Source organism: Miniopterus natalensis, chromosome 5 (assembly GCF_054644295.1).
Source record: "Miniopterus natalensis isolate mMinNat1 chromosome 5, mMinNat1.hap1, whole genome shotgun sequence".
NCBI classification, from domain to species: Eukaryota; Metazoa; Chordata; class Mammalia; order Chiroptera; family Miniopteridae; genus Miniopterus; species Miniopterus natalensis.
In genome coordinates, this window is record NC_142085.1 from 21,352,497 (window position 1) to 21,424,208 (window position 71,712).

Consider the following 71,712-nt stretch of genomic DNA (forward strand, 5'->3'; position numbering starts at 1 on the left):
ATCTGGGTTAGATGCGATCAGAGCACACTCTTGTCACATTCACTCCATGTCGTATTACTCTGCTTACTTTTTCCCTAGCATGTATTACTACAGGAAATTATCTTGTGCACCTGTTTAGTGACTTATTTCCTGTCTCTATGGTAATAGGGTACCTGACACAGAGTAGTTCGTCAATAAATACTCACCAAATAAATAAACAAAGGCTAAATGGAGGGAAGTTATAATTCTTTATAACATTTCTCCTTTCATTTCCGAGCTCTACAGGACTAGAAGGTCCACAAGAGAGAAGAGACCTCATCTCCCTTATTCCTACAATGTCTGGGACAGCAGAAAAAGTTGTTGATAAAGATTGTTATATCAAATCACTCAGACAAACACTCAGGCAAAATGAGCTATTTAGAGAATTTGGAGTTGAAATGAACCATAGATTTAATACAATCCAATCTCTTAGCCCTAAGAATAAGAATTAATACAATATTTGAGATTATATAGACTTAAAATCTTATCCAGGAGAGCTATTGAAAGATGCAGTGTAGCCCTGGCCGGTGTGGCTCAGTTGTTTGAAAGTCACCCTGTGCACTGAAGGGTTGCTAATTTGATTCCTGGTCAAGGCACACTCCCCCGTTGCAGGCTTAACCTGGTAGGGGGCCGGCAGGAAGCAGCCAATAGATGTACTACTCTCACATCTATGTTTCTCTTTCTCCCTCTCCCTTCCTTGCTCTCTAAAAAAAAAAAAAAAATCAATAAACATCTATTTTTTTTCTTAAATGCCATGTATGTGAATTTGCTCAGCAAACTCTTCCTATGGCTTCTGTTTTGGCCTATTTTTCTCCCCTACCTATTTTTTTCCCAAATTCCAGTTTCCACTTCATCATGGCTACAATGAAGTATGTCCAACTGAGTATTTCCAGCACCAGGATACCTTGAGGAGTTGTGACCTGGAGAAACATTTAGATTTTTGCACTCCCTTTACTCTCTATCTTCTTAATTGGAAATTGGCACAGGCAGCGATAACCACAGTGGAAGGAGGGACAGTGTGGATCCTGTGGAGAATAGAGATGAGTGCATGTAAGTGACGGGGGATGAAAATATGATCAAACAGGTAGTAAGATCAAAGGCGAGGATTGGGAGAACTTTCTGCATATCCTAACATGTTGATAGGTATGCCACGAACAAACAAGGTTTGCAAGAAAACTGTCTGTGGAGGTGGGGCTCTGGAAAAGGATCTCTGAGTTAAAAACTTTTTAAAGTTATTTTTAAATGTTTCTTGAATGACTAAGAAATAAACCAATAATGATAGAGAACAGATTTATCTGATTCCTAAATATTTTAGTAACTATAAGTCACAGGTTTACCTTTCTAAATAAACAAGTAACCATAAGGGCAGATTTATTGGCCCTGTAACCCATTTCACAAGGAAATACAATATGGATAAAATATTATTTAAATATAAAAGACAATTAACAAAAAAACTTAGAAAGTAGAGGATTATGTGGTGATGAATGCATTTAAATCACACACCAATTGCCAATTTGCTGAAGTAGAAGAAGGCTACAATAAAAAATAGTTTTTATTCTGATTTATAACAGGAATCGACGTAACCCCACTTTTCCTCTAAATTTTTTTTCACTTAAAACTCTTGCATTACTCTTTCTTCAAATATATCTGAACACAGTACTTGCTTTCAAAATATCAGTTGTGGCTCCCAAGCCTTGGTAAGCTAGAGAGTGTATTCTACCGCCCTCTGCTGGAAGACGGAGAGAGTGATCACCCGTCAACTAGATTGCTACAGCAAGCGGTGGAAATGGCTGCTCTCTCCAAAATTCAATTCAACTAGTTATATGTCATCTGACAGCCAATGTACCATCTCATATAAATAATAGATAGATATATGAAAAGTATGATAGTGATTGATAGATAGATGATAGATAATAGCATATTATTCAGAGACAAGACTGCAATTATATTAGATTACTTACAGAACTAAGTTAAACTTGAGCAAACCTGCAAAAGAAAACTAATATACTCCTTTAAAAATCATAAGCGTTTGATAAGCAGGGAATGTGGAAGGGGTTGATTTTACCCAGTGTGCAGATAATTGATAAACTGAAGCTGCTCAGTAGAGGGAAAAGGTCTAGGTTAAAACAGAAAAATTGGTGTCAAGTAAATAAAGAATAAATGGATGGGTAAAGAAGACCTTATCACAACCATATAATTCTTTATTACATTTCTCTACTCACTATGAGCCCTATTGGGCCTTGAAGTCCACGAGAGCACTAAATAACAACATTCAGTAAATAATTACATTGCTCTCTACCTTAGTTCGACCACACTTAAAGTAAAAGTGTTTATTCCAACATTACAAGCTTACTGAGGGTGACCAACAGTTGTGTGTATTTGTGGGTGTGAATTTTCTTAAAATACATACGTTATATTTTATCTCATCGTTTTATTTGAACCTTAGATTTAATTCAGAGTTTGCAGAAAATGTATGTGAAATATAATGACATAAAAGTTAATGGGTCCTATTTTGAGAACATGTTGCAACCTCCCTTTCCAGGTACTGTTGATGTTCTCTTTCATGTCTGAATGAGGCATCTTGACTCACTGGGGCTGTGTTTGGGCTTGAACACTGGCTCAGTAATGTTATTCCGATCACTGGGCGAGGAACTAGCATGGGTTTCAGATTCAAACAAACTTGGGTTTGAATATCTGCTCTAACAAAAACATGTAATAATTGCTAGATCAATCACTTGCATAATAGATATCATGTATAAAAGCCCCACGAGGGAGGTGCCTCTCACAATCCTCACTTACCAATTAGAAAACTAAGGCACAAAGAGTGTTAAGTATCTTTCACATATGAAAGAGAGCTAGAAAGTGGTGGAGTCAGGATTCAAGCCCAGGACTCAAGGGTGTAGAATCCTTGCTTTTAAGCCCTAACATATGCCACCTCTCTTCCCTGAAACATATTTTCCTCATTTATAAAATGATAGTAAACTCAGCTTGCTGGATTTGGGGGAAGATTGGGAAAAATACATATAAAGTATGAAGCACCAATCCTGGTATCTAGTAGGTGCTGCATAAAATGGTTGCTAATATTTCGTCCCTTGACTACTCGGTGCTTATAGACTACCTGACGGTTACCCAGTTTTTGATGGCAACAGTTCACTCAGTGAGGCCGTTACAAAGTCTTTCTGCAGAGTGCAGCACTAGAAGAGAAGCACAGGCCCTCTTTCCCACAGCCTTCATTTTAGAGGTAAGGATAGCAACGCCTAGAGAACATGAAAGGTTTGTCCCAAGAAGCACTGAAACCGGACTCCGGAACTCATCATTGTCAGATTGGTTTGTAATTTCTATGTCTGCTTTCACTTTATGTAGATTGTTGTCTGAATATCCTCACCTCTGAAAGTTTTGTGAGGATGTCTAGAGTGCCTTTTGGGGGAGGGGGGGCAGATCTTAAATCTAATCAAATGACATATCAGTTGAAAAAGCACAACAGGAAAATAATGAGAGCACATCTCCCCTGTTAGGTTATTAGACCTCATGGCATCTGATAAAGATTTTCCCTTTTCTCCCTCCAGTCAAACATCCTTTCTTTCTCCTTTGTCATAATAACTTAACGTTGCCTGGCCAGATGTGGCTCAGCAGTTGAGCATCGACTTAGGATCCAGGAGATCCAGGTTAGATTCCGGGTCAGGACACACACCTGGGTTGAGGGCTCGATCCCCAGGTGGGGGCCTGCAGGAGGCAGCCGATCAGTGACGACTCTCTCATCATTGATGTTTCTATCTCTCTCTCTCTTTCCCTCCCCCTCCTTTTTCTGAAATCAATAAAGATATATTTAAAATAATAATAATAATAACTTAACCCTGAATTTTCAATATGAGCACATTTATTCAAAAGGAAGTTTCATTTTACACATACACAAACACACACACACACTACAAAGTTTCATAGAACCGCCTGAATCTAAATTTTCTGGTCTTCTTTTTTAAAGAAAAATTCCTAAGCCCTACTCCTAATTTACTGAATCAAAATTTTAAGAGTAGAGTCTGAGGATTTATATTAATTGTGCACTCCGCACTAAAACACCTAAAAGTTTGAAAACTGTTACCCTAGAGCAGATAACTAAGGTCATATGTAGGGAGCAGCACAATACAATCGTAAGGCCTGCATTTCCAGGACTGAGAAATCTGGTTTCCCTGACTTTCTTCTCTGCTCCTACCTCTCTTCCACCCCCTCCCACCATAGTGTCTCTCTCTCCCTCTCTCTGTCTCTCTTGTTTTTGCTTTCCCCTTCTTTGTAAAAATGGGATCTGTGTAGGTTAAAAGATGCCTTTGATTTTTAGAGCAGTATTTACGGTTGTGCATAAGTGTGTGGTAAAGATTGTCGCTTTTAATCATACTTCTTAATTTATAGCAACATATTTAGATTCAAAATCATAACTCATTCCTAAAACTGGCAACATCTCCATGGAAATCACTAGGCAGTTCCGGGTGAGTTAATCACCCAGAATAAGGTTATCTCAGGGCTCTGGAGGGTCAGCGGGTTTCAAGGACTCTGCTCTGGCCAGTGTGCTGAGAAAATGAATCAGGGGAGAAGAAGCCCAGAGAAGCACACCTGCCTCCCGCAAGGAGCTCAAGCACTGCCAGGGAGCCCTGCCTCAGGAAAACGGGGCCGGGAGACGGAAAGGCTAACTGGGAAGCTGGAGGCCCCTGAGAATGTGGCCCGCTGGGAATGCCCATGGGGCACTGGGAAGGGAGGAGAAACACCTTCTCTCCACGTGGGCTGTGGCTTCCCCTGTTCTTCTTTCCCCTCACCTATCTATCCATGACCAGGTTGGTTAGATGCAGCCCTTCCCCTACCTCACTGAACATCTGTGCCCAACCAGAGTGGCTATGAAGGTGACATTTTTCTACCCCCGGCACTCACACCTTAACCATCCCATGATTTACTTAAATGGTGGGTGCAATCCCATAATTGCACCTAGATAACCTAGATCTGGACCAGCCCACTCTATTTAAATGAATTAGTTATTATAACAATCTACAAGTCCCAGATGCACAGATCAGGTGAAAATCAGTTTATTCTCATGAGTCGTTATTTAGACCCAGAGACCACAGGAGGGATGTCCTAGAGGTGCCGTTCCAGACTCACACAGCACCATTAGGCAACGCAGGTGCCCTCCCCACAGGCCCACGGCTTCAGGAGAGATGCCTTTTGTTTCCTTGCAGCCTGTCTTCAGCCCCGATTACTCCACTAACCGTTCCGTAATGTCTCCTCCTGTACAGTGTTTACACTCCCTGGTTGCCTCGACCATTTGATGTGGTTTTTCCAAAGGATCGAAATGTTATTCTTCAGATCTTTCCTCATGTGCCTGCTGCTCCAACCTGCATAAGTAAATAACCAATGGGAAGGTGTCATTACTACACCTTACTGTGAGCCGCAAAATTACATGGTTCATTCGTAAACCCTCTGGTAAAATAGGCTTTTATGATTCTAAGTTGGAAAATTTGAGGGGATTTCCATTTAACTCCAGGTTAGATTCCATGGTACTAATTAGGACATGTCAGCTGCATGTGATATCTCTATTTTTTAAAAAATACATAAATTTTTGATCCTGTGAACATTTCCACCTAGGAATCCAGCCACCTATCAACAATGAGGAATGATTAATACAGGTGTAGTATTTGCAGCAGGTTAATAGGTAAAAAATCTAGCCCTTACTCCCCCATTATCTGTTTGCCATACTTCAAGCAATCCTGTCATGTGAATGTGGAGATTAATCTTATGCATATTTTTTGTCATAAATATACCTTATATTTTTATTTTCTTCCCACAGTCAAATAGATTAAACTTCTCAGCTATATGTTTGTGGTCCTTTTTAATAACCAAATTATTATCTAGGCTCAAAATCCCCCATTCAGTTAATCAATGCATGTTTATTGATGATCTACCATGTTCCAGACATTCTTCTAGACACTGGGGATATATCAGCAAATAAAAAAAACAAACCCTGATGGCCTGCCCTCATGGTGTTATGTAATGGAAGACAAAGGTCTAGGAAATCAGAGATTTGGGTTCCAATTCTTTTTTTCCAACTTACTCTCTATTAAACGTTTTGCTTTTCCTAGCCTCGCAGCTGCTCTTCACATTAAAGTATTGTTTTAAAAATACCTTTTAAACACCTCACTGAAGTGTTTTGAAATTTAATAAAACAGCATGGATACAAAAAGCCATGTACACAGTGACCCCACTTCTAGGAATATATATCCTAAGAATCCTGAAACACCAGTCAGAATGAATATATGCCCCCCTATGTTCATAGCTGTGTTATATGCAATAGCTAAGGCCTGGAAACAGCCCCAGTGTCCATCAGTAGATGAGTGGCTAAAAAACTGTGGGACATTCACACCATGGAATACTATGCAGCTGTGAGAGAGGGATCTCTTACCCTTTGGAGAGTGTTATGCTAAGTGAAATAAGCCAGTTAGAGAAAAACAAGTACCACATGATCTCATTTATATGTGGAATCTAATGAACAAAATAAGCTGAAGAATAAAATATATCCAGAGACACTGAAGCATGGGACAGACTGACGTATTTCAGAGGGAAGGGAGTGGGGGGTGGAAAGAGATTTAACAAAAGAATTTATATGCATCATATATGCACAGCCCATGGACAGACAATAGTGCAGTGAAGTCCTGGGGAGGGGATGGGAGAGGAGTGGAGGGGGTCAATGGGGGAAAAAGGGAGACATCCCTAATAATTTCAACAATAAAGATAAATTAAAAAAAAACTAAAACATATACACACACAAAAAAAAGCTATGTACACAAAAGTATATAAGAGGCACCTATGGGATATACTGAAAGATACACTGTGCTGTCTACCTTCAAGGAAATGTTAATCCTGCCCAAGGAGATGGCTATGTCAAGAAAGATGTAATGAAATGGATCATTAGGGAGAAAAAGGGACATCTGTAATATTTTAAACAAAAATAAAATTTAAAAAAAGAGAAAGATGTAATGATGATTAATTACTAACCTATGTGCTGATGACTTTCATTGCAATTGGAGGAATCAGTGAGACTCAACTAACTGGAGGGCAATTTTAGGAGAAAGTGGAACTTGGACTGGGTCGTAGGTAATATTAAAATTAGAAACTTAGAAAAGTCTAGAGATGGAAATTGGAATGGTAAAACTGATGTAGAATGATGAGACTTGCTTGAGAAAAATAATCAGCCAAATAAAGTGAGTGGAAAACACTTTGGAGGTCTAAAAGTCCAGAAGAGGGTTTGATGCAATAGAGAGCCAGTTGAATCCTCAAGCATAAAGGAGAGATGTTTAGAGGGTCTGTGCTGGATGCTGATTCTACTGTAAGTTTCTCTTAAGAATGGGCAGGTCCTGACATTTTTAGCCTCTCCCAATGATCAGAAGCCTTTCCTTTCCAGACCTAGTAAAATTCTGGAGTCTTGGAAGAAGTGGAGAAACAAATATACCCCTGTGCCCCAGAAGAAAACTGTCATCAACACACATCTGGTCGTCTACCTGTACCTATTTGGGAAAATCCAAATGGTAAAGCAAAAGTTTTGACTCAACCCTCCTCTTCAAGCTCAAGAAAAATACCTTAGCCTTCAGCCACATACTCATAAGGCATGCCCAACTTGGAAGACGGGTGAAAATCTAATTAATATAGGTTTGATTCCTTAATATAGCAAGTGCCTGGAGAAACTGTTGCTGAGAATCTCAGAGTAATTTGGTGAATCAGTTAGGAAAAGTTTTAAAGTATAAATGGCTCAATTAAGATGAAAGTTTATTTCTCTCTTATATAAAAGCAATCCAGAGATAGGCAGCCTGGCTTTGGTGTAATGACTCCAGCTGTCAGTGGCCCAGGCTCTTTCTATCCTTCAAGCTCCACCATGCAAGCCCCGGCTTCCCTCTTTAAGATTCAAATCATGGTCCAAGGTGACTGCCATGGTACCCACAATTCAGGCAAGGGGATGGGGAAGAGACTTTAGAGACGTCTAAAGGTACCCTTCCCAGCTGCACCCTGCGAGCACCCTTCCTGAGTCTCTCGCTACATTGCGCTGAGGGCTCACTGGCCATATGACCACACGACCATCAGGGGCTGGGAAAGACAGCCTTCAGCAAGGTCTATAGAGCTGAGCCCACCAAGGCAATAAAGTAACTGCGTTTCCAAGGCTGAATATAAAGTCTTCACAAATGGAAACAGAACAATGTGAAAAACATTGAGAGTTGAGGTAAGTAATCAACAAGATGTCTGAGTATGTTTCCAAGGATTAGACAAGAAATCAAAAGAAGGACCAGCTGCCAAAGCTCAGGTAATCCAATATTAACATTCAACCTCTTGCTTCATGCACATCCGTTTGAGAATAAATTGAAGACCTAGTACTGTGTTATCTGAAATACTTCAGTTTCTGTTTCCCAAATGCCAAAGATCCCCTGAGATAGCAGCAACACAATTTTCAAAATCAGGACCTTAGTATCAAGAAAATACTATTCATAATTTATTACCTTATATAGATTTTGCCAATTATACCAATGACATCTTTTATAGCAAAAGAAAATATCAGGTCATTCATAGCATTCAGTTGGCATAGCTCTTTAATCTCCTTTAAAATAGAGCAGTTTCTCAGTCTTTCTTTTATGATTCTAGCAATTATTTTGTAGTCTATCACTCAAATTGCGTTTCTCCAGTGTTTCCTACTCATCGGGGGAAAGAGTGGCTTTATGGAGGAGACACCTGGCAGACACTACTAAAGCCAGGCAATCAGTTAGTTAATGCCACCAGATTGGCATCATTTGCCTTCTGACAAGACACAATGAGAATGTACAATTTCTATGCTATTCCTGCTGAAAATGCATAACCCGAGTCTAATTTAATTCTTTCATTTCTTGTAATATGATAAAACCATTCAAAAAATGACTTCCACGCTTCCCTCATCTATCTGACTTAATTGCATAATGAACCATGTGCTTTTATATCACAAGGACTGAGGTCAACCACTTTATTTGTTCAAGATCTAGATAGTTTGCAAAAGAGGGGTGAGTGCTCTAAAGCAAACACCAAGTACATTTTTTCATTCATGATCACATCTGGATTTCTGGGCTTCCATAACTTTCTCCACCCTTTGTATCTAACCAATTACTGTATGTCAGATACACAATATTTCACTATTCCTTTGTGTATAAATATGTAGACTCAGAATCTGGAAAATTAAAGGGAAAATTTAGCTCCCATCCAGTGTTACAGAATTTGAAAGAGCGAAAAGTATTGCTCATTGCGTTATTTTTGAACCAATTCCTAAAGTTGGTTTAGGCTCTCACTCAGATCAAAACGAAAGAAAAGAAAAGAAAAGGAAAGAAAGAAAGAAAGAAAGAAAGAAAGAAAGAAAGAAAGAAAGAAAGAAAGAAAGAAAGAAAGAAAGAAAGAAAGAAAGAAAGAAAGAAAGAAAGAAAGAAAGAAAGAAAGAAAGAAAGAAGAAAGGAGGGAGGGAGGGAGGGAGGGAGGGAGGGAGGGAGGGAGGGAGGGAGGGAGGGAGGGAGGGAGGGAGGGAGGGAGGGAGGGAAGAGAAAGAAAGAAAGAAAGAAAGAAAGGAAGGAAGGAAGGAAGGAAGGAAGGAAGGAAGGAAGGAAGGAAGGAAGGAAGGAAGGAAGGAAGGAAGAAAGAAAGAAAGAAGAGAGAGAGAGAGAGAGAGAGAGAGAGAGAAAGAAAGAAAGAAAGAAAGAAAGAAAGAAAGAAAGAAAGAAAGAAAGAAAGAAAGAAAGAAAGAAAGAAAGAGAGAGAGAGAGAGAGAGAGAGAAAGAAAGAAAGAAAGAAAGAAAGAAAGAAAGAAAGAAAGAAAGAAAGAAAGAAAGAAAGAAAGAAAGAGGAAAAAAGATTTTAAAGTATTTGTTAAAATGAACTTTGCCTCTTTTCCCACGAATGTCCAAAGTATAATATTGCAATTATTTGCATAGAGAATGAGCTATATTTTCCTCAGTGCCTGATAGCCACCAATGCCAAAATTTAAATTTTCACAGCCCTAAGAGGTTTCATTTCTCATGAAGCCCAAGCTACATGGTAATGAAAAGAAACATGTTTTCTTTATCAGCATTTGTTATTTATCTTCCTTTACCACATTTCATTCATTTTAATTTGATTCATTTTGTATCAGGAATTAATCTAGAATGTCTGATTTTAATTACAGATCCCCTTTACACAAAACTTTTTAAATATGATTTTTAATATAATTTATTCCTAAGTTCAAATCCTGAGGACAGGGAGTGTCAACAGGTTCTAATAAGTTCCTTTTAAAGATTACATGAGTAATGATCCAGAGAACAAGGCCAATGAGAACCACTGGAAAAAAGTCGAAGAGGCAAAAGCAAACATAAACCAGTAAGTGAAAATAGAGCAGGATTTGCTTTAAAAATCGAATAATCTACTCCCCAGTTACCCAAGAGATGCCTCTCACTCACTGCATGGACCCAGGGCTGTCCCCTGACCTTATCTTTCTACGTTATTTCCCTACATACCAAAGATAATAACCAGGCCTCTCTGTATTTGTTCAACTAGAGGTAGCCCCCTCCCCCCACAAATTATTATGGTAAATTAGAATATATTTTTAACATTTGTAATGAAGGACACAATAAAATTTTGAACATGGGCTTTAGTATTTTGTTACAATTTCTCTAAAATATTGTTTTAAAGTAATCAAGTACTGTTAGTGAAACCAAGGTACTGTTATTGCTGATTTTTTTCAGTCAACTCACTCTATATAATATTTAAGTGAATTACACCTCTGAACAAAAATAGTTGATTACGTCTGAAAGCCAGTTCACCCACCATCCGTTGCACATTGAATATTGTGTTGTTTGTTGTTTTTTCTCCCCTGAGTGAGGTTGTTGGCTGGATAAAGAAACAAACTGTGGGATGCACTTAGGTGTGCGGACTGACTCAGCACCATCCTGGAAGGGAAATCTCATTCATTTTTGTGTCAGGAAAGATCCCCAGGCCCTCTGCTCAGAGCCCTGCCCTGGTTGCCTTCTCTCTGGCTTGAACTCAAAAACTTCATGTACCAAGTTCAGGAAGCTCACGGTGCACCCAATTCCTCTCGAGTACTTTCATTAGCTTTAGAACTGCACCTTCAGCTCTAGCCATGAACAAATATCTCAGTCAGACGCACCTTCAGCATCATTAACATGCTTTTCCAGTTGCAGTTGGGAGGGGATGTCCTTATATTATCACAACGCCTGGCGCCCAATCCTCCTGTGTCTCTCTGTGTCTTTTCCCTTCTCTGCTTCCCTTAAGTTTGAGCTGTACCCCCGCCTTCTCCTAGGAACCCTCTCTGATTAAAACCATGCTCCGTGATCATGGTCATCTCCCCTGCCAGAGAGGGATGGAGGAGGGCGGGGGGGTGGAGGGGGAGAGAGTAACCAGAGAATTTATATGCATATATGCACAACCCAAGGACACGGACAATGGTGGGGAGAGGGGCTGGGGAGGGGGAAGGGATGGCGTGGAATGGGTCATTGGGGAGAAACAGGGACATCTTATTATACTTTAAACAAAAATAAAATTTAAAAAAAAGAATATAATTTTGAAATATAAATACATATAAAATATAATTTACTCAATAAATATGTATTAAGCTCTTACTACAAAAAAAACAAAAAACTAAAACAAAAACAAAAAATCCATCCTCTGGCTAGTACTGGCTTTCCCCCCTTTCCAGTCCCCTTTTAGACTAGGTCAGGTATTTCCATATAAAAGTGGGTTTCAGCCTCACATGCATTGCTTCCCCGATTAAACACATAGTCCCAAAGGACAAAGGAATCTTATTTCTATTCCTTCTCATCTCCAGACGGTGCAGTGGGCTAGGGCAGTACATGAGATAACACCTACAACACACACAGTCAGAACTTTGCCTGGCACAGAGAAGCACCTATCAAGTGTTAGCATCACCACCATGACCTAAGGTGTTGAAGAGAGGTAATGGGCGTCAAACAAATGCTTGTAGGCTGGCCGGTGTGGCTCAGAGGTTGAGCATTGACCTAGGATCCAGCAGATCGCAGTTTGATTTCCGGTCATGTGCCTGGGTTGCGAGTTCGATCCCCAGTTGGGAGCATGCAGGAGGCAGCCGATCAATGACTCTCTCATCATTGATGTTTCTGACTCTCTCATCATTGATGTTTCTCTCTCTCTCTCTCCCTCACGCTTCCCCTTTCTGAAGTAAATAAAGATACATTTTAAAAAAACAACAACAAATGCTTGTGTGTTAATGCATGGTGTATTTAATTTTAATAATTGAGCTCCATTCCCCCACGGTTAAGTTACGTTGATAAGGAAATTAGACATTTTAAAACTGCATTAAAGGAAGAGAAATGGCAAATTAATAGTGTTTTCCTCAGTTACCATAAGTTATAAAAGTTTACAAACTACCATCATAGCAAAACTATAACCTGGTTCTACAGAAGGCAGTACTTCATTATTGTACTTCTCTTCTCAAAAGAAAGAGCAAATGTTTTTCACTCATCACAAAACTTTTAAGAGAGCCCGTCAGTGTTAACATGTGTGTGCTCGGGTATGCGCTTGCTGTGACCAACAGACCCGAGGAGTGAAAGAGAAACACGCTCAAGTTGTTTCCACGGCGAGAGGTAGGAGTGAACTGCAGGAGCAAACTTGGTGGAGGAAGAATCTAAGGATTAGAAGGTAGAAGAAGTGGAGTTTTGTCTGACCCATGTATGACCTTGGGCGAGTCCCTTCACCTTCCTGAGCCCTACCTTCCTCCTCTGTAAAATGATGGACCTGGCGTAACAGTCCCTTGTGTTTCCTCCCAGTTCCAATGCTGTAAATGTGGCCCAAGTCAAGTTCTCATTTAATTCCCTTGGCAGCTTTCACATAATTTCATGCTGAAAACTCCACATTTCATGTATTGACCAAAATTGTGAAGGAAACCAGTGAGAGAAAGACAATTGCAAACTAACTGCCCACTCGGCCAGTGTGGCTCAGTGGCTGAGCATCGACCTAGGATCCAGGAGATCACGGTTTGATTCCCAGTCAGGGCACATGCCCGGGTTGCAGGCTCCATCCCCAGTAGGGGGCATGCAGGAGGCAGCCGATCAATGACTCTCTCATCATTGATGAATATTTTTTCACTCCTTGTTTAGGTCATGATGGTAGAGTTATTAAAAATACTTTACAATGCAGCAGGGAAATAATATATTTCATAATTTCTTTATGAATAATAGTGAAAATTTTATAAAGAATCTTTACATTTCTCTGCAATTAAGAAAAGATTTAGGAATAATTGCTTTTCTGTTGGTTGCGGGTTTATTAAATCACCTAAAGATTTTTTGTTGTTGTTTTAACAATATTTATTGAATATACATTTTTATGAGTTATAGTGACTCAGTATTACTGTAGTATAAAGAGCGAAAAGATTTGTTTATACAGAATAACCCAGATATAAAAGTTACTTTTCGTTGTTTAGAGCGACAAAGCTCTAACTAATAGCTTAAAGATTTTTGAAACTTGCTCAAAGGGAGCCTGACTTGGAGTGTGATCATTGGATATATCTTCTGTAAAGGATTTATTTCTTTTAGAAATCAAACAAATTCCCCTCACAAATGACTGCAAATGAAAGCTTAAAAGGCCCTTCATCCATACCCTAAATAAATAAATGCCCCCTTTTTTTCATTCTGTAAAGCCACCCACAGAAATCCTATTAAATATGGGAAAAAGTGATAATGACAGAAGCAAAACAATCAGAAACTGACAGACCAAGGCTATTGAGTATAATTACTGTGTGATGTTATTTCTACTAACAGAAGTCAGATAGCATACGCAGTACATGAAGACACAGGCTCAGTAAACGCACACTTCCCCAATCAGATAATACTCACATAGATGCAAAAATAATGGGATCTTCCACACACACATCTCAATGCCAGTCCTTTGCAATGATTAATCTGCTAACCGTGCAATGCTGAGCCTACGAAGTAGAATCCCAATATGTTGGCGTTGTAAAGGACCTCCTGCCCGGCATTCTATAGGAAGACCTCCTGCCCAGCAGTACCCCACCTCTGACAGAAGTGGTCCAGGCTCTGCTAGCATCCTGCAGCGACTGGCAGTTCACCCCAATCAAAGCTGTCCTGTCCAGCCCTAGCTGGTTTGGCTCAGTGGTTAGAGCCTCAGCCTGAGGACTGAAGGGTCTCTGGTTCGATTACAGCCAAGGCCACATACACATCGAGTTTCAGGCTCGATCCCTACAGGCAACCAATCTCTCTCTCTCTCTCCCCCTCCCTCCTTTCCACTCTCTCTGAAAAGCAATGGAAAAAATATCTTGGGGAGAGAGTTAAAAAAAAAACAGCTGTCCATTCCTTCAAATGTTTAGAAAATTTCTTTCTCACACTTAGTTAAATCGGCCTCCTAGTAGCAACTCTATATTGATATTTATCCTGTATCTTCAGAGGGAAAGAGATGTTTTCACCTAAAATTCTTTGAGCGATTTGGGCCAGCCACTTTGCTCTATGCAGGCACTATAGCAGCGGATAAGACAAATGCTAATTTTCCCCTCTACTCTGTCTTCCCCAAGATCAACCCCAAACAGTAGAAGACAGAGTTCACATCTCACAGTTGTCTCTGTTCTAGGATAACTATCCCAGTTTTCTCAATCCTTTCTCCCTTGACCTGGCTTCCAGGACTTTCTTCACTCCTATTACTTTCTTTTAGAGACCTTTTGGTTTATCAGGGACAGTCTAAAGCAGGCCGCCCCCATTGAACACAATGGCAGAAATCCAGTTTGCCCCAGGACTGCAGCTCCTCTGGACCTGGCCGCGTGCTCCGCTGTGTTAATCAGTCTCAACAAGTTGCTGCGCAGGATGCTGATGTGACTATTGCCTTCCAGAAGCAGTAAGAACCCCGAGCTGTGGATAACTGTGCGTATTTTCATGTCTTTCTCTGTCAGTCTTGGACCCTCCCTTTTACACTTGTGTTTTTGTTGCTTTTACCTTTGTTAAAGTATAGCTTTAGGGATTTGTTCCAGAGTATTAGCCTGTCAAAATATGTATGAATCTTCATTCTGTGATCCAGTGCACTGACTACTTCCCCCAATGTTTGGGGGAAAAACACATCTTCTAATTCTTCTTCTGAGGCACAGTTTTAAAAAGACATATATTAGAAAGAATAAGACTAAGAACAAAGTTCCACGGTGAGCTATTAAAGCAATTGCCTCAAATTTGTTTTTATTTATCAATCAACTTTTGGGGGGAGAGTATCACTCAAACAGCTGCAAATCTGTGATGGTAACAGTAGATTCCACGTACTTAGTGGTTTGCTTATGCTGGAGGCCATGATAAGCATTTATATGAATTATCTCCGCATCATGACCACCCCCATGCAATGGTTATTGCTATGTTCATGCCTCATATAATGAATATGTCTCATGTATGGAAATGTGTCTCAAATGCCTCATATAAGGAAATTGATGCTCTGGGAGGTTCAGTAATTTTCCAAATATCCAGGAGTGTAAGTGGCAGATCTGGAGTTCACACACATCTGTCCCACTCCAAAGCTCATGTCAGAAGGCAGACTGGCCCCAAATACTATCGCTCACCTCAGATGGGGGAGGCAATGAGAAATGTTTGAAATGTCTCCATGATCTGTGGGGACACTATGTCCCCTGCCTAGTGAGTCTATAGCAAAAGGAAAGGAGAACAGGAATGACCTGTCCTTCCTGAGTCCAGGCTGGTTCCTAGGGATCCCCTCCTTCCCTTCCAGAGTGCAGGACTAACCACCTTGACAACCTACACTATTGTTTTTTGAGGAAAACTATAGCATGATTCCTCACCTATTGTTTCCAGTACCCATCTTCTCCCCTCTTTCTGAAAATGAAGTGTTTTCCAGCCTCTGCTAGTAGATGTTGTTTCCCTTCCACATACTTGATCAAAGGTTACCGACCATAATTTCAAGATCAAAACTGCAAACTCTTGTGCTACATTAGGATGTCATTCTTTTAGACTTAGATGCTTGACCTCTTTCAAAGTGCCTATTAGGCACTAACTCTGAAAATGATATCCCCTCCCTTCAAGTTGAATCTTCTCTTTTCTTTGTTTGTTTTCTTCTAAAATGATATTTCCTAAAAATTTTGTGTGTGTGTGATTAGCATTTATGGAAAGATTGGGGTCAATTCTCTTAAACGTCCCTCCAGAGGGTCACAGGGAGCTGAGATATTGTGACAATGTGTTCAGAAAGGAACACGTCCACCTTGGCCAGTGCAGCTTGGTTGCAGAGTGGCCCCGTACATCAAAAGGTGGCGGGTTTGATTCCCGGTCAGGGCACATACCCAGGTTGCGGGTTCTTATGCAGGAGGCAGCTGATAGATGTTTCTCACAGCGATGTTGCTCCCCCTCTCTCTATCTCTCTCTAAAATCAATTTAAAAAATTTAAAAAGTGCAACACTTCCATTTTTAACTTTCCACTAATTTCTGGTTGATGCTTTCATAAATCTCATCAAGTCCATTTCTAAGGAAAAATCTTGTGTATCCACCAGTAAATTAGCCTCATTTTATAGATGAAAATGTAAGGCCTGGAAAGGCCAAAGGAATTGCCCAACACAACACAGCAGGTAAGTGAAGGAATCATCTTATGTTAAAGAAATGGAAAGGGCCATGAAATGAATATCACTCTCTGTTTCTATCAAAATTCATAAATGTGAGTTTTAGGCAGTGTTTCCAATAGGCCACTAATTTCTCCTAAAATGTCCCTTGTACTTAAGAGATACCTCAGCTCTGATGCTGCACATTGTGTGTGTGTATCCATGCTTTAAAGGTTATATTTCTGCTCTACATCTTTCCACGTCTTTATTTGCAAATTTTCTCCTCACAGATATGTATTGGTCTATTGGTTGCATTTTGAAACCAGATTGTTTAGTGTTCCCAGCCTTCGAGATCGCTCCTTCTTAAAGCAATAACATGGAAAATGTCCACGATGATGGAAACACCTGTCCTCCTGCATTAGTCACGCCAGGAAAGAAGCGCACCTCTCACATTTTGTATGTCAAACATCCACTCGTAGTGGAAACAACTGTTCTGTGGCCTTTTGCATCATTTACTCCAACCCCCCCAATCTTCTATTCCTCAACCTCTTTATCTACAGGAAACAGAAATTTAAAAAAACGTCTGCTTGGCAACTTTATACCCCACAATTAAACAGAAAAGCCTAAGGACTTCAGAACCCCTAAAATATATGATAAAATTACTCCTGCTCCTCAAAAGCCAGGAGAAAGTAGGAGTTTCCACAGTCACAATGATTCTCATTTATGAATTCATTGATTAAATACTATGGTTGAAGTAAGAAATGCTATTTCCTTTGTAATGTTTGCCTCCATCTGTATAATCATGAAGAGTCAACCTAGAGATAATGCCACCCTTGTTTAATTTTTTAAACTGATAATGCAATCACTAATCCCTCTTAATTTGTTTCCTTAAACCCAGATCACTAAAACCTCTGTGGTAGCCAAGCCCTATACATCCAAGGGCAGGTGTTTGAGTTGTAGTTTTACACATTCAACTATAATTTCTCCAAATTAATCATCAAAACACATCATCGAGATTCCCTCAAAACACGATCATGAGAAACCTGGATGCTAGACACATGGGAGAAAAACAGAGTCAGGTCATCACAATAAAAACTGCAGCTGTCATATCTTAGGAATCAACTCAGTGGACAAGAATGCTTCCGATGGGTAAGACCTGGGGGTGGTATCTGGATATGTCAAAGTCAGTCAGTGCTCCTTTTACTCTCTCCTTTTGCCTGTTTATAAATCCAGGAAAAAAAAACCTCTGGAAAAACTTAGTAGTCCCCAAATACTGCCTTTTTAAAAAATATATGTCTTTGATAGAGAGAAACATCAATCGGCTGCCTCCTGCATGCCCCCTACTGGGGATGGAGCCTGCAACCCAGGCACGTGCCCTGACCAGTGACCTTCTGGTACACGGGACCATGTTCAAGCAACTGAGCCATACCATCTGGGCCCCATGCTGCCTTCTTAACCTCAGGATGAAAGGGGGAGACAGCATCGTGGTGCTGTGGGAGAGCGGCTGGGTGCAGGGGAAGGCCTCAGCTGGGGTTCTCACCTCCACTTTCTAACCAGGAGCTTAGCAAGTCCCTGACTGGTGGAAGCCTTCCCTTTGCTGACACCCAGCTCCAGTGTCTTGCGTCAATGTGGAGAAATTAAATTGCTGTGCAAAGTGGCAGCATCCAATGTCCCTTCACAAGCGTCATTTTAATGAATTCTCACAAGCGTTCCTATTTCATAGCTCAGTACACTGAAGTTCACTCTGTTAAGAAGCTGGCCCCACCCTGAGAATGAGAAGGGTCAGGGTCCTGGCTTGACACAATCATTCTAATTCTAAGTCTTTTTATTTTTTATTTTTTGACATTCTATTATTTTTACATTTTGGGAAGATGGAAAGGGAAACCCTGGCCAAGAGTGTAACGTGTAAAAGAAAAAGCAGCCCATGAGGCAGCTGCAAAGAGATAGTTTATGAAGCCTTAACTCACAGGTGCGAAGGTTAGGGATAGGGGAAGGAAGTCTGAGAAATTTGGATAATTCATAATTAGATTTTTAGAAGAAGAAGAAATAAGACATGACAGTGGTAATAGCTGACCTTGGCTGAATGTGATGATACTTTTGGGTAACTTTTTTTTTTTTTTAAGTTATAGAACTAGTCCAAAAACCGCCAGCAGAGGGCTCCATGCTAGGTGCACTCACTTTCCATCAGTGGCTCGGACATTTATCCTAAATTATTCCCTCTCTCCGAGGCTGAGGAAAGGAGGGTATTATTAACTCTCCCATCTGCTGTTATAAACGGACATAAATATAAGTGAAAGGGGGAATGTGAATATAACCAGAATGTCTCCAGCACGCTTGGACCTAGGCGAGCCCGTGCGTGTCCTGAAAACACACACACACACACACACACACACACACACACACACACACACAAAATGGGCACAAGGCAAGAATACATGAAAAATAAAAATGATGACGAAAATGCATATTAGTCACTTCACTTCACTTCGAAACCAGAGTTTGTTTCGCCTGTGCGTTTGCATTTATTGAGTCCTTGAGGGAATCTTTTCTTACATTACGTAATTGGGGGTTAACGCGAAATGCGACCGTAAATTAAGGGCAAGAAAAGTCAGCTCAAGTTAGGAAAATTTTCTCAGTGGAGATTAAGGTTTTATTTGTACATTTTTAAGACGTTTGAAATTTTTAGATGCTGAAGCAATCGTTTCTAGAAGTAGTAGATATTGTAAGAATTCAACTTAAATGCTCTTTGCAATAACAGGTTTTCAAGACCGAAAGAAATCGCTGTAGAAGAAATCGAGCGGCCGTGCAGGGTTTGCTTATACAGAATCCCGACAGAGGGCGCTGTTGCCCGCTCAATGGCTCAGAGAAGACTCCCTAGCAGAGATTTCCCCTGCAATTTCTAAGATTTTTTTAATAATGCCCACGTTGAAAAATTGACTCGGTTTTAATTATCGTTATGTATTTCTTTGGTTGTCTCTTTATTTCGTTGTATGTATTTTAAAATTTATGTTTCATTCTTAATAAAACTAGATTGGTTATTTTCAATTTTCCTAAAGAATTTATATAAATTTTAATAAAATATTTCAAGACGTTTCTAATTTTAAAAATACTCACTGTTAGCATAAAATAAAATTCATATGAAAAATTTGAAATTATACGTATACAAGGCTATAAAGCAGTTAGATCAATATATGTTTAAATCGTTTTATATATAAACTATCTCAGGGTTTTTTAGTTTAAGGTTTAGAGATTATTTATTTTAGACTAATCATTGATAGACCAAAAAGAGATGGAAAATTTGTTGGAAGCATTTGAAAAAAATTAAGACTTTTCCAACTTATTTTCATTTTGGGTAAGAATGACCTTTAGATTAAAAAAATAAATAAATGGAAATATTGATTTGAAAGGGAGGCGGCCAATTAGTCCCATTAACAAAATCGTGTCTAGAGAGTCTGAGTTTCCAATTCTATAATCTTTATCTTTGCAAAATATTGATCTGGGGCTGATTTTAGGTCTGGAAAGGGGGGGAAAGGGATGGTAAACCCGTTTCAAGTCCCACCACACAACCAAATTAGGAAGAATGCCTTTTCCCATGTCCAAACCTGCTCTGGGGCAAAGAAAAAAAAAATCTTTGCTCATGTTTCTAGTGGAAAATCTGTATAGATTTTGTATAATTTAAGGTGTTAGCATTTAAAGTAGAGGAAAGGAGGAAGGAAGGAAGGAAGGAAGGAAGGAAGGAAGGAAGGAAGGAAGGAAGGAAGGAAGGAAGGAAGGAAGGAAGGAAGGAAGGAAGGAAGGAAGGAAGGAAGGAAGGAAGGGAGAGGGAAGGAGGGGAGGGAAGGGAGGGAGGGAGGGAGGGAAGGCAGAAAGGCAAAGTATAAAAATTAAAACTGGAAATGAAGGTCGGGTTTATTTCTAAAGTTCCTTCTGAAGCACCTTCTTTGTGTCCCTTTCATTCTACCTGTCATTTAAAAAACTCAATTAACAATCTGCCGAACTGTTCCTTCTGCACTACGGGAAGCGCCTTGTTGGCTTTTATGGAGTCGCTACCCACCGCGGTGGTCCGGGGCCCTGTCCTCCAAGTGTCCGTCCCTGCTCCAGCCCGGGCGCTCAGCAGTCCTGGGATTTACAGACGACCGCCCTTTGCAGATTCATTCTTATCAGCTTTAATAACGTCCACCCCAAATTGCCCTGGTCCCTCCTCACTCCCTCCTGTCATTTGTTGTCTGCCCCTGGGGCAGAGAGCCTGCACCGGCCTTCCCTTCTGGCTGTGGGGATCCTCCGGCACCCCTGAAAAGGAATAGGAAAAAAAATAGAGAGGGTGGGGGAAAAGGGGAACGAGGTGAATATTCTGATGAAATTCAGAAACCCTGTGCCTTCAAGGGCGCCCATTTTCGAGGCTTGGTTAACTTCGTTCTTGATCTTAAGTTTTCTGTGTTTGTGGGGTTTTTTTAAACTATACAAATCACCTTACTGCGGAAAAAATACTCTCAAAACAAACAAACCAACCCTTACAAATCCCCAAATAGCTTCACTATGTCCTTAAAGATTAGTCTGCTCAAACCTTCCAAGGGTTTAGGCGACTGCTTCTTGATATTCCATGGTTGAAACCACTTAAAAGTTAGTTCCAGAGAACAGAGGTAGATATAAAATGTGCTGTGTATCTGCAAAAGGGCACCCAGTTCACTCATTGTGTAGAAGGGTGTGTGAGCCTGTGTTGCTCCCAACATCTGAAAACAGAAAACAGAAAAAAAGAAGAAAAACTTCATAAAATGGAGACTCCGGCCAAGAAAAAAAAATGGCACATGCAACCTCTCCAAAACACGTACAAACAACCCCTACAAGGACAAACGGCACAGACCGAGGTGTTCATATGGTCTTTAAGTGATCGAATGTGTTGGTCAAAATGACCCGAAAATATCAGACATGGTCACTGTGGCGAGCTGGCTTTTTGTTCTGCAGTGACACAGAGATACAGTTTGGGGGGGGGGGAAAGTTGTGTAGCCATCAACCCAGAGATCACCCTTAAAAAATCCCCAAATCCAGCTTTCAAAACACCCTCCCGCTGACCACACATGAACAGCAGCTTTTGTGTTTAAAAAAAAACACAACACACCTCAGTAAATGGTCTCCCTTTTAAAACCCAGATAGAAAACGGGGGGACTGTTGGGGGCCCCTCGCTTCTCCTTATGAATGTTAAAAGACGCGAGTCGGTGGCTACAATGATTCATCGTTTTCTACATCGAGGTTTTTAAATGTGTGTATTTGTGGGACTCGCAGGCAACCACCCTCTCTCCTCCTCTCAGGGCTTGTGCAGGGTCCGCAGACTGCCTGGCCCAGGGGTGCTTATGTAACTAAACGTGGGTCTCTGGGTGTAAATACGTGTTTGCGATTTTTTATCATATATATGTCTGTGGGTTGCATCTAACTCCCGCGTGCGCGCGTGTGAGTGCGTGTGTGTGTGTGAGTGTGTGTGTGTGTTCACGCTTTCTCTCTCTGCCCAGCCTTACTTCCCCAGCCTATTGTTTGAGACAACAGATATAAGTTGCGATGGGAGAGGAGCGTCGGATTTGGTGTGTACCCCCCATTTCCAATTATAGATGGATCATTACAGACAGCGGAGCCCTGAGAAGCCAGACATCTGCTCCTCACATGAATGCACTCACCTCCTAGAGACCAGGCTGCCATCATGCTCTGGAAGCTCGTGGAAAATGTCAAGTACGAAGATATCTACGAGGTGAGCGGGCACCCCGGGTGCGTCTGAGCGTGTTTTTGCAGATAGAGAATTTGAGCTTCTTGAGACCCCGACCGATCTCTTTTTTTTTTTTTTTTTTAAAGCTATTTACTGGCAGGTTTCCGGGCGGTTTTCTCTCCGCTTTTCCCTAACTTTGGGGAGACGCCGCTCTTCTGAAAAGGGACTTGAAGGTTGGGATCTGGCTCACTTAGAAGATTTCTCTTTTTTTCTCTGATTTTTCTTTCTCTCGCCCTCGCCGACCGCCCCCCCACCCCCAGCCCGCGCGCGCCCCGCGCTCCGACCGGGAAGGTGCGCGGAGCACGCCGCCCGCTGCGGGCAGGGGCGCGGGTCGGGGCGCGGGGGAGAGTCGGGTGTTCAAGCCCCGTCCGCAGCACGCTCGGGCTCTTAGTTTTTATTTTCAATAAAATTTCTGAAACCGACGACAAACGGACCCAAAGAGAAGACGGAAACTTAGAAGGAGGGAGGTAGACAGACGGGTGTGGGCAGAGCCCAAGCCCAGGAGTCCTCGCAGTTTGGGGTTTTTTGTTTTGTTTTGTTTTTTCCTTTATTTCTCTTTTCCTGGGTTTTCCTTCTCTGAGGGTCAGAGCGTCCAAACCACCCCATGTTTGGGCGTTTTGGGCGGATGTGCGGCTCCCCGTGCAGTGCGCGCGGTTCGCTGGCGCAACTCTCCCGCCGGCTGGAGAAGTTGCCCGCAGCCCGGGGCGCCGGCAGCCGCGGGGCCCGGCCGCGCCCGGACGCGCTCTCCCTCGGGCGCCCTCGCCCTCTCCGTCTCCCCCGGGTGCCCTCTCCGTCTCCCTCGGGTGCCCTCGCCCTCTCCGTCTCCCTCTCCCGCGCCGAGCGACGCGGTGGCCGGGCGGCTCCAGGGCCGGGCGGGGCGCGGGGCGCGGGGCTCGCGGCGGGACGGGGGAGGAACCGCGGGCGGCGACCCTCGGAGACGCGCTACCCGAGCGGGTTGGCCTCGGAGACCCCAAATTAGGTGCAAGGGGAAGGGCGAGGGGCAGGGGAGCGAAGACTTCGGAGGGGAAGTCGAGGGAGGGAAGAAAGAAAAGCCTGGAGAAAGGCGGAGAGGAGTTGGAGCTGGGGGAGGTGGGAGCCGGAGAGCCGGCCGGGAGGCTGCGGCGCGGGCGCGGAGGGCGGGCGGGCGGGCGGCGGGGAGGCCGAGGGCGCTGCGGGGCCGCAAGAAGCGGTTGGGGTCAGACGCACAGAGCCCCTCCCCGCCCCCCGTAACCAGAGGGGGAAACGCGACCCCGCCGCTCCCGACGACTCGGGGAGCCCGGCCCGAGCCGCGCGCGGACACTGGGAACCCGCCGCGCCCAACAGGGGCCGCGAGCTCCGCCCGACGCCGCGGGCCGCGTCCTGCGCGAGAGAGGGGCCCGCCCGCCGCGCCCCAGCTCTGCCCTGCCCTGAATCCTAATTTTGGGGTGGGGGGGGACTCTTTCTGAGGACGATAGGAGACGCTTGGGGCTTTCCTGTCCTCGCTGTGGTTCTGTGTTGACCGTGACCGAGGGCCTCGCCTCCGCCCGCGGAGTCGTGGGCTCGGCCTCCGGTTCTCCCCGGGCGGGAGGCCCGCGAGGCCGGAGACGCCGGGGCGAGAACACGCGCGGCCGAGGGCCTGGCGCGAGCGGGAAGGGGCCGCGGCGGGCGCCGCGCGGGCGCGCAGAGGGGCGCCGGTGGGCCCCAGAAGTAAGCGGGTGTCACCCGTTGTTCGAGTATGAAAGATATAAGCCGGCTCAGTGGGGGGGGGGGGGAGAAGAAAGGGGGGAGGGCGGGAGGAAGAGGAAGGGGTGGAGTGGAAGAGGGGTCGAGAATAAAGGGGGGGCGAGCGCAGAGAGGCAGGGAAACGGAGACCCGAGGCCGCGGGTGAAGTCCCAGCTGCCTGCATTTTGTGCTCAAAAAAAAAAAAAAACCCAAACAAACAAAAACACAAAAACCACAGGCGACCCCGCAGCCCGCGGTGGAAGGAGCCTATTTAAGTCGGGAGGAAGGTTGAACTTTAACAGAAACGGCAGTCGAGCCAGTCGAACGGGTTCCTGAAACATCCGAAAGGTTTTCTGTTGCCCCTGGCTTTTGCCTGGAAAGGAGAAGTTTAGTGAATCTGAAGATTGATTGCATATAATTTTAAATTGAGGTAAAAAAAAAAAAAAAAAAAATCACAGACTGTGTGAGCCTTAAGGAGGGGGGAGGCTGCTCAGGCGACGAAAGACCCCCCCCCCCCCCGTCCTGCAAGACGCGAGCAGAGCCTCCGCCGCGCGGCGAGGGCCCGCAAACCACCGCCGAGCGCGGGGCGCGCCGGCTCACTCCCCGCTCCCCTCGGGGAGACGAGGCCGCGCCTCTCTATTTTATAATGATGATGATCATGACGATTTTTAATCTGCACACAAAGCACCCAGGGCGATCAGTTCTTCCCACCAGGAAGGTCCCTCCCCAGGAGCAGGGGGCCCCGACGCCCCGACGCCCAAGCCCCCCGCTCGCTGCCCGGTCCGAGGCACCGGAGGCCGCTAGACGCGCGTCCCCAGCTCCGCTCCTTGAAGTTCTGCCTCTTTCCTGCTAAACTTTTCCCCCCCCAGCCTGCCTTTGCCAGCCCCCCTCGTCTGATTACATCTAGTAATTCTCCACTGAATGAACGTCATTTACAATAGTCGGGGAGCTCTGCGCGGGCTGCTGCTTCACGCTCCATTTGTCCGCCATTCTCCCTTTAAAGTGCTCGTGTAATATTAATAGTCATGAATATCAATTATTATGAGGCGGTGTAGGCAAGCGGAGGGAGGAAGGGGCGCCCCAGCAGTCTGAGCCCAGCTTCGGGTGGAAGAGGAGCGCTTCTGGAGCCCCGGAGAGCAGAGCAGAAGGAAAAGAGGGACAGCGGGGGACCCATGAGCGGCTGCGCGTGTGACAGGCAGCGCCAGCCTCGTTTGGGGGGGGGGGGGATTTTATTTTTTTATTTTTTTATTTTTTGGATGGCTTGTCCTGGAAACACCTCCAGCTCGGCTTCTGTGTCCAGCTTATTTCTCTGCTGGACTCCTTGATTTTTTTTTTTTTTTTTGGATTTTTTTTTTTGAAATCATTGTTTGATTTTGAGCAGTAACCAGGCTTTTTTTTCCAGATGTTAGTCCACACTTATTCATCCATGGTGAGTTTGGATTCATGTTGTACCAGAATTGCATGCTCCCTCCTCTCACTGTCTCTCTCTCTCTCCCTGTCTCTCCGTCTCCGTGAGTGTGTGTGTGTGTCTCTCACTCTCTCTGTCTCTGTCTTCCTCCGAGCGCCTTTGGCTTGGTAATTTAGCACCATAATTGGACGAGCCTGCAGCTGCTTCTCTCTGCATTGTGTGTTCTCCCTCTGAGCTCCTGGAGTCAGCTGGGGAGGGGGGGAAGCCAAAGAGAAAACTTTTTATTTGCCACTGCAGTTTGGAAATTTAGGTGGCTATGGGGACTTCATCGTGGCATTTCCACAGAGGAGAGGGAGAAACTTAAACACCCCCCTCACACACACACACACACACACACCACCTCCTTTCTGTCACTTCGTGTGCCACTCCAGGTAGGACCAGGGGGGAGCTGTCTGGGCTTCCTCTCCCGGGCCCTCCGACCTCAGGTCCTTCAGCCTCCCACCCTGGACTATATGCTAGCATTAGGTATAGAAAAGCAACCTTAGGAATAATTCCTTCGAACCACAACTCAACTGAACGTGTGTGGGCTTCGGGTATGCTTTCCAATGAGACCCATTTCAGCCAAACAGCATTTAAATGAATCCCTCTTGGGGCGGGAGGGGTGGCTGGGAACGCAGATCCCGCAGGTCCCTGGGACCTCCTGGATGTATCAGGTTGTGCCAGGAGCTCCTGGGCCGCCCCCTGGGCGCCCGGGGAGGGAAGAAGTCGGGTTTGAACCGGAGGAGCCGCACAGCTGATGGCGTGAAGTTCTGCGTGTTATGCTTGGGAACTCGGGCAGAGTGAGGAGGGACCGTTTAAAACAGCCGGGAGAGCAAAGGCTCTGTGTCAGGCTGCTGTGTTTACACTCAGGGAATTTAGAATCGCCCTCCACACACACGCACGCACCCTTGTCGCGGGCTCTGCAGTCCCAGGTGGACGTTCAGAGGTCGGTTATGTGGGTGATCCCGTCCCTGTGCCCCCCAAGCCTTGCGTTTGGAATGGCTGGAAATCATTTGCCCTCTGGGTCCGCCGGGCAGGAGAAGTTTCAGGCTCTTGCCCGCCCTGTCCCGGGAAGAACGCAGCGAGGCCGGGCTTCTCCAGTTGTCGCTTGTATTTTTTCTTTCCCCTTTCCCTTCCCCTTCTCTGTCCCCCTGTCTCTCTCCCTCTCTGCCCCCTTCTCTCCGCTCCCAGGACCGGCACGATGGCGTCCCCAGCCACAGCTCTCGGCTCTCCCAGCTGGGCTCGGTGTCCCAGGGACCCTACTCGAGCGCCCCGCCGCTGTCCCACACCCCGTCGTCCGACTTCCAGCCGCCCTACTTCCCGCCCCCCTACCAGCCGCTGCCCTACCACCAGAGCCAGGACCCCTACTCCCACGTCAACGACCCCTACTCCCTGAACCCGCTGCACCAGCCCCAGCAGCACCCCTGGGGGCAACGGCAGCGCCAAGAAGTGGGTTCCGAAGCCGGCTCCCTCCTGCCGCAGCCTCGGGCCGCCCTGCCCCAGCTCTCGGGCCTCGACCCCCGACGGGACTACCACTCGGTCCGCCGGCCCGACGTGCTCCTGCATTCGGCGCATCACGGCCTGGACGCGGCCATGGGGGACAGCCTGTCGCTGCACGGCCTGGGCCATCCCGGCATGGAGGACGTCCAGGTAACCGCCACCAACCAACCAACCCGCGAACAGGCGCCAGCGGCCTGAGGAGCGATGCCCCGGGAGGGGCGCGGGGGTGGGGCCGCGCTGTCTCCGTCGGGGGGCCGCTTCCAGCGTCGGCGCAGGACCCGCTGCGCGCATCCTGTGGAGCTGTGTCTGTGTGCGGCTCTGTGGTGGCGATTTCTGCAGGTCCTGTCGGTGATGAAGGGAGAACCTCTAGATAGGAAATCCTGAAGGGGGGGAATCTGTGTGTGTAGTGGGATAATTTAGGACCATCAGAATCAGGGCTAGATGTTCTCGTCCGGCCTTACCTACCCGCCTTCCTATTTTCTTGTGTTGTGCCTGAGAAAGCTGGGGACCCTTCCCCACGCATGCCGCCCCCCAGGCCCCTTGCACGTCCCATAGTGGGCCTGGCCGGGTGACCTGGCAGGTGAAGACCAGGCTGCCTAAGAGCTGGGGCTGGTGCATGATTCCCGCTGGGCTCCAGAGGTTCCTGCTGGATTTGCAAAGGCTCGGTTAAGCGTGACACTGCACATTGGAAGGAAACCATGTGCTGCGTCTGTCCAAGCCAGGTATTACTTTGAATGTCCCATAACTTGCAGGGTCCTTTTCCGGGATCATTGAATTCCAGAGTCATCCCCCGCACACACACCAGACATGGAATATTTGTGCGGAGAGACCCGCCAATTCTGTTTGGGAGTCCACGAGGACAACTGGCGCTTTAGAAATTCTGGCCCACCTTTTGGCCTGCTAAAGGGTTGTGAAGCAGTACTCTTTACATCCCTCGCCAGTCCTCCCCCTCCGTCCATACTCTCTCCTCGTGCCCGACGCCACCATCCCAGCGGAAAGGCATCCCGTGTTTTTATTTCTTAAAACAAAAGGCTCCAAACACTCCCCCTACCCACGCACTATCCCGTCTGCAGCCTACACAATGGAGCCTGATTTGGTCGAGAAGGCTTGATTAAACTAAACAAAGAAACATCAAAGAAACGCTTTCTAAAACCCTGCCTGGGTGATTCTAAGCGGGTCTCCTTTTGCTCCTTAGTTTAAGTAGTCTCCAGAAAATATAAATACTGTAGGACTGAAAGGCATTTAATTGACACTTTGGTCTCACTGGCATAGCTGTAGCCTGTATGCATCATTTTAGACATACCTCCGAGGCCAACCAAACTGAGATGGGAGAGGGAAAGGGGCACAAGCCCTGCTCTACTTGGGTGGAAAAAAAAATGTATGTTGAACAAGTTAAAATGTGGTGGGAGCATCCAGTGCTGTCTGTGGGTAGTCTGCGGTGGTTTATTGTTTGGAAGGAAATTCAGTTATTTATTATTTCCAAAAATGACACTATCACCTGATTTGTGGCTGAATTTACCCACAGTCCTAAGAATGATAGTTTTGTTGATTTAACCGAGCTTGACTGTCCCTTGTCTGGAGATAATGCTCATTTCAAAATATCATGTGAGAAAAGGAACGTTTGATAGTTGTGGGTTTTTTAAATGCATTGGGGTAATATGTGTCTGTGTGTGGGGCGGGTAGTTTTTAAATTAACCTTTCTGAGTACGGTTCAAAGTGCTGAATAATGAAAGTGGATCAGCTCGTCGCCATTGCTGTTGGCAAGGCTGACACTGGCTGTCACCTCACCCCCACCCTGCTGGCCGAGTGGCTCAGGTGACCTAACACAGGAGTTTCCCCCAAAGAGGGAATGGGTTTATTTGGTTTTAGATTTTTTTGTGTGTGTGTAAAGATAGAATTGTGTGGAGTTTTGAGTGTTTGGCAAAGGGCGAGAGAAAAGCAGGGCCAGGTCTATGCATTTGAGAGAACACCCCTGTGAAAGCGGGGTGCAGAGGGTCCAGTTGCTGTGGGCAGGAGCACAGACTGCAGGGGTGAAGAGAGCTCAGAGGGAGAAGGTGCAGGCCGGGGCCTCGCATGCTCCCCGCCTCACCCCACCTCTGCCAGGCTCCTTCCCCAGAAGCATCCCAGCCATTGGGCCTGCTAAGTGGGGAGGCCCCCCGGGCTTTTTCTTGATGACCCCCCCGTGCTAAGGGTCGCAGGGGATACACCTCCGTTCCTTTCCCAGATCTCGCCAAGGTGTGCTTCGGTTGACACAGAACAGGTGACAAAGAAAGACAGGGGAGAGGAGAGATGTGTCTAGGACCAGAGCCCGGATCCAGAGGTTCCACTTCCGACTTGGGGATCTGGAGCTCAGAGGCTAAAGTGACAGGAACCTGTCGGGGTTTTTAATGCTCCCTGCAGCTATGGAATGTGTCGGCTGCACGGGCTGGGTCTTTAAAAGGGACCAGAGAGTGCCTAGGCCTGGGCCTTAGTCACTTGTTCGGTCTGAAGGGCCTAGTGTGTGTTCCAATCCCCTCTGTCCCCACTCCAGCCGCCAACCAGACAGATCCCGAGGGTGCTGCCCTGTTCACAACGAGGGGCACTCACCTGGTGGAGGGTTGGGGGACGGTTGTGTCACACACACACACACACACACACGCACACGCATGGCCACCACCCCAACCGTGAGAGAAGAGAGCTAATTAACCAAATGCTTCTAATATTTTTTTTAAATGAAACTATAAAACCCTGTCAATTTCTATTTCAATTTACTCACAGGGGCTATTAAACTAGCAAATCGCTGTTTGGGTTCTGGGTATGCTACATTTCACCCATGGGGGGGGTGTGTGTGTGTGTGTGTGTGTGTGTGTGTGTGTGTGTGTGTGTGTGATGGGGGGAGGGACAGCGTTTAAAAAAAACCCCAGAAAAACAGCCCCAGGAAGAAAGAGGGGCTGAGATGACACCTAGTTTGGAGTTTGTGCAGTTACCAGGAAAACCTCCCCTCTCCTCGCAGTCTTTGCGCGCTAACCTCGCATCGCCTCTGCCACCCACGAGGGTAAACACGAAGGAGGCTGAGCCGAAGCTCCCGGCGCGCGCGGGCGCGCACGCTCCCACGCACCCTCGTGTCTTACAGCAACCCCCGGTATCACTTTTAACTAAAGAAGTCTAGTAATTACGAGTCTGAGTTGTTTTTCCGCGCTTCCGCATGCAGTCCTAATTAAATCTTTACGATCCTCCCTGTGACGATTAAGCGCCAGCATGCTGCGTGAATATCCTGTACGAAAACCCAGCAGGCGGCCGTAATTAGATAGAAAATCAGACAAGAGCCTTCTCATTAACTACCACAACCACCCCCGTCGCTGGCGAGGCGCGCACGCGGCTTTACGCACCGACGCGAGGGCCAGGCGAGGGCTGGGGCGCCCGGCCCGGCCGCGAGCGCGCGGGTCTGCCCGCCCACGGGCGCAGGCGACCGCTCTTGTCCCGCGTGGACACGTCGCCCCTGCAGACACGTGAGCGTAGTGGGCCCTGAGTCGCGCGTGCGCGCCTGGTGGGGTCTCCTGGGGAGTTTCGAACAAGTCACAATCCGTCTTTTTTTTTTTTTTTTTTTTTTTTTAAGGCTTTTGACTGTTTCTTGAGCTGTACGTGGCATGTCGCAACATGGAAAACGTTTCTTCCTGAGAATAACAATTTTCCTCATCTTTCTGAGCACAGAGGAGTCACTATTAAGGACCCAAAGAAACAGATTAATAGGCCCCTCCGTAATTAGATCATCTCGTTTCTAACATGCTGCTTGTTTGGGGGAGACAGTCTCCTCCTGTGATGAGCACACCTTGTCTGGGGATGCGGCATGAGTGGGTGGGAGGTGCTTGAAAAAAAAAGCACACCTGGCTCTCAAGCCCTTTGCTTTTTACTTCTCTGGACAGTGGGTGACAGATTGGTCCAAACTTGGGTTTCTGTGGATCAAGGAAAGCAGCTGTAGATTTGAGAAGGACCCAGCATTTATTTTCCTTGCTGGGGGTAGGGGAAGGGAATCCAGTGCTTTTGGAGGCCCTGGGATGCACAGCCAGACAGTAAGGAACTCATTCCAACAGCTATTTCCCTTCAGAAGTGCTGCCAACACCCAGGGTGGAAACTTTCCTTCTGAGGGATGAGACTGTGGCACAGAAGATGAATGCTCTAGCCAATACCTAGGCGTTGACAGGGAGCATCCGGGCCTCTGTGTGTGTCTGTATGTGTGTAGTTACTGCCTTCCTAACAGGTGTGCTTCTTGCTGGGAAGCGGCCGCAGCAGGGGTGGGAGGGGGGAGCAAATTGTGCAGGTTCCTCGGAGGGACCGTTGTGCACCAAGAAGTTCATAGCGCGCAGGGGTGTGTGTGGACTGCAGCGGGTGTGCGGTCCCGGCGGCTTGCAAACGTGTTCCTATGTGTTGCTGTTTGCATTCCATTCCAAATTGCTCAGACTTTAATTAAAATCCCATAATGTAAACTATTATGTATTTGTAAAATGACTCTGGAGTTAAGATGCACTGGGATAGATTAGAAAACTGAAATTGCTCTTACTAATATTGGTGGAGATCTTTCAGCCGTTGCCAAATTTTCACAATTCATAAGAGCAAATAATATAAAAGTTTATATGTCTATGTAATATCTGTGTTTAATAATCACTAAACCAATTCTGCATCCCAGATGTCTCTCACAGTTTCCTTTTCCCTCTTCTTTCATTGGAAGAATGTATAATTTGGGTGAATTTCATCTCTATGTCGATTTGGAGATAATAATGATAATAATAAAACCTCCCTTTGTGAATTAATATAAATGGAAATAACAGAAACTCCAGTTTGGAATGACATGATTTATGTGTGCGATTCTTTCATATCCAGTCAATTTGAATAGTGATGTTTTTATATTCACAGTCAGTTGAAGATGCCAATAACAGCGGCATGAATCTATTGGACCAGTCTGTCATAAAAAAAGGTATGGATTACTCCCCCCCAAAAGTAAACAAAGTTTTCCTGTGCATTCATGTCTTTACGATGAGTTTCCACTCTGGGGGAATTCATTATTTTATAAGACGCAAATGTTTGTTCACAATTATCGAACAGCGGCTGTCAGGGTGAAAGGGCATGTCGGGGAAGAGGAAATGGGGAGGGAGGAGGGAAAACCGCAGGCCGAACCCGGACCAGAGAGACTGGGGGCAGAGACTAGTGCCTTTTTTTCGCATGGTGCGTTTGGTAGCAATTCTAGATACTATCTTCAATAACTGAGCTACCATCACGTGTGGAACTAGCTGGGAAACCCTGCTTTCAAAATGTACTATGTAATTATTTCATTGATAACTGGAGTTTGCCGAACTAAACCTTATGTCATTGAGACAGTTCCTGCTCTGCTTGTTTTTGTATTTGACTTTTTGGTGGTAATTTTGTTCCCAGGACCCTGTGTTTTATGAGTTGTTTCTTATTTTTTTTAATTGTGCCAAATGTGTTGCTAAATATGCGCATCCTGAGAAGCTGGGGAAGCCTATGCACATTTCTAAATCTTCCTACATACGCCTTCGTGATTTAGTGCTACTGTGGAATCACCCCATACTGTTAAAGGGCATGTGATATTAACAAATGTTTGCAGTCTCTTGTACAGCTGTAAGCAAAATAATTAACTAATTAAACTAATTAAATGTAATTACAATAACTCATTTCGGGCGTATTGCAGCTGCTTAATTTTTCCCCCCTCTTCTCTGACAGTCACTGAGAGAATGCCTGGCGATTAGTGCGGCTGTCAAAAGGCCCGGATGTCACTCACATGCCACAAATTTAGGAGCTTGAATGTGTAAACAGAACAATCTTTAATTATCACAAGAACTGGTGTATGGAGAAACAATTTTAACTACAGTAACCCTTTCTTCTCTATTCTGGAGAAGGCCCGTCCTTGTTTGGTGTCAACAATCCCTAGCTGCAGTCATTTATGATTCATTGGAGCCACATGACTTGCACAAAAACAATGAAAAGAAAAGATGTTTTGGAAAATAATCCAGAGTCAGACTGATATAGTAGGAGGGTTGTGAAGTAAGGATTCCAAAAAGGGTGAGATATTCTCTATTTTCTTCTGTTACAAAGGCAGAGAAAGTAGCTCTGAGAGGTGGGAGCTGGGAAGTGGAAGCTGTACTGAAAATGATGCCATTTGGTTTTGGAATCTAGTATCTGAAGAGTAGTGCGGTTTGGGGCAAAACTATTTAATTGTCGCTTCACACATCTCTCCCTCTCTTCTTTAGATAGTATCGTTTCTTCAGATTTTAATGCCAGCTGTTGGGTGTGCTCGGTGTCTCTTGGTGTTTAGATTTGCAACTGTGCTGACAGCTCACTTTCACCATTTCCTCTTGGGTCTTCTCTTTTGGTTAATTGCTGGTTAATGGGGGAATGGGGTGGGCGGGGGAGGCAATTCTTCACTGGCTGCTTTTATTTCTTTTTTGTTTTAGTTCCCCCTCCGTTTTCATGGAAAGCTAGAACTCCTTAGCTCAGATTCTATATCCTAGGAACAGCATTTGGGCTGGCGGTGGGACATGCCCAACCGATGACCAATCAGAAATGTCGTTAATAGCCAGGCCAATAAAAATATTTGGAACTCAGCTTGCCTAACCAAAGGGAGCTGAAAGTATTCTTACGTGTGTAATGCTTTTCTTTCAGGGCTTGGATATGTTTGTCAGCAGGATGTGGAGATTTATGTGTAAAGGTGTCTGCGGGAATAGGGAAAGGAGGCTATTGACTGAAGTTACTGGTTTTGTGTTGGAAACATGCAGTACTTGTTATGGGCCCAAAAGCTTTTCTTTTTCTTTTTCTTTTTTTATTGTGTAGCTTAAAACATCTAAGTGGCACCCTTGTGGCATCACTCATTGATTTAGGGGGTGTGTATTATGAATATGAAATGCTAGGTCAACTCCATTATTTAATATTTTAGGTATTTGCTTCATTACATGGAGAAAAGATCTTAATATCATATTTTTATCTTTAGAGCCACAGGCAAAATAGGAATAAGTGGTTGATTTATTTTTCTAGATTACTGTGAACCTGTTAAAATAAGGTTATGGGTTCATCAGCTCCTTCTCTGCTCTCTGATCTCCCACCTTCGACCCTCCCCCCAGCTTTACGAGGGATGCCTCCAAAAGATTAATTTCATAAAAGAGGAGGTGAGAAAGTTTTCTGAACGACATATTCTAAATTTCAACAACTGGCAGGGGACTCCATTATAATTTATTTTCTAATCGTCTTTTAAAGAGATTTAAAAAATTCTACCTTGTTAATAAAAGTATCCCAATTGGCCCAGGTTTGGGTGTCTCTGCCTCTGTTTATGAAGCTAGAAAATTTAGGCATGAAGGGTCTCCCCTCCCTCCCTACCTACCTCTCTCTCTCTCTCTCTCTCATGGAAGCCCACCCCACTTCTAAAATTTAACCAGTCCAGTTTTTCAGCCGTGTTGATATCACTCCCTAGATTATAGGCTAGCTCTCTTGTTATGTTTGCTATCTGGGCTTAGCTGACATTTCTGAAGTAATTTAGTTAAGAGGAAATGAGTTGTTCCCAGTAGAGAGAGCAAACGAGTGGAGTGAAGGTAGCCAGCGTGATAAATGGCTCTTTCATTTGAGGATCTCCAGAGCTCGTTTACGGCTAATTTTCTGTATTGGCCCCCTTTGAGCTATTAATGCAATCGGCAGGGACCGTGGCCCCTCTCCTCTTAGCTGCCCCATTAGAGCTCCCATTAAGCTGCCAAGTTTCAGAGTCTCAACTCCATGGCAGGAGTGGGGGTGAATAATGAAGGTGCTTTTTAAACTCTCCTAATCTAAACCGGCAGAGGGTGGTTAATACGATTTGAAGGGGGCTGGTCAATGAGCAATCAATAAAGTAATAATGAGAAGGATTCGGTACATTAACAGTCTAAAAATCCAACGAGACATTAAAAAATCATTCTTAACTCTCAGTTCCATTAAGATTGGGAATCTGGGCTGGTTGGGGGTGGGGAGATGGTGCCCAGCTAATATCATGATCACTGCCAACATCCTCCAGATACCTTAAAAAAAAAAAAAAAAATCTCACCTAGGCTTTAAGAAAAAGTTTTTGGTGCAGTTGGAAGCCAATATGCAATTGGTTTCACACCTTAGGCATCAGAAAAAATGCTGGGATTTCTTGGAAAGGATAGCGTGGCTGGAGTCCAAGGTCCAAATGTTGTGACTGTGGGGCATTTTCGTCGGTCTTAGGGATATCCTGTTTGGTTAGTTTCAGTTCAACCTCCATTCTCTCCCTTTTTCCCCGTTAGTTCTGGCCCCTTCCCCACATAAACACTTTGACTGGCGTGGATTTTCTTTTGGGTGGGGGAGAGTAAAGAATTTGCCAGTTGCAATTACCGTGGGTTCTGCTGGGATTCTCCTGACTTAATAGGCATAAACCACCCAGAGTCCGTCAGTGCCTCTGAAAGGGTAGGAGTCTCCTCTTAAACGAAGAGGTTTGCCTTTCCAGAGCTGATCTGTATCCCCCAAAATATGGATTCAAGTGGGAACTCTGAGAGACACTCCAGCCAAACAGGGAGTCATCAGAGTTCATAGAATTTCAAAGCTGGAAAGTTAGATGCTCTTCAGCACACCCACCACCCACAGCGTGGGAACTCAGAGAGGAGGTAAATGACTTTCTCAAGGTCCCACAAGGCGAGTGAGCGATGAGACCCAACTCAGTTTCCAGCCTCAGACTTTGTCCGGAAAGGATGCCAACGCTGGATGTTTGAGGCTTTTTTATGTTCCAACTTTCTTTGTGGGAACCCTTTTATTTTTCTTTCCAGGATTTCAGTAGTCTTTTTTCTTTTACACTTGTTATATATACATTTGGAATAAAATTTAGCCCTCGGGTAGATGAAAAGCGACGCAAGTGTAAGGAAAGGAGTGCTCTGCTGGTGAGAAGTAATTATTTCAAGCAATGCTCAACCTCTTGTGAGGCTTCCTGGTACAGTTTACATATTTAAGTCCACGTACCTTTCAGAAGGACTTAACCCTTGAATCTATTTCTCCCCTTCAGATTCACGGAGGGTCTCTTTCCAGGCAAACACATAGATCTCAAAGCCACAACTGCACTTAAGTTTAAGGAATGCAGATTAAGAGCTTGCCCTGTTAACATTCTGGTTCTCTATAGTCCACGAATACATAATATTTTCTCTAATCAGCTTTCCCTCCTCTTTCTTCAATAAAACTCCAGTCCTTGTAATGAAAAATTGCTGAGTTTTTAAACCTTTCCCTTCTCCCTAAAATAATTCGAGGGAAAAGGGAGGAGGGGAGCAGGTTCTGAGGGTGTACCCTCCAGAATTTGGCCAGGCTATCCAACTGAAAACTGAAGAGAGAGAAAGAAAAAACAAACAAACAAACAAAAAAAATGAAACAAAACAGTTTTAATGTATGCACAGAAAATTGTAAACATGTAAAGAACCGAAAGCTTCACGCTGAGTTTTGCTATGCTCCATTTCCCCACCATTTCCTGCTGTCGCTTTAAAGCGATCTTAGTTGTCTCTGGGTTCCGTGAGCAGGAACAGTGTACTCATAATTACTAACAAATCAACCGGGCCCTGTTGCTCTCTGGGCTTACGGATAAACTGGAGGAAAGCAGAAGGGAAAAGACCAAGAATAAAATATAGGGTTAATCAGCTGAGCTAAGCAGGTGTGGGAGGGGAGGGAAAGGGAGGGGAGATGGTGCCAGTGCTACGGGCTTGAAGGGACTTGAAGGGACGTTGGGACCAGAAATGTGTCGGCTCTAGTTCAGGGGACCAATGCTAAGGTCAGGGTGGACAAGAGGTTTATAACCCGAGGATGAGAAAAATAGAGGATAGAAATAGGATTGATACTTACATTTAGAAATGGAAATATCCGAAGCATGTCTGTTCAAATAGTTGTCTGTGGGTAAAGAAACAAACAAAAACAAAAACAACAAAAAACTCCCCCCCCTGCAGTGTGCTGACAGAAGCTGACTGGATTGGTGATATTTAGGTGATAATGTAAATGCAGAGAGGAAGGTACAGCCCTCGGGAGGGAGCAATATACATTCCCCAAAGGAAATAGCTCTTGTCAGGTAAATCAGGCAATTAACAATAGTGAAATTAGAGGGCAGGTTATAAAGTGTCTCTGAAGGCCTGGCTCTTTAAGAGATTTGGCATCTGGGACTGTGAGAAGCAGGTAAAATTCCAGTCCTCAGGAGATAATCGTTTATCTGGGAACTAGGAAATGCACTTACTATTTTTAGCTTCGTGGGGTTTCTTCTGTGAAAATATTCTAAGTAGTATTTAAATATAAAAATGTTGCTGAGCATCAAGTATGAGATCTGTATACAGCTTATTTCTATAGTTCATACCATGTTAAAGTACCAAGGTCCATCTATGCATGGGGGGGGGGAGTTTTCCAAGGTTATCTAATGTCGGTTCTCATGATTGTAAATTATTTGTTTATAGTGCTTGAATATGAATCTGACATAGGGGAATTAGAACCGCTGTGAGGAATAGCATAGGTTAAAACAGAGGTGGACGCTGCATAAGAGAATTAAGTGATAGATGTCCCCAGCCCAGTCCCTGTCTATTAAGTGAACTTAACTCCATATTTTACTCAAATTTAATTAAGACTCACACTTCAACTTTTCATTGGTTCACTCTCAAATGGGAGGCAGTTTCCCCCATGGGAACATGGTGATGAGATGAGAAAGCAAACCCCTGTAAGTCACCACCACCGTGACCACGTCAGTGCACAAGATCCACTGTGTTCCCTAACATCACCAGTCTGCCCTGGGGTAAGGTCTAGGACTCCGTGGACAGAGCCAGAGATCCAAAAACATCTGCTAAGAAGCCGCAAAAGGGAGTGCTTCGGTCCCCACCCCCACTCCCTAGGAAAGCCCTTTCCCACTAGGTCTTTGTAGAGGGCTGAATTCAATTCTTGGTAAATGAAAGATTTGGGACCTAACTGGCTCTTAGGGGTCTCTCAACAATCACGGAGGTCTGAATGCTGGAATATGCGGTACAGAGAATAAGCTGTTGAGAAAATATTGCGTTGGGCAGCCTGTTTTATACGAGGGAAATTACACGACTTGTTTGACATCTAGGGTTCTAGGCTCCAGATGGCGGAAAGCGTATCTTTCCACTACCAGGACTACCGGGTGAGGCGGAGTCTTTATTAAGAGTGGGAATGGAAGCCTCCTTTTTCATGCCAGATGCATGTTTCAATAAACCCCCTAGACTGGTGATCTACAAATACTGTTTGAGAGTCTGAATATATGGAGGAAGCTAAGGTGCGGGGCAAGTCGAGAGGAGAAGTCTCCTGCCCAGGGGCGTCCAGAGCCTGCAGGAAGAAAATGGGTTTCAGCAGCGTGGGCGTCCAAGGGAGCCAGAGCGCCAGGGAACTGGGAGGGCGACGTTGGGGGTTCCTCATTCCCAGCCTTCTGGCTCTGCTGAGCCCCGCCTCTTCCTGAGGTACAGATGACACTGAAACGATTAAACAGAAATACAGGCTGGAGAGACTGAGTGCGCCTGGGCAGAGCGGTGGCAGCCAGCTGTCAGCTCTTATTAACTTCTGCATAAAACATACCTTGAGTGCGGTTTGTTATCAATTACTTGCCGAAATGAAACAACTGGGGCAAGGCAAGACCGCAGCTCACATGAATTAGAGTGATTGGTTGATTGATCAGGGCACCTGTTGTAAATCATAACCGCTCCAAACAATCACCAGCCGGTGTTTTACGTTAATTGGTAAACAAAATTCATGTCACTCCGGAATTGCTTTCCCCGGAGAGGAGCGTTTGGGTTCATTTCTAAATGAATCTGCTGTTACGACGGAGAAATGAGCAGCTCTTTTGGGCCCAGCTCCCCAGCTGAATGGGTATTACCTGGCTGTTCTTGGGCCCCACCCTCCCGATCCTCTCCAGTGATGACCATGATTCGGGTGCAACGGGAGAGGAAGGAGGGTGTCCCCCGAAAAGACCCTTGGCATTACCATCTGCTATCATTCCCTTCAGCACCGTATGTGATTACCTTCAGGAGACCGATGAGAAAAACCAAGATTCAGAGAGGTTCAGTGAGATGTCCGAGGTCACACAGCGTGTGACGGAACAGGATGTGCTCGGGTGCCTAGCACAGTCCACACTCTGGGCAGCGGCGTGTTTCCTGATTTGTGTAGCCAGCGGGGGCTGTGGCAGGCGACACTCGTCTGTCTCCACACTCGGGGTAAATTTCCAGAGGCGTGATGGCTTTTCCACTTGTTTGCACACAGTGCTCTGCACGCCCCGCAGCCCCGCTGGGACCAGCCCTTCCCGCCGCCGCGGTCCCCTGAGCGCGCGTCCCGGGGCCCCGGCCCCGCGCGCCCCGGCACCAGGATGGAAACCCGGTCACCTTTATGGCATCTATATATTTTTTCTCTCTCTCTAGTTCCGGTTCCTCCCAAATCGGTGACTTCTCTGATGATGAATAAAGATGGCTTCCTGGGAGGCATGTCCGTCAACACGGGCGAGGTGTTCTGCTCGGTTCCCGGCCGCTTGTCCCTGCTCAGCTCAACCTCAAAGTACAAAGTAACCGTGGGGGAAGTCCAGAGGCGGCTCTCGCCCCCCGAATGCCTCAACGCGTCCCTCCTCGGCGGCGTCCTCAGAAGGTAAACAGCCTCCGCCCCGGTGTTCACGGGCTTGAACCGGAGAGAACCGCGGCCGAAACCGAGACGGGGCGGCCGCCGAGCGCTCCGGGCCCCGCGCGCAATCCCCGCGCTCGGACCCGCGCGCCCCGGGCGGAGCTGAGCCGCGCGCCGCCTGCTCTCCCGCGGGCGCGCGACCCGGGAACCTTGCGCTCCCCCGGCCCGGCCCCGGCCCCGGCCCCGGCCGGCGCGCGCTCCCTCCTCCCCCCGGGCCACTTCCAGGGCCTCCGAGCCTGAGGGAGGCCTGAAGCTGAACTCACTTACCTTACACAGAAGCTGCACGGAGTAACCCCGCCGGACCTGCAGGGTACCCTGATCAATTTATTTGGATTAAAATTCAGTTGGCGGCTCAGGTGGTCACAATCCACTAAGGCACTGCGCCCTACAGTTTGAAAACGTCTGGTCTACACGTGTGGCACCCTTCCTTCAGTAATACTACCGCCAATAATAACAAGGACCCCACGTTAGAAGCATTAATAATGATTCCTTGGGGACATTAAGATGCTCCTCAATATTGGGGGAAGACAATCCATGGACTTCTCCTGGAACATGGGGGAGGAGATGGCTTTTATCTTAAGATTTCTTAAGATTTAAAGCCTCCCCCAAAGTCCCTGCCAACACCCGAACCTTTTGGTAATGTCACTGATGTGAACTTTTCCAGGTAGCCTGTTTCAGGTGTTGAAAGTCCCTTTCTTTCCTAAAATTCGCTGTGTGAACAGTACAGCAAAAGAGGTTCGAGTAACCGGTTTTTTTCTTGTATTTTTTGCCCAGACCTTAGCATTATTACAGGGGAGCCATGGGAGGAAGTAAGGGTGTGACCCACAGGCTTTTCTCACTGTGACTCCTCTAGCTGTGCTCCCCTTCATTTCAGTTTTCCAGTGAGTGCTTTGAGCCCCAGAGTGTGGAAGTTTCTTTCAATCACCCCCAGGCCTTGAGTGTGTGTGTATAAAACTTGCTGTGAGATTAAGTGAGATAATATAAAGTGTTTATCACATAACTAAACTCCCTAAAGTGTTAGTTTTACTGTTGTTATGATTACCATCGCCATTAGTTTCAAGTTTCAGTCTTCCTTCCCCTTTTAACCCAACTCCATTTTATAGCGACTCTTGACCCCTTCCTAGCAAAGCCCACCTGTTTCAGCTAGTGCTCCTCCTCTCCGAACCTCCCAGTTCTTTCCTCTTTTCTGCCTGGCTGTGCTCGCCCAGTTTCTGCTCACCTGACTGGCTTGGTGACGAGGAAAGAGCTTGTGTGTGCGTATATGCAACTTTCGCCTCCCCTAGACCGACAACCTACACCCTAATTATTCCCATCTGCTATCATTTTTTTCTCATGAGATAAAAAAGAAAATGCTCAATTTTTTTATGCTCTGTATTGCAGAAATTAAGCAAACCTCAGCAAACTATCAGCAAATAACCAAAAGGAAGGGGGGAAATGTGCTAACCTCAAGTTAAAACCTCTTCAAGCTCCACTGGGCTTTAGATTGCTAAGTCTAAACTTTGTTTCAGGAACACTCCGAGGTTAATCAGAATGTTAATTCTTGCAATTTCAGAGCCAAATCGAAAAATGGGGGGAGATCTTTGCGAGAAAGGCTAGAAAAAATCGGTTTGAATTTACCCGCGGGCAGGCGCAAAGCAGCAAATGTCACGTTACTCACCTCCCTGGTGGAAGGTAAGCAAGACGTGTGGCCATTTCGCGAAGTGGCTGAGCTTAACTGTCGGCTGAAGGCTGACATTTCACACATTTCCTGATTAACTGGAAATCATTGCAATTGTTGTGCCCTTATGAGTGGATGTCAAGTGACTGTTGGAGAGAGAAGTTCAAAGGTCTTTTTACTTAGACGGAGCCAGTAATTGTAGAGAGGCCAGGGGACGCCTAGGAGGGTCCCTGTGCTGTGAGGGGTACTCAGGTTCAGCCTCCAAGCCAGTGCAGGGGTCACCTCTGTCGCCAGGTGCAGGACAGTGTCTCTACTACCCTCTGAACTCTTGCAAGAGTAACTCTGTAGATAGCAGTCCATTCTATACCCCTTCTCCTTCCCAGATTTTACTTCTGAATCAGTAGTAGAAAACAGAGTGTTAGTTATGAAACTATTATTACATTCATAATTCCTAATGGCTATTTTAAAATTCATGTCACTCCCAAAGCCCTATCTCCTGCTGATTGATTATGTGGGACTTATTGTTATTGAAACACACCTTGGTAAGGCCAGCGGTGCCTAGGAGAAAATTGGCTGGGGGGCTGAGGAAACATGGTGGGGAGTCATGGATGGTCTTCAATGTAGATTCATCAGTTGTGAATTAAAGAGACATAGTTATAAAAGACACATTATAATTTGCTCATGATTTTGGGGTGGGGATGATTTTTATGGTACGTAATAAAGAGGATCTTCTGCAGTCTAGAACAAGAGGATCTGCTGTTGAATTTGTGGAAGGGGGGAAGGATAGGAAGTACAGCCAGATGGTCCTAATAGTGGAAGTTGTAGAATTTTGTCTAGAGGCTAACATGTATGCTTTTTCTTCTGTTTTCATGGGTGTGATATTATGACACTTCAGGAAGGAGCTGGTTTTTGGAGAAGGGGATCTTAGAATATTTAAGCAGCAGCCATAAAGTCATCACATTTATGGGTACTGCACTTTGCCAGCTTTAAGGCAGAGTTGCCTGGCCCAAACTTTCCCTCCAGGGGCAACGGTCACCAAATATCTGGACCACACTTATTAGTAGTTGACTCTCAGCCTGGGGCTTTTCCTTTTGGCCCTTCAGGGAATTGGTAATATCACAATCTTCATTTTGAAAAGCAGTCAAGGCAATCTCAGCCCAAGACAAGGATTTGGATGGAGAAGGGAGGAAACTGAAATTCCAATATTTGGTTGGCAGTTTTCAGTTTTATGAATCGTTGTAAGCACCATGTCTGAAGTCTTTTGTTGTTACTATCATAATGGTGATTAAAAGTCAGACATGGTCATTAAAAATAATGTGGCTATGGGATAATTCAACGTGGTTTTTTTTTTCTTCCTGTTTGGGATCTTCCCTCGAATCCCTAAGGCTGTGCTTGAAAGGGTAATAATGCCTTATTTGAGAGGGGCTTCCACATAAGCTGAGGAATCTCTCTCAGATATTCAAGTTTTCTATAGCCGCCCTGTCACCTTTGTGCAGTAGAAAGTTCATAAGTAGGAGGGTGAACGGGGACCTCTGAAGAGGAGAAACCTGAAACCAACTAGCTGGAAACAGACAGGAGAATAAATATTTCATTGCTGGATAGAAATACTCATTCCATATACGTTTTACACATATTCATTAATATATGTGGGCATCTACACACATAGATCTATATTTGTGTATATTGGTTATTAAGAAGAGATTTTTTTCCTAATGCAATTTGTAGGAACAGAAGATGCAAAAGATAACACAAAAGATAGGAAGACTTTTACATTTGTGTAAAGTGGCATAATGCTACTAAGAAGAGGGGCATCTGGCTTGAATACCCAGCCTAGCATCTAGGTGCAGTTGTAAAGGGGCTCCTGAATATATCCCCCCACCTCTTCCTCAAGACAAAGCACAGGGTGTGGGAGACCTGAGGCTATTCAGGGAATGAAAGCCTCGCTAGGACTTGGCTGGAAGGCTGATCAGGGAGCGTCTGGAAAAAGAGGCAGGAGCAAAGTTTGTTCCATCAACTTCAAATAAAGCCCGAGAATCATTTTTTACTTCGGGCGTCTGTCCCACCTTCGCTTTTGCCCAGCAACAGCTGGCTGCTTCTGTAAATAATACGAATTGACCAGGGAGCCTCTCCTGCCCTGGGACTGATGAGGGTGCTGATTATTTCCTCTGTGGCTGCTTTTTCAGGAGAAGCTGTCCATTTAGCTCGGGATTTTGGGTACATCTGCGAAACAGAGTTTCCCGCCAAAGCTGTATCTGAGTATTTGAACCGGCAGCACACGGACCCCAGTGACCTGCACTCCCGAAAGAATATGCTGCTGGCCACCAAGTGAGTGTCCCAAACCCCCAACTTCTATCCTGCGGACTCACCCGGCTTGGGGGGACTTGCAGGGGAGGGCAGTGCACACCTCCTTTTTTGGGCAGAGAAAGTGCCCAGCCCTGGAAGCAGCACTGATTGCCAGCGGGTTCACTGGGGGCTCGGAAGCCCTCCCTCCTCAGCCCCCTGCCCCCCCTTCACCCTTTCCTGCCCCAGTTGATTATGGGCTGTGGGTTTGTCTCCGTCTCCTCTGTTTCCAAGTTTCTGGGGGAGGATGGCTTTGTGAATCCGAATCCAGGTTTTTCAGGGTTCTCTTCTCCAACCCCGGGGATGTCAGGCAGATCTTTTCCAGGTGGGTCCTCGTTCGGGTCCTTCCCTGGATGCCTGTGTGCATATTCCTGCCTGGGCTCCACTTCTCCCTGGCATATCCAACCAGCCACCGTGCGCTGGCTCAGGGTGTCTGTGTGTCACCCACGTGTGCCCATCCCTACCCGCAGCTCTAATGACTCCCTTCCCAACGTTGCTGTTTGGCATCTTCCACAGACGTGAAATTTACTACAACTCCAGAGGGGAAAATAGTAAATCTCTGGCTAAATTTAGGTCTAGAGCTCATTTGAACTTTTACAGTGGGTTTTCTATTTATTTGATTTACTCCTGTCTTTGGCTTCCGTGTCATATTGTTGGTGTTTTATGGCCAGCCCAGGCCTGCAGTGGGCGGCGCCGCGTGCGCCCGCGTTCCTCTCGCAGGCGCGCCCGAGCAGCGGCGCTCATTTATTTAGTGCTCCAGGACGCGGTTTGTTCCGTTGACAGCGTAATTTAAAGAAATATATGGAAGGCTGAAAAATCATTTGCTCAAATTTGTCCAGATGTTTTTGAGACGTGATTGGAATTTGATTGCCCCTTTCCGCAGGGTCAAAAAATATTAATGTCCCAGAACTTTAATTGCTTACAGACCCTGGTTTGGGCTTTGAAGATTTAAAACGTTTGACTTTAAGCATTTGTTCTCCCCAGTTCAGAATTTCCTTCTTGGCACGTCGGTAATGAGTACAAACTTAAGAAAAGACTTTAACCATCTCTCCCAACGATCAAATCCTGGCACCCACCCTGTTTTTAGAAGGTTTTCCTCTGATGTAACACTAGCAACATAATAGGTCTTTGTCAGTAAATTGCCCTTCCACCCCTTGCCCGTGTGTCTGGTGGCAGGGGACCAGTTGGTGCTTTATAAAAGAGTAAAGGTACTTTTGGGGGGGGAGGGCGTGTAAAACCAAACTGTGTAAATTAGGTGAGAGGATTCCACAAACGACTCTGACACTTCCCTAAGGAATGCTTGTAAGGTCTCCCCTTGAAACCTGGTGGCTTCTCTCAGGCCAGCACTTCTTAACCCAGGGTGAGTGTCAGAATCATCTGGGAACTTTACCAAGAAGTGTTTTTGTGGACCCAGCCCCAAGCCCCCTGAGCTGGAATCAGTGGGGGTGGAGGCCTGAATGTCTGCATTTGAACCCCACAGGTGATTCTGAGATACCTCTGACTTAAGAACTGCCCTGTTTAGGTCAGACCTGTTACCTGTTTCTTCTTTGGTGTGAGGATGTACGTGTGCATTTCGAATGGAGAAAGCAATAGAAAGGGGGTAGAGAGAGAATGCCTGTTAGTGCTCTCCCACCCCCAGCCTTTAAAACAGAAAAACCTTTCAGCTGCTGCGTGTGGGGGTGGGGGAGGAGGTCTTCCTCATCTAGGTTAGCCATTACTCCTGGGGGTACTCTCCTGGGAAAGGATGCCCAAGGGTCACTCAGATTGGCCTCTAGGTACCTGCCCACATTACCTGTTGGCCAGGCCAGGTGTAGCCAGATGTCAGGTCATCCCAAGAGGGCCTGGGGCTAGAGTTCGGTAGTTTTTCATTTCTCCCCACCCCCCATAGACATGGTGGACACAGGCTGATGGAATGAGCCTGCCAGTCGGTAAAAGGCTGTGGCCTTTGGGATGCCAAGCCTCTGACTGCCAGCAGAGCCAAGCCATTGGACCTTCTGGGTTAAAACTCTCCTCTTCCTCCTGTATTAAATTTTTCTCGAATAAGCTCAATCCACAGTTAGGCCCACAGGATTTCTAAGGCTGGGAGATTCCTCTAAGTTGTAGGTGCCTTGAGGAAATAAACAAAAAACAACAACCTTCAACAAATAAAAATCTACCCTCCCCAGTGTCTTAACCATCTACCTTTAGGTTTTATTTAAACAACGTAGGACTCCTTTTATATTGACAACAATTCTGTTGTACAAAGATTTTCAGTCACCTACACGTGAAAGAAAAAAGAGGGACAGAAAAATACCTCCCTTCCCAAATACTGCAGGTAAACAGATTTTTTGCTTTGAATGGAATCAGCATTCTCTTCTGCAATAAACAGTTGCTTGCCCTGGGCCATGCAAGGCTCCAGCAATCTGCTTCTGTGCCAGGGACAGGCTTGTGGCCGAGGGGCCTAAATCTTTCAGGGCTTTTTGAGCCTGATAACCAAGAGGTTGGAGAGACAGGGGAAAGAAGGGGAAAGGGGTTTTTTTGTTTGTTTGTTTGTTTAAGAATTACCAGGTTAGAGCTAAAAATTACTGAATATTCAAAACCAATCACTAAAGGCTAGAGGATCTCCCAAAGCAGAATTATGGGGCGCGGGAACGCAGGATAAAAGACTGGAGGGGGGGAAGGCTAGGCTTTGGGATGCAAGGGGCGCATAATCTCCCCACCCCCGCTTTCCTTTCAGTCCCAGCTGCTCTAGAAGGGCGAGCGCTGGGAAAGGAAACAGAGCGGAATCGCTCACATTAGCCTCGCTCTTTGGCTCTACGGTGACCAGGCGCCTCTGGGCTTGTGTGAGCCTCTCCTTTCTAATGTCAATGACAACGACACTAAGGGTGAGTTTTTTTTTTGTTTTTTGTTTTTTGTTTTTCCTGTTTCCCTCCCACCCCTTTGCAGGCAACTTTGTAAAGAATTTACGGATCTGCTGGCGCAGGACCGGACGCCGATCGGGAACAGCCGGCCCAGCCCCATCCTGGAGCCCGGGATCCAGAGCTGCCTCACGCACTTCAGTCTCATCACGCACGGCTTCGGCGCCCCGGCCATTTGCGCCGCGCTCACGGCCCTGCAGAACTATCTCACCGAGGCGCTCAAAGGCATGGACAAGATGTTCTTGAACAACACCACCACTAACAGGCACACGTCTGGGGAAGGCCCAGGTAGTAAAACTGGCGACAAGGAGGAGAAGCACAGGAAATGAAAAATTAAAAAAAAAAAAAAAAAAAGGAAAAAAAAATGTTTTAAATACAAAAGGAAAACAGAAAAAAAAAATTTAATTTTAGCTTTAAAATATTGGATTGGCTTTGGAAGAATTCTATTAGGTAGAATACACATACAATCAGAATTAAAACAAAAAACTAAGTAACTTAAAAACTGAGGCGTACAACGGAGCAACAGTATCGGTTCTCAGTGTCTCTTTCAAGATACATTTGGAGACAACCGTCTGGATTTTCCACCTCGGTTCTTTCGAGCTTAGTAATACTGATAATAAAAGAAAACCCATGGTTTTTTTTTTCTTCCCCCCCTCCCTTTGGAAAATAAACATAAGACTAAACATGAGAAAACGCTAACTTATTGGAAGAAAATCGGAGAAACTGTTGGTGTCAGTGCTTTGACAGCTGGTTGACTGAAACGCACGAACTTTTTAATTTTTAATATTTTTTTAAGGAAACTGTCTCGAAGACCCCGCCCTCCCCCTCCCCTCGCCCCTCTCCCCACAGCCCCTTTTCTACTTTCCTCCAGCTGTCACGGGAACCTTCCGGGAAGAACACTCGTGTGGGTAGCCCCCCCTCGGTGCCCCCGCCCCGCCCTGCCTCGAAAACTCACGGCTGCCCAGCTCCGGGGGGCCCTCCGCTCGCCTACTTAGGGGGGGCTGGGGCGGGCGGGGCGGGGTGGGGGGGCGCGCGCAAAGCGCGCAGAGGTGCGAGCTTGGCTGCAGCTTGCCGCCGAGGAAAATCCGGACTAATAATTTGATTCAGACTCATCATCAGTTCCTTTCAGAAATGTTACTAGTTCCTGCCCTTGCCAGACTCGGCATACAGAGAATCTTGCATTTGTTACAATATTTGTGTCAACTACCAATTTTAAGAATAATAGTAAAACACACACACACACACACCTGCACCACAGTATGAGTACGTTGATTAGTATGTAATTCCTTCGGAGGGGTATGTACCATTTCATTCTCTTCTGTTTTCCAAAGCTTTGCCCGCATGGTTTATGAGCTTCTTCAAAGAGGACTGGGGCTTCCTACACAATCTATAAGGTACAGAGAAAAAAAAAAATCGGATCCCTTTTTAATCAAAGCCTGTGTGTCAGAATTCTGCAGGTGCACTTCTTTAAAGAAGCTCAAAGGGAATAATTTAGAAAGTGGCCAATAAGAGGTTGAAGCAGCCTTGAGTCTAGTTGCTAACAGATACCTCAACATGGAAATCTGGGGGATGGCTGAGCTGCAAAATGGATTTTAGGGGAGAAGAGTACCCAATCTGTTAACGATATTGCCCTGCCTTTAGAATGGATTCTACCTCCTTGGGCTCTTTGTTGATGGCTGTTCTGGCAGGCAAAGAAACAGCTTTGGAAGTGGTCGTGGGGAGGAGGGTGGTGCAAGCTCCCATGTTTCAGCAACAATTGCTTTCTTACAAGATACTTTATGAATGAGGCATTTTTCCTCTCCCAGACGTGCACTTGTTTTGGCATAGGATGGTAAAATAATGCAAAGTGAAAGGAGATGTATTTCAGCTTTGAATTTCACCGTCTGGATACACTGGGAGTATTCCCAGTGGATAAAGTTTCATGCATTTAATATCTCTCACTTCTGGCAGCCCCTCTCCTTTCTCGGGCTTCATCTGGGCCTTGTCATGAAATAAGATCTGGAATCCATTGTCCCCACCCTCCCAAAAGCAGTGGGAAATCCCCTGGGGATATGGGTAGGTGAGGTAGGTTTCTAAATTTAGTATCCATACAGGCACCTCTTTCTACAAAGTAGACGTTAGGACCTTTGCAACATCCCTTGAAGATAAAGATCCAGGTATCTGTTCCACAGGATTTACAGTTAGGACCTTCTAGGACTCTCATTCTGCTGCTCCTGTGGGTCTTGGCCTTGGGAGGTTGAAGGGCTGGGTTTAGGAACCTATAGAGAGCTTTGCGCTGACATTTTTATGGGGGAGGGAGTTAGGGAGCTGGTTTCAGGTCACCAGGAGGGCCCAAGCAAAGTTAAAGTCACACCTCAGCCCACCCACCGCTAGCTCCTGTGGGGGGCTCAGCCGTCAAAGAGTTGAAGGAGTACCAAGGCCGGGAGCTAGACCTCATGGGGAGTGTAGACACTCCCTGCCTCCCCTGCTCAGGAGCCTGCGCCTTGGCCCGAGGGCCTGGCCGCTTGCATTAGTTGTGTTCTGATTGCGAAAGGCCGGGAGAAACCACACTGAAAACCATCGTCTCCTTTCCTTGCAGGGCAACGCGCCCCACGCGTGTGACGTGCGAGAGACGCGATGGAAGCGCCTTGCTCTTACTGTGCAGGTCCTGAGAGCGTGTGGGCCACTCGTGCCCAGTCGTGTTGAGGACATAGAATCAGCCGCTGGAGGGGCCGCGGGCTGCGTGGGCCCTTCCCGCTCTCGGTCTCATCTTAAGGGCTAAGGCGACCGAGATAGCCCCATTCTCCAGTAGGTAATGGGAAGGCGCCCCGAGGGCTGCAGGCTGGGAGGGGTCTCAGCCCTGCCTAGTCCCTTGGCTACCAGCGGCCACCCAGGGCACCTGCTCCCCGAGGGCGAGTAGCCTAGAAATGTCCGGGTGTCCCCCACCTTTGCTAGGACGAAAGCTCTCCATCCCCAGGCTCCTAAAGGCGGGAGATGGGATAGGAATGGTCTTACTTGGCTACGGAGGCTTCCATGCCCTTCATCCTCTTTCCTACCTTCCTCCCACGTCCCACAAAGAAGAGCTGGGTGCGCGTCTCCTCTGCCCCCCTGCTCCCCCTGGAGACAACCCTGGCCCCCTCACCCTCCCGCACTTCTCCCTTCCCGTAGGACCCCGCCCCCTACCTTTCCTTAGCCAGGCCTGCTATGTTTATCTGATAATTGAGTTATTAAAATATTTGGTTTCCTTGGGCCCATAAATCAATAAACAGTAGGATTAACACAAGAGTTTGCCTCTTAAATCAAGGGAAACGTTTAAAGCAAGCCTTTTTGAGCTTTGTTTTCAAACCAAACAGGTGAGTGCGGCTCTCCCCTGACCCTATCCTCTTTAGACATATTTCTGGGCCCCAGGCCCCCCTCCCAAATGCAAGGCCCCAAACCGAAATGGTGCGAAAGATAGAAAGGAGCAGTCAGGATGACCCGAAGCAGAGCTGCCTGCACACTTTCCACTGCAAGTTCCTCTGGAGGTTCTGAAGGTCTCCTGACCGTTCTCTGTCCGCTGGGAACTGTGAGTCTCAGGGGAGCCCCCCCCCAAAAGTATTGGTCCTAGGTGAGGATTCCATCTCAAAGTGATGGTGAACTTCTCCCCCAAACTGGGAAGGTACCCCACCGCTCCCCACCCCAATTATCTTGCACTTTCTTGCCTTCTCTCTGTCTGGCTCCACATCCTTAGCTTTCTCCACCCCCACATAAAGATCCTGAGAGGCTTTTCAAAGACCGGGCTGTTTTATTTTCTTTGGCCAAGGAAACTACTTTCTCTCAAGCAATTATTTCATATCCTAAGAAAACTTTGGTCGAATGGAAAACCTGAAATCCCAAACTGATCTACACACTTTCCTCCGGTACAAAGCCTTACTTCAAAGGGCAATTCGTTCCTACTTAGAGTGTTTATAGAGAATTTGTCACCACATCTGATGTCCTGGGTGCGTAATGCGTTATATGGAAAGGAAATAACCTTAAACCATCTGATGTTGCCTCAAGAGCCCAAACAGTGTTTCCCCTCATGTGCTGAAGTATGTTGAATTATCAGAGGGGGAAAAGACAGAAGAAAAAACATCAAAATTCATTTTCTTTTCTTTTAAAAGTGGAATGAAAATTATTCTTTAAATGCCAAAATCAACTCCTCTGTTGAGTTGGTCTCTAATTCACTAACATAGTTTTTGCCACACAATCAAGAAATATCAATCTATTGACTCTTCAGGAGAAGAGCTCTGGAGGGTATCCATGTTAAGTTTGTATATATTTATTTATGCTTAATTTAATGGGAATGTGTAAATATGGCGAGCAAGTAGTTTGGGATTATTTATCTGTGAATCTATACCTCTGTGAATGGGTGGTTTAAAAAAAAGAAAAAACAAACCCCGCTTGACCCTAGATAGAATCCTATCTGAATTTTTCTGTTCTTTATAGACAAGCTGTTACGGTAATGGGTAGAAATTGGTTTATTGTCCAGTGTTGATCTGATTTACATAAATAAAAAGATCGTTGTGTTTTTGTTGTGTTTTCATCTTCAGTTTCTTGAATATGGAAATTGTTTAATTCTACAAACAGAAAAAACACACACACAACTATAGCCAAGAAGAAAAAACATCAAGATTTTTCTTTTTGTCCCCTCTCATCAAAACATAGGCAATGTTTTGTTACGTCACAAATACAATAAATTTTGCTTCTCAGAAAAAATGGACACTTCTTTTCCCTAGGAGGTGTTTTTAAATTTTTAAAAATTCCACATTGACACTCTTCTCTCCTGTTCCTAACCAGATTTGCAATAAAAGCTCATGTTAATGGTATTTCTTGCATTTTTTTTTTTTTTTTGCCCTTTTAAAGAATGAAGTGTTAAATGTACATCCTAGTAAGTAAATTTAGTTACATGTTCCCAGCAACTAAACAGCTCTGGGTGCAAGTCAAAGATGATGTTCCTCTCCTCCCTGCTAGGAGTACAGTGTTCTAGCACAGTGTTCCTTAGAGGGGATGGCTCCTGAGAGATGCACATGGGACCCCAAACCTTGGGATCTGGAGGAGCTAACTGGCTCACTTCAGGACTGAACCCAACCCTGACCTCAGCAGCAGTACAAGGCCCTCCGTAAACAAATGAGGAAAAGCACCCTTGACCCAGAGGAGGAAAGGCCTAGCTGTCTTAGGACGTTGGCTCTTACCTTAGGCTCAGAGGCTGCTTAGAGAAGCCAGAGCTTTTCTCTTTTGGGTTAATAGGCTGCAGCCGAGTCCTAATGGGCTGCAGTGATCAAACATCTCAATCTGTATTTCATCCCAAGGCTGGGGCGTCTTCCCTGAGGCTAGGAAAATAAAGTCGTCCAAGATGCTACACAGTTTGGACGAGTCACCGTTTCTTTTTGTAACTCAGGGTCTTTATCTATAAAATGTGGGCCTCCTAAGGTCCTTTCCAACATCAACATTGCCGAGTTTAATTATAAAAAGCAGAAAAAGCAATCTGTATATACATTTGGGGAAATTCTGCAAAGTTAAATCTTGATAACCCCAGATTATGAGACTATATAACATATAGTTGGTGCTCAGTTACTTAATAATATGCCTCCTAGATAAATTTTGTGTTTTTCAGGTAATCCTTCCCAGTTGGACTTCCTTACAGGAAAACAGAGAAGGGAGAATTTAATCTGCTTTACGTGAGATTGATTCCCCACCTTCATGGCTAGAACTATAAATGATTTTTTTTATATCTTTATTGATTTCAGAGAGAGGAAAGGAGAGGGAGAGAGAGAGAGAGATAGAAACATCAATGATGAGAGAGTCATTGATCGAGCCCACAACCCGGGCATGTGCCCTGACCAGGAATTGAACCCCGATCGCCTGGATCCTAGGTTGAAGCTCAACCGCTGAGCCACGCCCAGCCGGGCTGAACTATACATGATTGAATCAAAGCAAGGTCCCCCTCCAAAGGAAGGGAAGTAGAAGGAAAGGAAGAAAACCAAGGGACATGTCCTTAAGAGGGCATGCAATCCATTCACCTAGAAACAATATAGGTATCGGTCTTTGTCTCTGGCTCAACTGTATTACATGGCATTTCCTTTTCATTTGCTTTTTGGAGAGTGTTTGGTTACCACTGGGATTACACAAAGCGGGTGGTGAGTAATGTCCAGATCCTATGGCATAGTTTTCTACATAAGGGATAGCTCTAGCTCTGGAGACATGGACCTGCCATCGATTATTCCAAAGGCAAATTACAGGCTTCCCTCCTTCCCATCACCATTGGACAAGGAGAGGGTCTGAGACCATCACCTTTACTGGGTAAAACCCAAGGTCCTGAGGGGCCTGAGTGTGAGAAAAACAATATAAAACTGGAGGAAAGACCTGGAAGGAAAAACTGGGAAGGAAAGGAAAGGGTAGGAAAGCCTTAGACAGCCCTGGCTAACAAGATAACCCTGGGCTGCTTACCCCAGCTCCTCAGTCCCTTTGTCACGGTCTCACCGGGCTGCTGCGGAGAGGGTGGAAACGAGCCGCAGCTGGGGCACTAGGCCGCGGACCCTGACCACAGGCCCCGCGCGGGGCCCCGGGGTGACCTTGGAGGAGGCGTCGCTGCGCCCCTGCGGCCTCCAGGCAGCCGGCGCGCGTGAGCGGCTCCCAGGGCTCCCCAAGCCCGCCCGCTGGTATCAGCGGCTTAAGGGCCCTGATTAAAAATAATGCTAGGAGGAAGACCCGAGGATGATGATTTTTTATGAGGCCACATTCTTTTTCTTCATTTGCAAATAACAGCCCCGTGGGATCTCTGCCTAGGGGCCCTGGGCAGTGTGAGCTGAGAGCCACCGGAGAGATGCTGGCCCGAGGGGACCCGTCCCTTCTTCGGGGCGCTCTGGACTCCCCGACGCAGGCTGCCTTCCGCGCCTGGACTTCGGGGGCGGTTGTCTGTCATGTTGAAGCCTCAGAAATTAAACGTGCAGCTCACAAGTCCATTAATTTTAGCTTCCCATTAATCTATTTATAAGTGAGCCGGCGCGGGCTCTATAAATACAGTCCTATAAAACGGAACTCCTTCCCATAAATCTTCCAAGTTGTTTATTTACATGTATTCCCTCGCCCTCTAACGAGCCTCGTTTAACTTAGGGAAGACCCCGCGGACCCCACCAGCGACGGGGTGCTCGCCCCTCCCCGGCTTCCCCGCTGGCATCGTGGGCTCCCCGGGGAGGGAATTGCGCGGGGGGGGGGGGGGGGGCAGGGATGTCTGCGGGCGGGCAGGGGAGGGAAACTCATTTCCCCTCTTGACTTGGTTTCCCTGCATCCAGCCTAAACTCGCGCTCTCCATATTCCCCATCACAAGCGGCACGTTGATTTATATCGTCATAAACGGCATGCTTCCCACTGTACGTGCCTCATAGCTCGGGGTGAGCTCCTTTTTCACTCCCCTGGCAGCCACTATTTTAAAATCAGGCCTCATAAATAAGCTCCAGGCTTCCTTAGGCTGAGGTCAGTCAGTCAGCCGTCTCTCCGGGTCCACTCTCTCAGAGGGCTCGCGTCCCTCCTGGTCCCTCCCGCAGGTCACACCCGGCGCACTCCCGGAGCCCTTCCCGCACGTTGCCAAAAACTCGGCGCGGCGGAGACTGGGCTGGAGCGCACACGGCGCGCCCCTGGCAGCTCTCGGGCTCGCAGGCGGGGTTCCAGCAGCGCGCCCCCGCGCACCCCACGCGCCGCGGCGCCCCGGGGCAGGATTTCAACCCGCCCCCCTCCCCCGCACCGGCCCGGGGCTGCGCCCGCACTCCCCGCCGGGCTTCTGCGGGGCGCTCCGGGGTCAGGGCGCAGAGTTTGCAAGTGGCTGCCTCGTGGGCAAGCTGTTTACGCGCAGAACGCGGGAGCAGCTTTGTCACGCTAGCTCAGCGCGTTCCCCGCGGGTCAGAAGCTGGCAAGGTCAGGTCGCGACTTTTTGCCCACTTGCTGGAAACCTGTTGGTTCCTGCGCACCTGGCTTGTTTTCCCCGTTTCTCTTTTTCTCAAAGGGCTGCAGCCTTCTGGAGCCGAAACTCAGGCGAGAGGCATCCAAGCCCAAATAGGGGGGTCACACCTGCTGCCCCGAGAGGCCTCTGCATAAAAATGTTCTTAAAAAAAAAAAAAATTAAAGCAGCGTAATAGCCAATGGACTTAGCAAAGCGTGACGTGCCCAGGCCGCGCGGAGAGCAGCGCTGGCAGTCATCTGTGACTCGGCCACCAGTTAACGTCCCGGACGTGCCTGCTCACGGAGATATTAGCAAACATTTCAAGGATGTGGCTGTCAGATGTCATTAGCCAACGCACTTAACTGGGAGGAGGGCATGGCCGGGGCATATGTGTTCAGGATATTTTGGGGAGGTCAGAGTCTGCCCTATGTTACAGCCAAATGTTTTGACTCGCATATTTTATCAAGTGGCTGGAAAAAAGGCACCTGAGCAGTGGGATACAGAGATGCAGGAAAGGGGGCTTGACTGGGACTGGACATGCAAGCCTTTCCCTGGTGGAAACTAGGACCCAAACAGACCGGTGCACAGGGCAGACCGAGGTGGGTGATCAGGTCACCCCAATGAGTACTAGTGCTCACCCTGTGAAACATTGAGTCCTAAGTGAGAACTGAGAAATCTGCTTCCAGGATGTGCAATTAGGGGTGGGCAGCTGGGAAATACCCGATGACGGAAGGGCCTGTGGCTGTTCAAGTGGGCAAAGTAAGTGGAGAGTAAACCGAGTTTCCAAGGAAATACGATTTTTAGATAGTTTATACACAGGGGTGGATTTTACTGCTAAACTGTTCTAGGTTTGGAAAGGGGCGGGGAGCATTTGTACTTCATGGTTGGGAAAATCCCAGTCAGTACAAAGAAAACAATCATAAAACCAAACCAAACCTCAGCGCTCCATTAGCCAGCTTCGTTCCCCCCCCCCACCCCCCAGCTTCCACCCCCCCCCACCCCCCAGCTTCCACACAACCCTCTTCCCCAAAAAAGTGCCACCACTAACTTGGAGATCAAAGTACCGATCTTGGACCAGGATGCATTTTGTGTATATGTTATCCTCCTAGACAAGTGATTCTACCAGCAAACTAGGTGAGAGACCTTTTTTGGTTGGGGTTGTTTACACACACACACACACACACACACACACACACACACACACACACACACAGACGCACACACATGCACACGCACACACACACAGACGCACACACATGCACACGCACACACACACACAATATCAAAATGTGGGAATTCCCCAATACCGGCACTAACACAACAACCGCAACAAAACATTTACTCCTGTGAATTTACTTTGTCATGAGAGTCCCATGTGTTAAGGAATGAAGATAAGATTTTTTTCGTTTCTTGGGTATTAGGGCTCTTGCTTTCAAGACGGAATTCTACAGGTTCCTAAAGATAGGAAACGCCCAAGATTTGAGGCAGAAGCACAGTTCACTCTTTTTGTGGGTGGTTTCACACACTCCCCTTTTGCTGTTTTTAGGAGGGGGGAGTGTGGAAGGCAGGAGCCCTACCAACAGAATGGGCCTCCTGAGTGATTCATTCACTTTTCTGTTCAACCTAAATATTCTTTTCTTCTTCAACGATAAGGGCCATTCAAGACAATGGGGCTCAATAATCCAAAGAAGGATCAAGCTGATCCGGTCCCTGCGACCTTTCCCCCTTCCTTTAATTCTCAATAGTGAACATCTGTGTTTGGTGGCCAATGTCTGAAAGTAATAAAGACAATTAGAGCTTTTTATTTTTTCTTGGGGGAGAGGGCTTTGGGTGTCAGTGTGGAGAGGTGAAAACCTTGTCTATGGTACTGTTTTGCGCGATGACACTGAGGGAACAGCAGCCACCAGGCCTGGCTGCCTTGCTGGCCCTGGGGAATCTAGGGTGGTAACCACAGGCCCTGAAACTACAGGTGATTCGTATGGCTCCTTTCCTTATTACACTGTGGACATTTTTTCCAGTTCCGTCATTTGCTACGTCTATACCAGGAAAAGAAGATAACATCTACCTCACTCCAGCCTTGTGCTTACGTCCAGCTGGGAGGACTGTTATGCTAGGTGTCTGAATACATTCTCACTCTCCCCCCCCCCACTTTTGTGAAGGCTCTTCTCTCTCTTCCAACTAAGAACAAACTAAAACCAAACCAAACCTAAACAACTTGCCAAAACACAACCCCCCACCACATGTTAATCAATGTATCGAAAAATGTTTCAGTTTCCAGTGTGTACAATTGTGAAACCCACCAATCTTGATGCCATTTGAAAGGGTTAAAGTTTTGAAAGAAGCTTTTCCAGAGATAACCAGTTAGAGAAATGTACCTCCAAATCCAATATCAAGAGTGAAATAACATATTTTCTTTGTATGTGTCGTCCTTATGGCACTCTGCTGTGGATTTTTTTTTTTTTTTTTTTTTATGACCCAAAGCTTGTTTCTTGTAGAAGACATACATCTGATCTTAAATGATCCAACCTATGCTTGCATGAAACTACGTAACCATTTAAAACTCTTGGGTGGTGTTGAAGTTGAAAAGTAAAACCGTATCTGTGTCTATGTCTATAACTGTATATCTGTCTCTTGGAATCTCAGTGGCAATGATGATTTGGAAAACCCATCCTATTTCTAATATTCTCAAACTTGTAGAAGGAGGTGTGTCTAAGAACATGAGAATGAAACTTTAAAATGAAGGTAGAGTTTCCCTGTGAACTGGACTGGACACTGGATGTCTTCCCTGCTTTTCATCAGTCTAACGTCTGTATAGAAACATGAGTTTGCAGTTGAATTTTTCTCCATTTAATCACATATGTGCGTAGGCACAGACAGAAGACTGTTTTCATTCATCGTTTCTCCTTGATGCTAAACATGTGTTGGGAATTTTGGAATTCTGACTGCTCTAGATCACATTTGTGACTTTGTTCTTACATCCGCAGTTTAGAAACCTACAAGGTGATAACTAGGTTATTCTTTCTCCCTTTTTTTCCCTGTTAATAACTCTGTCCTTCTTTTCCTCTCCCCCACTGCCTCCCGCCTCCCCAGCATTCTGTCAAGCAATAGGCTGTAAAATAGTTATCCAGACCAGCAGCCAGGCAAGTGCCGTTTGAGAGTAATTTCTGCCCCAAGCGTTTAGCCCAGGGCAAAGCAAGCGTGCTCTCTAACTGATCAACCTGGATATTTCATTATTCATTAATTTACTGTTTAACCAAATCCCACTCATTATCAGAGGCAACGCCTGGCAGAGCCCAGCGAACAGTAGCAGTTGGTGTCAGGCGTGGAGAATTGGCCCATTTGATCCTGGGCTGTTTTATTATTCAACACCACTGACTGAGAAAAAGGCCCATGAATAATAAAGAGCCAAAGCGTGTTTGAACTGAGAAGCATGACACAGCCTTACAAAACAGCAGTTAGAAAATTAAAGGCAAGGTGGCCCAGACTTTGCATTTTTTATCTTGGCTGTGGGCACAGACATTTATATCCTACATTGTTTTCAGCGATTTTTTTTTTCTCAAGTCCTAAGACAGAGGCATTTGTTTCAGTCAGTCTCACCCTTTCAAAACAGACCATTGAAGAACTCGGGAGCAAACTTACACAGCAAGAAACAAACATGCCTCCAGATGGGAACTTGAAAATGGAATTTCTAACCTTATAATCAGTTAGGTCCTTTGTGGCCCTTCTCAGCTATGAGGAAGATTTGGGTGATTTTAATTCTCCTTTGGACCTGCCATCATTCATACCCTGGTTGGTTTAATAATATAATTCATGATGCTGATCAAATGCATGTTAAATTCCTTTTCTGTCCAATGTGTTCTTGGGAAAGTTTTTGGATCCCTAAGCACCTGGCCACAAAGGGCATATAGTAAAGGTTTTAGGGATACTGTAGGTAATATCCACAATCTTTTGAATATGAAAGAAGGGTCTATGAAATACATAGCGATAGAGGGAAGAGTTTATACTCCCCCAGAAGCATGTTTTCTGAGTGTACACAGGCAATATTGGTCATGAATTCTTTCAGGCTCTGTTGGGTCTGTAAGCGCACAGTTGATTTAGACACACCTGTTGGATCCATTGGTGATGGGCCTGAAGGTGTAACTGTCTTTAGGACTCACCTGTCCCGCCATTCTGTTCATATGTCATTATTTATTGATTTATAGTCCTTGAATAAGTATGATGAGACCTATAGCAGAAATGATAACCATCCTTTGTGTATTGCCTTCTACCTAGCAGCCCTTTCGTTTTATCCAGGCACAGCCTTATTTACAGAGACCGAGAGCACTTGAGCTAAGGCTCTTTCATTTAGATGAGTAATAGCTGTGTAGGAAAAAGTTCCTAGGGACCAATAAAGTCCATATGGGCTGCCCATGCTCATAAACATATATATAACAAATATAGGTATATATTACATTTATGTAAAAAATCCTCCAGGATTCTTTAGAACTTAGAATATAACTGCCTTGGAGCTAAGATACTTAGAATGGTACATTAAAGGCCCTCTCCAAAGGTGGTGGTGGTGGGATCAAACTTCAAATGGTTTTTAATGTTGGAATCTGTAAACAAAGGTTGGAAGCATTAAGGGGAGCTGGCTTATTCTTACCTGAGGATATTCTCTTGCCTGCCTTGAATGCATTTGGAAATTGCTGTCAATAGGTACAATTGGGACAGAACCTTTGTATGGAAAAGGCTCTTTTAACGTCATCAATCTTGACTACCTCATTTTACAGATGCTTAGAGACTGGCTCGACCAACCTTATGCGTGTAGTTCCTGGTAAAACTTCAATTAGAACTTTAGTTGCAGCCTGCCCTTTCCTCTACACAAGAGCCTAGGGCTTTGGTTTTTATTCTGGATGTTAGTGTCAAAATGTTTTACTACATATCTTTCATTAATTTTAAGAAGAGATCTTAAAAAATTCTGATCCCATGGGACTGAAGTAGAGTCTTTTAAAAAGGAGATCCATTACAGCAAATACTTTTTTGGAATCACAATTTTGGGCATTAATTATAATTAATTCTTATAATTATTAGAATAGGGTGAAAATGGGTCCTCCAACTTAGTTGGGATCGGAGGGTCAAGATAATGAGATCAAGAACTCCATCATTTTCTTTCCCAATATGGCTCACCAGGTACTTTACTTATAAATTAAAGAGAGTATGAGTGAACGTAACTGCGACCATGATTGAAACTCAGGACGGATAAAGATGATGTCTTTTCAGATCATGCCAGTCCTCATGCAATCATGAAACCACATGCCCTTGAGTACAACTACATGTGAAGAACTCCCAAAGTGAAGAAAATTAGACAGTGTGAGGCAGTTCATCCACTGGAGAATTACAGGGTCCCAGTTCTCCCCTTCCTTCCAGCCTAGCTTCACATTGAGGTATCCAAATGAAGTGTGATTTAGGCCTCCTAAGATTCTCCGAGGCCCCTTTAAATCCACGGGACTTGGAACTTCAAAGGGTTTGGAAGAACAGTGTGTGGGAGCAACTGGTCCTCATAGTCCCTGTAGAAGAAGCACTGTTGGAAATGGGGAAGGGGAAGAAATCTTAGCATTTTTCTGGGCTTGATGGATCATAGGGATAAACAGGCTTAGTGTAAATATCACCTCATCTGGGAAAAATTTCATTCCTAACTCCTTTACCTCCTGTTTTAATTACTCCTTTTAACTTCTCTTGCTCAACCCCGGCAACACATTAAAATTGCCCAGAGGGAGTTTAAAAAAATACTGATGTCCAAGCTCCATCCTCTGGTTTATTTGATCTGAGACACTGGTATTTCTTCAAAAGATCCGCAGGTGATTCTAATATACAACTGGGATAAGAAACCTACACTTTTTATGTTTTCAGAGCACTTTCTTCATCATATGTCACTTATAAGTCCCTCTCTGGCCACCTCATATTATAAACATTAAGTGGAAAGACCACGTCTGAATCAGCTTAATGTGGCACATAGTAGTTGCTCATTCATTCTGTAGGTTCTTACTAAGCAGTTACTAAGATGTAGAATCTGGGGCTACATCAGTAACAAGACAGACCTGGTTTTTACCTTGTGAAGTTTATAGTCTTTTATCCTTGAAGGCAAGTATGTTGATCCTGAATTTGTGAATCTATCTAGGGTTAGCTGATAACTGGCCAAGAGGCATCCTAGTGCAACATATTGCTGAGTATCTCTTCTGTTCTAGACATTGAGCTAAGTCCCTGCTGGACTAGGACAGGTGAACCAGGCTGGTTGGGCACACTGTTTGATCTGCCCTTTGGATTGGCTCATCCTGTGTTTCCTAAACCCTGTCTGTTTGTGGGAATTTTATTTAAACCCCACTTAGGTAAACAATGACTCTCAGATTTTTAAAATCTAAAAGGTTCTACAAATTGATAAAACACCTTATAGTTTCAATCCCTGACACTGCACTCTTGGTGATAAATAGCATGAGTAGGTGTTTACAGATTGCTTCCATTTCCTTTACTATCATTTCACCCCAATCTAGGGCATAATATATTTTTCAGGTAATAAGGAATTTGAAATTTATATCTGGATATTTTTAATATGGTATGCTTCATCGATATTTTCGTCCAAGTTAAAGATAAGTATCTATTACATTGATAAAAATAATTATAAACTATTTGAATTTCGCTTTTTGAAATACTTTCCTTTATTTAGGTAACGTCATTTAATTTGATCCTTGCAACAAGTTTGAGGTGTAAGATGAATGCTAAAGCACCTTTCTTGATTTTACAGATGAGGAAACCTAGGCTCTGGTTGAGACCCAACCTCACCTTGCAGGAAAGAGGCAGAGCAATTAAGTTCAGTGTTCTTTCTACTGTTTCATGCTGTGGTAATATAAGTATGTATCCATGTATACCACAGACATTTGGAAATACTAAGTTTTGTTATAGTACTTGAAATGCAAAAATGACAAATCTAGGATATTAATGTATAAATAACATGATACATATTTTAACAGGCTACTAATATGATACACCAACTGGACAAAGATGTGTAGACATTTGTGAGAAGTTTGAACTATACAATATTTAAATAGTATGCAATTTTACTTCTTTCAAGTCTATAGAAGAAGTGGACCTGCAGTAATGAAAGATTCTTTTTAGAAGTCCTTGGAGTACTAGCTTTGATTAATACCTAAGGTTGCTTTGTAATTATACTCTCAATTATTTGTATTGTAAATGGGTGCTCCTAAATGCTTGAGGATACTGTAAACAGTGTATCCTCTTAAACAGTTTATGTACTCTCCCTGTAATCTTTATTTACACTAGTAATTTGTTCAGCAAGTCTTTTCTCCATTGATATGGTAAAGGCAAACTTCTGCTCAGCCAGACCTTTGTTGGATCAGAAATTCTGAATTAAGTGAGTCTGAATTAATGAGGTTTTTACTTTATTTGCAGCTTAATAGCTTTTGCACCATATATCTGCTTTTACATACACACATAGCCTTGTTAATATATATGTTTTTATACATTTAAAGATATTCTGCAGAGCTACTGACTTGATTTATCAATGACCCTGAGACGTTTCAAATTATTTTATAGCTGCTTAGCATAGATTTGCCTTAGCCCATCTGTAGTGGTGAAGGAAAAATTCTGTTTCCTTAAGTCCTTTTATGAGGGTGCCAAAAGGTATAAAAATATGAAGCCATTTAATAGCCAGGCTCTTTGAAAATACCAAGCACACACAGTGAGCATGCTAAGTTTAATCACACTGATGGATTTCCATGTAATGTCTCAATCCCAGACCCCCTCATTAGTGCAGTCAATCTCAAAGTTCTCCCCGGTGAGCGAAGGGTGAAGGTGACTTCGGCAATGATGAGAGGACGGCTGGATATTGCCAACACCCAGAAAGAGGCAGTGGGAAAAATCTCTACCATATGAGCCTATAATCCTAGCTGTGGTCAATGTGTTGAAAGCTTTATATTTCCTGACCACAGGATCTTTCTATAAAATGAACAGGGAGGAGGGATATTCCCAGGATTAGCCAGCTGGCTATTTCTATATGCTTATTAAAATTTCTGGAAGAAATGGTGGGGCCTTTAAACCCTTTTAAAATATATCCGCTTGAGAAATCATAGGCTTTCCCTTTACCCAAACTATTTAGTGTAAGAGGGCCGGATAAAGTATTTTCAAACTTAAATGTTGACAGTTGCAGCAAAGAAATGGGAATATAGAAAATGGTGGTAAAAACAGCAGTAGAAGCAGAAGCAAGGAAAGAATCCAGATGTCACCTCGTAGGAAATCTTTTTCTCCTCCAAGGACCCGCAGGTCAGGCTTTTTAATTTTGGACAAAACAGTTTCATTTCGTCCCACGCAGGGCGCAGGGGCAGCCTCACCCTTTGGAGGCTGCGTGTGGAACCTGCTGCCGCTTTGTATTCAGTGCCCACATGCTAGGCCCCAGCCCGCTGCGCGAAGCCCTGAACAATAGTGGCATTAAGGAGAGCAAAGCACGGGCGATGCGCTGGGCTCTTTGTTTAGGGAAGAAAAACAAGCAACTTAACATTTATCAAAGACACTGGGTCATCAGGTACGCTGTAGAAGCAGCGTTCAAGTTGGGCGCGTTATCTAAGAAATCCCGTGTTTAGCTGGAAACGCCAGACCCAGGAGTATTCTGTCCTATAGGGTCCTTGTTTCCTCTTCATTTAATAAGTGAAGCCAAGAAAGGCTTTCTCTATCTCAGTATCCCTCTCTTTCTATCTATCATCTACCTACCTATCTACCTATCTATCATCTATCTATATCTATCTATCTATCTATCTATCTATCTATCTATCTATCTATCTATCTATCTATCTATCTATCTATCTATCTATCTATCATCTATCTATCTATCTATCATCATCTATCTATCATCTATCTATCTATCTATCTATCTATCTATCTATCAATCATCTATCTATCTATCTATCTATCTATCTATCATCTATCATATCTATTTATCATGTATCTATCTATCATCTATCATCTATCTATCTATCTATCTATCTATCTATCTATCTATCTATCTATCATCTATCATCTATCTATCTATCATCTATCATATCTATTTATCATGTATCTATCATCTATCTATCATCTATCTATCTATCTATCTATCTATCTATCTATCTATCTATCTATCTATCATCTATCATCTATCTATCTATCTATCTATCTATCTATCTATCTATCTATCTATCTATCATCTATCTATCTATCTATCTATCTATCTATCTATCTATCTATCATCTATCTATCTATCATCTATCTATCTATCATCTATCTATCATATCTATTTATCATCTATCTATCTAGTCTATCTATCATGTATCTATCTATCTATCTATCTATCTATCTATCTATCTATCTATCTATCTATCTATCTATCATCTCTCTATCATATCTATTTATCATCTATCTATCTAGTCTATCTATCATGTATCTATCTATCTATCTATCTATCTATCTATCTATCTATCTATCTATCATCTATCTATCATATCTATTTACCATCTATCTATCTAGTCTATCTATCATGTATCTATCTATCTATCTATCTATCTATCTATCTATCTATCTATCTATCATCTATCTATCATCTATCTATCATATCTATTTATCATCTATCTATCTAGTCTATCTATCATGTATCTATCTATCTATCTATCTATCTATCTATCTATCTATCTATCTATCATCTATCATCGATCTATCATCTATCTATCTATCATCTATCTATCTATCATCATCTATCTATCATTTATCTATAACAATAGGTAGACAGATGTAGATATAGATATCAATGCTCTTCTCCATTTTGTTCTTTCTTTTCTCTGAGGTAAGAAAATCTTCATTTTCAGAGGTAGGGCTCCTAGGATATGCATAGAGAAAATCCAATGCACTTTACTATCTTAAAATTTTACCATTCCAGTTGAGACACAATGTCTTTTTTTTCTTTTTAATCTTAAACATGTTTTTATTGATTTCAGAGAGAGGAAGGGAGAGGGAGAGAGACAGAAATGTCAATGATGAGAGAGAATCATTGATCGGGTGCCTCCTGCACGCCCTGTACTGGGGATCGAGCCCAGCAACCAGGGCATGTGCCCTGACCAGGAATTGAACTGTGACCTCCTGATTCATAGGTTGATGGTCAACCACTGAGCCGCACAGGCCGGGCCTTTTGTTTTTGTAAATTGATATCTTCAAAACCAGTGCATAAGCATGCATATTAGTTTGGGCCTTAAGCAAACTGAAAGAAAAATATTTTTTTGAAAAGTATAATGAAAACAATAGTTTATATTTGTTTAGCTTTTTGCAGTTTATAGTGTGCCTTTACAAATTTTGTTTTATTTAATCGCTCACAAGTTCTCTGAAGTACTATGGGTAACAGAGTTGGTTGAATGAAGGGAGGTTGGAGCAAGTTAATAGGCTTGTCGGGTGACGAGCAGTGAAGAGATTTTCAGCTGATTCTCTGAAAGTCTTCAAGCCTTCTAATTGGCAGGGGACATCATGCCACCCCAGCGTCCTCCAGATGATAATAGAAGATGCACAGCTATCAATTTGCAACTATTTAGTTGAATAATGTAAGAATGAATTAGATAATTTTAAAGTGTGTGTGTGTGTGTTTCCAAATCACCTAGTACCTAAGGAGGGGTTTTCTGTCCAGGCCAAGTGCAGTGGTAGAAGGGAAAGAAAGGGTGCTGATTTTTGAGACATATCACTGTTTCCTGGCTTCTGGCCATCAGGACTGTGAAGCACAGGAATTCAAAACTATGGTCAAATGACTGTCCAAAGAAGGAAGGAATGCAGGAATATAAGGACAGAAAGGAAAGCAAGGCAGAAAGACGGAAGGAATAAGGGAAAGGAAGCACTAAGGGATGAGCAGGTGAGTGGAGCGGCTGGTAATACCACTGTTCTTTCTCGCTCAGAGCCCGATCTTTAGGACCCGGAAATATTATGTTTAAATTAGAGTCAGCCAGACAAGTAAGACTCTGAGACATAAGAAGACTGTCTTCCTTCCCCCTAAATATCTCTTCTACTCGATTTTTGATTCCAGAAATTTTCTTGACATCAAGCAAAGTTTTCCAGTTCTTTATTAAAAATCAAGGATTTAAAAACACAAATATACAGGTGAAACAGAACAAAGTATAAATTATTTTCAGTCAAAATATAAAGGGTGATTTCAGCTTATTTTCTGTTTGGATATAGGGGAGGTATTTATAATAAAATGTTCTTTGTGCTTTCGATAACAGGATGGAGTTGCTACTGAATCCCACTCTCTTAACCAGTTCCATGTGTCCCCCTACGTGATACCCAAGAAGATGTGACTTGGGTTGTCATTACGCACTTTGACATCTTGTAAAAAATACATAATCTGAATTTGATCACAAGGAAACATCACATAAACCTAAATTTAGGGATGTTATACCAAACAACGGTCTGTCTGAATGCTTCAAAAATATCAAGTTGTGAAATATAAAGTGTGGCCAAGGAACCATTTTAGATTAAAGAAGACTAAAAAGACATGCAACCAAATGAAATTTATGATCCTGTATTAGAACCTGGAGCAAAGAAAATTTTGCTATTATAAGGATTTATTGGGGAATTGGTGCATTTAAATATGGTCATTATATTAGAAAATAGTGTTGCATCAATGTTAAGTTTTGTGATTTAATAACTGTATTATGATAAAGGGCGAGATGTGTGCAACTTATTCTCAAGTAGTTCAGGAGAGAGAGGGGGAGAGAAGTTAAATATAATAAAACAGAGAATCTAGGTAAATACAAAAGTTCTTTTATTCTTGCAATACTTGTGTAAGTTTGATAATACTTCTACATAAAAAGTTTTTAGCCTGGCCGGGCGTGGCTCAGCGGTTGAGTGTCGACCTAGGATCCAGGCGATCGGGGTTCGATTCCCGGTCAGGGCACGTGCCTGGGTTGCGGGCTGGATCCCCAGTCGGGGGCGTGCAGGAGGCAGCTGATCAATGACTCTCTCATCATTGATGTTTCTATCTCTCTCTCTCCCTCCCTCTCCTTTCGTCTTTCTGAAATCAATAAAGATATATTTTTAAAAAAGTAGAGAAAGTATTTTCTTTTGGAGAGGATTTTTTTTCTGCTGAAGAGAGGGAAATTGAATTATGTATTTGGGCTGTGCTTCTCTAACTGATAACTTAGCAGCTCTGGCTGGTAAGAGTCATGGGCTTAGATAATGTCATATTTCTTTACATAACCTGTAAAATGCTAGTCATTGTTGAAGGTCCAGTTTGGTCAGATAGCATAGCTCATGCATGTGTAACATATGAGATAATATTATGTCCTCAGCATAAAAGTATAATGTAGGCTATATCAACATAGGGCGAGGGCTCGATCAGAAGACATAATTTTGTTTAACATGCTCACCTGGACATAAAGATCTTGTTTGAAAACCTAATTTGGGACATTTTTGTAGTTTCCTCTCTTTAAAAATGGTCACATAGAGTTGTTGAGAATATTTATAAGATTCTTTAAAAGATAAAAAACTACAATTAAATGCTTATAATAGAACGAAATAGTTGTGTTTACTAAATCGTTAAATTAAGCACAGCTATAGAAAACAACAAACTCTAAGTAATGTTTGGAAACAGTGATATTCCAGGTCTGTGTTCTCTCTCAATTTCTTTTCACCATATGCTTGGGGAGCAGCAGACATGACTAGGAAAACACCTCTGTCCTGCTTCAGGTCTGGCCACTTGTTTTTTCTGTTATCACCTGGTGTCCCATCGATCCATGTCCCATGCTCATCCCTTTCATCTCACAGTGGCCCATATAGGCCTGGTCACTTCTGTGTGTCAGGGCTGCTGTGTGAATTATGGAGAATTCTTACTCTTATCTGCCACAATGCAGTTTAGCATTCGAAGTACAAGCTCCTATGTACTGACTTTCATGGCCTTAGCTATTTGCTTTCCATCACCTACTGTATTAATTCATGTTAATACTGGAAATGGGACTCGCCTCCCATTTGGTACTTGTTCAGTTATTCTACCTAGAAATAAATAGCTTGCTTTTGCAGTAACACGGGAGAGGTTTCAAAGGTTCTTTTGGACTGTAGGTGTGGGAAATAGAACAGAGTTCAGGCTGAGCACTAGTTAAAAAAACTCTCTCCCACTACTCAGAAGTCATTTACTTTATTGTGACTTCCTGTGTTTTGCTATCAGCAACGCCCCATGACATCAGCAGCCCTTGCTTAAAAGCTGTTCCCTGGCTGCCTTGACAGGCTTTTGCTGTTTAACTGTTTCATGCCCACTTAAATATGTCATATATATGCATTCCGGTGATTTCAGTGGGTTTTTCCATAACACAGGTCTTAGATCCAAATTACCATTTTTAAAGGCATGTCTGTTTTTTGAAAGCCAGCAGGTTTAGAATTGAGCTATGGCGGGGGGGATGACAATGCACAGAATCCACGGGACTCCCCCGAAATTCTTTCCTGTCAGATTTCCACCATAACACAGACATAGCTGGGTGGTAGAATGACAGTGGGAATTGGGGGTTGGGAAGGGGAGATGTGGGGGCTTTCTGCTTGTGTATAAACTCCCTGATCCTCTCTTGTTCCCTGAGAACTAAAGGTTGTACCACTGTCCAAACCTCCACCAGAGAGTGATTTCTGCCATATCTAAGTTAGTTTGGTACCAGGTCAGTCAGAACACAGCCGCTAGCAGGAAATCACAAATACGGGGCAGCCACACAGCTAAGAGAGATTCTTCCTTCAGCAGCAGCCGTTCCTTGGGGGTCTCTATAAACATAGCCTCCCATCAAGTTGGCTTACAGATTGCCATAGTGTTTACAGATTGTCCTGAAAATGAGATGTCATGTGTGGGGATCCCAGGGTGCAGTTCTGGAAGCGAATTCAATATGAAAAATTAAAGTGAGGTGGGATCTTAGTACAAGTCAAAAACCCTATGCAGAATGGTGGATGAAAGAAAGTTAGTACTGTAAATTATGTTATCATGGATGGGGAACATTTATATCAATCATTAGGGCTGGGGGATGAATATATGTAGGGGTAATTGATGAGTCACATTATAAAAAAGCTGATGTAGATAATAGATGGGTAGAGAAAAATACCCCTGGTGTTTGGGCCTGAAGCTGTTCTCTGGGTCACAGTAGCTAACAGTCAGGAAATTATTTTTAACGGTGTATGTAAGAAAATGCCGAGCACCTTTTCTTGTAGACATCCCTGAACATCCAAAGTCATTACAGGTGCCGAAGCCGTGTAAGGATTTTAAAGCACGACTTACGGATTCCAGAAGAGAAGGCCTGTGTGGTCCATTTTACTGCACAAACAATAAAAATTAGTGGGCCCTTTATTCATTACTAATCTCGGGGCAGAGATGTATCTTAATTCTTTGTGGGCTTTAAGTGCCGCTGCTATTATTTGTTGGGAAGTTTTCCCTATTTTTCCTATTAAATCTTTATTCCAGGAGTTGTGTTTATTTGGCACTAAGTTAAAAGGGGAGGATGTTGTTAAAAGAAGGGACCACTTTACTGTTTCTATTAACACAGCATCGCAGTCCCTACTGCTACTAAAATCCAGTTGATTCATTCTCTGAAGTCCGTCATCAAAGGGTAATTTGGACACTATTAGAATTCACAGATAGAATTTTTTAATCTAAAAATATATGTCTCTAGGTTTTGGTAATAAGATATTAACCATATCATATTTTAATTTTATTATTTTTCTATGATATTCATAGATTACTTTAGAGTTTATATCCTAGGGGTACAAATGCATTAAAAAAACACAAAGAAAAGCTATTGGTCAAGAATGCTGTCTACGCTGACATGTACAAACTGGAGCATTTCAAAACTGGAGCAGATGATAGGCATTACCTGAAGTATCAGAAGATTTAAGTGGCTAATAGGATGTATCTGGCCATGTTTTAAAACCGAAGTACAAAGCACAAAACAGAAGTTTAATGAAATCCAAAGAAATATTAAATAGTGCATTCTCTTCCTGAAGAGTGCTAATTTAATTGCTGAGGTGTCTCCCTTTCCCCAAAGAACTCAAGTGACTAATGGGGTTAGGTTCGTTTGAAGTGCTTTAAACTTCATGTTATATAGGCAGCTTTGAGCACTCCCTGTTAATGGATTGCATGTTTGTGGCCCTGAAACTTTCTATTTTGAAACTTTATCTCCCTTATTAGGAGGTGGGGTCTGTGGGAGGTAATCAGAATTAGATGAGATCATGTGGTTGGAACCCTTATGAGTGAAATTAATGCCCTTATAAGAGTCATAAGACAGCTTGCATCCCTTCTCTGCTCTCAGCCATGTGAGGATACAAGGCCCAAGGAGGTAAGGAGAACTGTACAAGGTCACAAAGCCGCACTGGTACCCAAGTATTCTGACCACTGATCTAGGTTTCTTCTCATACAGATAGAAATAATCTCTAGGAAGCTATTTCATTATTTTCATAGCTTAGAAATTTAACACAGTGATTCGTTTTGTTTTTCTCAAGTGTTTAAGTATACTTAAAGGGATGGCAGCCAAATCAATGTAAGATGCATCCAAACTTAAGTCAAAAATAGCCTTTGCCCTGCCTGGTGTGGCTCAGCTGGCTGCGTGTGGCCCCACGCACTGAAAGTTTACGGTTCAGTTCCTGGTCAGGGCACACACCCAGGCTGCAGGTTCAGTCCCTGGTCGGGGTGCATACAGGAGGCAGCCAACCAATGTTTCACTCTCACATCTATGTCTCTCTCTCTCTCCCTCTCGCTCTCCCTCTCTCTCTCTCTCTCTCTCTCTCTCTCTCCCCCTTCCTTCTTCTTTCCTCTCTCTCTAAAATCAATAAAAACATATTTTAAAAAAATAACCTTTTACCTGAATAGTCATAAAATGGTTCTCTATACAGAGATTCCTGGGACACATTGATTGGCCATTGCTCCCTACCTCCAAAATGCCTGTGAGAAGAGGGGCAGCCAACAAATCACAGTATTTACTTATAAAATGAGAGAACTAGGGTAGTCCAGTTGGACTTTCAGCTCTGTTATGCCATGCTTTACAAAGGTATTTTTTTTTTTAAAATATCTTTATTGATTTCAGAGAGAGGAAAAGAGAGGGAGAGAGAGATAGAAACATCAATGATGAGAGAGTCATTGATCGAGCCCGCAACCCGGGCATGTGCCCTGACGGGGAATCGAACCCCTATCACCTGGATCCCAGGTCGACGCTCAACCCCTGAGCCACGCCCGGCCGGGGAAAAAGGTATTTTAAGAACTAATATCTGACCTTCTTTATTTTATTTTTTTTTAATTCTCCTGTTGAGTATGTACCCAGATGACAGCTAGGGGCTCTGTTCAGTAAACTTATTAATGAAAATATTACTGAATTTGTTCAGAAGATTTGCAGATATGCTAATTGGCAGCTGCTCTATTCTTCTCAGGGGGTGACTCCAAGTGAAATATTTGGAATTGGGTTTGAAATACTTCTTCCTTATTTTTGCCTGGGGATTTATGTAGAAGAATAAAAAAATTTCCCTAAGTCAGAAGATTCTTTGGTCTGATCCACCTCTTCCAGGACTTTATGAGCAGGAGGGAAGGTTATGGCAGTTTTTCATTTTCTAAGAGAATGTCAGAATGTGGAACAATAATGAAGTCTGGAATTGCTCTTCGTAAAAGTGTATGAAATTATCAGCAGAAGGGAAGGGAAATGCAGCAGGTGAGATCTGAGATATGAAAATAATTTTCCTATTACAAAGTAGTTTTCTTTCTTTAAATGGCATGCAGAACTAATCCAGCCTGATATCCACGCTGGGTATTTATCTGGTAATTCATTTCTTTGCAAATAACTTCATACTACGTTATTATTGTGATAGATTTTCCTCTATTTGGCGCTTTCCCATGTGATGTAACACCCAAAGCAAACTTGCTTCTGTCAGTGATTCAGGTGACTGGGCACACAGCTTAGCACTCTAGACCATGCATGAAGCACTCCATGAAACAAAACATCCATAAGGCTAATAAAAACCCTGAACTTTGAAAGTCTTGACTAAATTTGCAAGAGAAATGGGGATAAGGCCACTCAAGTATCTCAGGACAAGCCAGCCACAATGCCTGCGAGGAACTGGCATTCATGTAGCCCTAAGAATGTAAATTGAATAATAATTTTGTAGACTTTAAAGCCACAGAAGATGCCTGGGGTAAATATTAAATGCAGGAAAAAAAGATA

The 71,712-nt window shown here is 44.5% G+C and overlaps 1 protein-coding gene across 5 annotated transcripts; it reads left to right on the top strand.

Annotated features, from left to right (window-relative positions):
* Nucleotides 1–21,770: 21,770 nt before the first annotated feature.
* On the top strand, nucleotides 21,771–51,085 carry TFAP2B (transcription factor AP-2 beta). 5 transcript variants are annotated; one of them, XM_087817442.1, is made up of 10 exons: nucleotides 21,871–22,343; nucleotides 25,462–25,488; nucleotides 26,698–27,156; nucleotides 31,897–31,957; nucleotides 39,408–39,627; nucleotides 41,213–41,331; nucleotides 43,501–43,642; nucleotides 46,583–46,842; nucleotides 47,886–47,948; nucleotides 49,133–51,085. In XM_087817442.1, exons 1-9 carry the CDS (start codon nucleotides 22,263–22,265, stop codon nucleotides 47,945–47,947), a joined length of 1,431 nt encoding a protein of 476 aa, XP_087673568.1. In that variant the 5' UTR covers nucleotides 21,871–22,262; the 3' UTR covers nucleotide 47,948; nucleotides 49,133–51,085. The 5 variants fall into 5 exon arrangements, with proteins under 5 accessions (XP_016065305.1, XP_087673568.1, XP_016065307.1 ...); XM_016209819.2 differs by lacking the exons at nucleotides 25,462–25,488; nucleotides 49,133–51,085 and adding an exon at nucleotides 21,771–21,863 and having other exon boundaries at nucleotides 22,207–22,343; nucleotides 47,886–49,125; XM_016209821.2 differs by lacking the exon at nucleotides 25,462–25,488.
* The last annotated feature ends 20,627 nt before the right edge of the window (nucleotides 51,086–71,712 follow it).

Excerpts from the sequence above, each read along its gene's own strand:
- TFAP2B (XM_087817442.1), top strand. The coding sequence starts at position 22,263 with ATGCACTCACCTCCTAGAGACCAGGCTGCCATCATGCTCTGGAAGCTC. Across the intron at positions 31,958-39,407 it reads CCAGTCTGTCATAAAAAAAG|TTCCGGTTCCTCCCAAATCG; the intron begins GTATGGATTACT and ends CTCTCTCTCTAG. Across the intron at positions 43,643-46,582 it reads AATATGCTGCTGGCCACCAA|GCAACTTTGTAAAGAATTTA; the intron begins GTGAGTGTCCCA and ends ACCCCTTTGCAG.